Genomic DNA, 72,089 nt, shown 5'->3' on the forward strand with positions numbered 1-72,089 from the left:
GGAAGTATGCGAGCAAGTGATTAAAAATTCCTGCAGTTGGAAATGCAAGAAAAATATGCTGGAATACATTTATGGAAAGGGAATTATAGCTTTTACACTGAATTAAAATTTTAAGGATCAAGTAACTGAATTTGATTCTTTTTAAACGATTCAATTTTTATAATTTAGTTTTATTTTCAGTCCTGTCTCAGCTAATCATTCTGTTTTCTTTCTTTATTTTTTTAAGGAGAGCTCTCTGACTTTTTTCTTTCTTCAAGCAGTGGCACACAGGTTGGTAAATGTGCAATCTTCTTTCCTTTATCTGCCACTCTCCTTTCTTCCCTCCTGCCCTTCTTGAAGCCTTATTCCTTGGTTCCTCTGCAACAGTACATCCATTACTTATGGCTAAATAGACCAAGTATAAACAACAATACTGAGAATGTTCTCAGTTTTGGGATTTTTTTCTTTTTTTGGTCTGTCTGGCCTTCGGCAAAGGTTCATGACCGTAAATTACTCTATAAAAAAAGTTTAGTCGCCGGTTGGTAATTGGGAGTGGACTTGAACCCATGGTCTTGTTTCAAATTTCCAAAGTGAGGAGAGGTCACTGTCCCAGTTGGAATGAAATTAGCCTTGAGTTTGGGAGTCCTCTGCCATCAGGACCCCCTGGGATTGAGTTGTCTGCCTATTTACCTTTTGGTATCAAATTTATAAATGTGATCACTAAGCTCTGTTTGAAAATGGGATATAACTGAGGTGGTAAGATTAAAAAAAAGTGAAGGCAGAATGAGAGAAACAAGAAAGATTCAGTTTCGGTGGTGAAAAGCCCAAAGGAAGCTTAAATCCAGCATGAACCAGATTTTCCTGTGGGTATTCAGCTTTTAGGTAAATGACAGAAGTAGGATGTTTGAAGCAAAGAGTGGAAGGAGATGACGGAAACACTCCTAATCATTAAAGCAAGAGACAAAAACAGCAGAATAGGCGAGTGGGGCTCTGTGTCAGGAGCAGGTGAGGCTAATATATCAGTTCCTGACAGTTGGATACATCAGGTTGCACAAATTATAGGCTTTTACCGAGAGAAATTTGGAGCAAGATTAAGGTTTTAATATGAATTCCTTCTGGTGACAATTATCAGTTAGAAGGAACTGTGTTACACATTGTGAAAAGAGGGCACAGATCTCAGGTCACTGGAAGCTCAGCCTTTTAGTTGTGCTTGGATCATCTTGTGTAGCAAAATACACAGCTGATTTAAATGACAAAATGGAGGCAGTTTTAGAGAAAGAAAGTGAAGGTGTGCACAAGCTCTTCAGACTTTACTTTTTGTAGGTATCATGGGAAAAGAGCTAGGCCAAAGAAACATACAAACAACACACCCTGTTTACATGTGTCCTTTAAAAACACAATTATATTCAGTTATTCTTTTAGCAGGAGAATTTTTACATTGCCAGCTCCCTACCCCTGCAGATGACAAAAATAATCAGTGCTTTCCCTCAGTTTCAGTGATTATGTGTGGAATTTTTTGATATGTTACATATTAGTTGTTTTATGGCTTTGAAGTTTAGTTTGAAGCATTTTATATTTGATTTCTTAACAGTTTAACAGAGTGTCTGTACCTTACAAGGAAACTAATCAAGTGAAAGATGTTTTTGTATGGGAAATAGAAGAGGGCAGAAAATGGGGTAACCCATAGCTGATTTTCCCTTATCATTGGAAGAACAAAAGTAATGACTTTAATAAAAAAAAAAACAAAATAAATAACAGTCATGCTTAGAAATGGTGTTGATGGAAGGTAGCCGTGTGTGCGTTTGTGTGTGTGTGTGTGTGTGAGTGTGTGTGTGTGTTAGAGAGAGAGAGAGAGAGAGAGAGATTGAGGGAGAGAGGTATTTTATGAGGCTATTGTTGGCTTAAACATATGTGGTTTCAAGGATCCCAGGACTCCATTCTTTCTACCTTGAGACTTTGTTCTAAAGCTTTCCTTTGTGCTCTTTTTGTTTAGTTGATTTCTTTTCTTTTCTAGTTGGTTTCTTATAAACCCTTCATAGTTTTTTAGTATTTTTCTGCACATGTACAGTAAGTAGGATATGTTCAGTGTGTTTTTAATTTTTAAAATATTGAATTTAAGGTGGGCCAGGGAGCCTTTGCTTCCAGTCCTTGTTAATGAAGCCTAAGCTACATTTCCCACAGGTTTTCAGACATTGTGTTCTGGCATATGAGCCTCTAGGAATCAGCTTGCACTGGGAAAAAGCTATTTCCCAATAAAGAGACAGTGCTTCAAATGTATCCTGAAAACAATATTCAGTGCTCAGTAATGAGGGTTAATGTGATGTCAGTCAGCTCTGAGACTTTCCTATTTTCTTGCAAGCAAAATATTAGAAACATGAAACAGCTCTGTTTTGGTATGGATGTAACACAGCATCACACATAGAGGGAGTGGATATTTTTGTATATTTGGACAGAATCCAGCATGGTTTAGTGAATCCAGGCATTCCAGGAAACAGCACAGCTGTGGGATAGTCATTGTTCAGCCTCCCAGAAAAGGACACAACTTCCATGTGGACAACACCAGGTTAGAGGAGCAGCCAGCTTCCAGGCAGGCCCAGCAGAACGAGCATTGGAGGTACTACCATTGGTGAGAGATTTGCTTGGTACTTTTGGGAGTTCCAAAAAACATCACTATTGGCACAGAAGTCAGAGCCCTGATTGTCAAGAGGTTACATGATGCAGCAGCATTTGAGATAAGCCTTGGGCAAATCAGTTCCTTAGAGATTCAGTGCTGTTGTTGGCCTAGCACCTTATAGGGTTTTGGTGCTGTACAGTGTCTTCTGTACCAGGGATGTCAGGCACCAGGCAGGGCCACATAGACCATAGATAGACACAGATACCACCAAAGAGAGTGGGAGCAGGGAAGGAGGAAAAGACAAATACCCGGGGTGGTCAGGAAGGCTCAATTCTACACCAATGCTACCTTTACTGGGGACTGCTTAAAGTAATTGGGGGTGGGCGTGGGGTGGGGTGGTGGTTAGGGTGCTACATGTCAGACAGTAATGGGTGAGCTCTAGGGTCAAAAATACTATTTTTTAAGTGTAATTTTACCACTATCTACCTCATTTTTTTCTCCTCTCACTTCTACTGTTTACCAGCCTGGAAAGGCTCAGTGAAATGTGTCACGTGCAACACTGATCACTTAGCATTATTTATATTTTGGGTAGAAACAGGCACAAAATCCCTTGCAGCTGGGCTACAGTATCAGGAACACTGAAAAAAAGTTACTGCTTTGAAGTTTTTAATGACTTAGATAGGACTCATTTTCTGCCTTTGATATTTGAGTCTAAACAAATATTTGCTTAAATAACCAGTTAATAGATTTTTGGAAATATTTAAAAACATATTGCTCTGCAGTTTTAGTCAAATTTAAGCACAGTAGAACAGAAAAAATATCTTTTCCACTATTTTCTTTTCATCCAAAGACTGGCCTAATTCTCAATGTTAGGTGTTGAGAGACCTTCAATTTTAGGCAATATTTATTAATTTGATCCATATAAAACATAAAGGCAGCTTCTTATCTTTTTTTTAGAAGTTATTGTTTTGTTAGATGTAGAAATATTACTGAAATATTCTCCTTTAAATCAAAGAAATCTTGTAAGATAAATTATTACTTGACAGAACATTATAACTTTGTTATCAAGAAAGGGTAAGAATTAACTAATTATCCTCTCTTTTTGGGGGACTGTTTCTCACGGCAGGGGAAGATCAAATATAAGATAGGCAGTTGGACATTTTGCCTTTTTGGCTGAAGAATAAGTGCTAATGTTTTGCAGGAGGCTGAGCAGTGTTCACAAGCCATCCACGGTATGGTTTATTTTTATGACTTACTGACATATGTTATGGGCAGTGGAATGGGATGTCTTCTTTTTACCCTGTGGCTTGTTAAGTATTTAAATGAGCAGACAAAACCATGCATCTCCTTTTTCCAGGAGCCCTGTGGGTCATGCTTTTTCATCTTTCTTCTTATTGAAATAGACAAGAATGGAAATGTTTGCAAACGGGGCTTACTTCCTAATTTAGCAAGCTTCAAAAAAGTGCTAACTCCTTTCCAAATGTTTTCACAAAATACTCTTTACCCAGATTTATTTTCTCACTTCAGACTTTACAGGGCCACAGGCCCTATAAGAAGTTTGGTGATTTCCACTTCCACTACCTACAATCACATGCTGTCATTCTCCTCTCTGATCTAAGTAAGTTATAAGTTGCTGACTTTCCTGTTCTAGAACTTAAGAATTAGGAAGAAAAAATTATAAAACCACTGAAAAAAAAAATGTCCCCAAGTGAATCAGTGTCAATTAAAGGGACTACCTGATGCAAATAGCATATCAGCACCAATTTTGTCTTTTAAGAATTTTAAGATCAGAAGCAATTATATTCAATAGCACCTTGTTTTTATGTGTCTACCCTTCATAGCCTTGGCTAGTAAGCCAGCCTGCACCATAATTTACACTGACATCTAATTTCAGTGGATCTGCAAGCAATCTAGCAGAAGATGGAGATACTGAGAGGAGAGGAGTCCAACATTATCACTGCAGACATAAAGATTCATTATTTTCGCCAATTTCAAAACCTTATAAATATGCTTTCTTCTTCTGTTTTGCATATCTCATTACTTGAATTAATCTATGTTTTAGGTAAATGATTTCTACTTACAACTAGATGATTAAACATTTTAGCTGGTTACAAAAAACACCTAAAGTATGGTAACTATGACAGAGGTTTTTCTATTTTAGAGAATTTGCTACAAGAAGAGCAAGCACTAAGTTTTTTTTAAAAAAGTGTAGTCACCAAGAAAGTTCTGTTTTGTGGTACACACTATTTGGAATTTCCACCCAGCTCATTGCAGTAACCCCTTTTTTGGGAATGGCATTCATCGTATAAGGAAGGGGTCCTCTACAGGCCACCCGGGGCCCTGTGCCCACTGCCTTCATCACTCTACTTGGTAATTAACTCAAGTAAGCAACTGGATTCCTTCCTGCGGAGTTTTAAAATTGAAAGTAGAGGAAAAATTTCAGTCCTTTTCTGATGGTGAGGTCATCAGATGAGTGCCTTTGAAACTGAAGATTTCATGTTACTGAATACATGGAAGGAACAGGTATGGAGTAGATCAGGGATTCTAAACATTAATTCTGTGAATATTTGGGGGCTAGAAAATTGCTTGTTGGCATGGGGTTAAGAGTGGTGCTGTCTTGTGCATTGTAGAATGTTTAGTAGCATCCAAGGCCTCTACCCATTAGATTCCAGTAGCATTCCCCAGTAGTGACAACCAAAAATGTCTTCAGACATTGCCAAATGTCCCCTGGAGGGTACTATCTCCCAACTGAGATCTGCAAAAGTAGAGGAAAACAAAGCTAAATGCATGGAGAGAAGCAGAAACTAGAAATGGCAGAGAGCTTCTTACAGATATCATCCTAAATACATTTAATCCTTTTTGTTGTTTCTAAGCCTCAGATGTATCCTTATCCTTCCTATAGTTACATGAATTATACCAACCTTCTTCCAGTTGACAGTTTTTTCCCCCATTTTTCTCCCTGAAAAATTGAGCGATGGTTCTGCCATTGGTAAACAGAATACTTCTGAGTGATATGATTATAGATTGTGGTATATTAAGCTTATTTTAAAAGGCAAATTTTTTTCAGTGGGAAAAGATATATAGATACTAGAGGTATGTTCTTATTCATCAATTTTATTCCCAATTAAGGAATAGTTCGAAGTTTTAAATTAATTAATTAAAAAGGGTAGTGTCGGCCGGAGTGAATGGAGAGCAATTGTTTAATGGGAACAGAATTTTAGTTTTGCAAGATGAAAAGGATTCTGTGGATAGATGGTGGTAATGATAGCACAACGATGTGAATGTACTTAAGGCCATGTAACTTTACACTTAAAAATAGTTAAGATGGTAAATTTTACGTTATGTGTGTATTACAGGGTTAAAAAAAAGGTAGGTGAAAGTAAGAGTAAAGGAAAGAAAGGAAGATTGGGTTGGGTCAGGTTTGGGTTATACATTCCTAGTGAGCTTAATGGTTAGCAATTCATCTTGTAGCAGAGGCACCACCCACAGTTTACCAATCTGACAGCATTTTGCTTCTACTTGAGATGTTATTATTCCTTCAGTAGTTGCTTTTGAAGAAGATGTATTGAGGCACAGATGAAAGCCTTCTGAATTATTTTTTGTCATTTCTTTTGTGTTTTAAAGCTGCTTCAGGTTGCATTCAGAGACCTCTAGACCTGGTACTAAATACAGCAAAGCTGTCTTGTCCATGTTGGGATTTAACTCACGTAGCATCCTACATCTTGAAATACGTGCTTTGAAGATAATTTTGTCTTTGTTTTTGTTTTTCCTTTTTCTTCTCCAAAATGGTTTGTTTTCTCAGTCCTAGGGATTGATCAGTTACAGCTAGAGGCACTTAAGGCTATATCTTTAGAACACCCAAAATGGACACTTGTTCATCAGGGATCCCTAATATAGAGAGTGAATTGATTCTTACCATGAAGGGAAAAAGGATATCTACTGGCACAGGTTAGCAAAAATGACCATTACAGATAGGCAGTGGGGCCAAGAAGCAAAGAGAATCTTGTAGAAATCCCAGCTGGAGTAAGGGGTGTGTCTCTTTCATTCTGAATTCTTCCTAAAATTCTTTTCTCTGTTAATGCAACTTGAAATTGAATTTATAATATTGGATACATATTTTACAGATAAAACATAATACACATATTTCTTTTTTTGAGTAGCTGATTAGAAACTTTCTATTTAATAGAAATGAAAAAAAAAGTCCATAAATAAAGCTTTTTTTTTTTTTTTCAGGGTGGGATGAGGAGGCAGATTTATAAAGCCATACAGAGTCCCTTAACTCCTTAATCATTTAGACAGGTAGTCAATTTTCTCAACAGAGGTCATCTTTTGCCCTTAAATTTGTAGATGGGGTGGGTGATCAGGCAGTAAGGCTATAATCAAACTCTGCTCTAAGAGACAATGGATAAAACACAAAATTTTTATAAAAGCAGAAAATGAAGATAAGAAAAAAAAGAAATACCCATCAGATATTCCAATCAAGTTAATCTTCCACGATATTTAACTGTTTTACAAATAAAGGAATGACTTGTGGACACCTGAAGTATTTTCCATGCATGCTTTAAACCGTAGTTACAAAATGTTCTGTATTTTTCTTATCCATATTAAATATCCAAGGCTTGAATAAATGATTGAGGTATTCTTATTATAAATATCTTCTAAACTGAGAATTCCCTAGTACACATTTTTCTAAGAAATTTTAGGATGTACTCAATGCTCTGTTATCTCATTGAACAGATGAGACACAGTATCACATCTCAGGTAGTGTGGCCAAATTCTCAGTGCTGCATATTTGTTTTCATATCCACTGCCATTTCTTATGATTTGAGGTGGTATGAAATTTTGGTTAGATAGTAATTTGGTTATTTTTGAGGGTCAGTATGTACTTCTTGGATTTTTGTCTTAGTTGTAAAAGTCCTTCAAATATGTTTACAAAGGAGAAGATATATATTTTATAAAAAAATATAGATATCTGTTTGTGTAAGTTCAAATACGTTCCTGCATAAAAGCCTGATGAGGTCAGAAGAGTTTAAACTTTTGTTGGACAATGGACACCTTTGAGAATCTAGGGTAATTATGTAATTTATCTTATAAACTGGGGCACTCAAAGAGGGTAAGTGGGGTCTAGTGAATAATTATGCTGAGAGAGGAGACGTAGACAAGATTTATCTTGGGAAAACTGGGGGATATTGTCATTTAAGAACTGGCAACAAAGTGCTCATGTCTGGACACTGCTTAGGTTTTATACATCATTTTGCAGAGTTCACATCTTCATATTAAGAAAGCTTGGATTAAATGCATTCATCCAACATTTATTTGTTGTCTGTCTACTTTGTCCCAGGCACTATTTTTAGGTGCTAGAGATACAGCACTGCGCAAAACTGAAATAATTCTGGCCTCATGGGATTTATATTCTACGGGAGTAGTTTTACAACATGGGAGTTAGTCTGACAATGCAGAATTCTAAAAATGGTACCCAAGATTCCTAGCCCCTGGCTATTCAATCAAAGACGAAACTATGTACTGCTGTGAAGGAACTTTGCAGATGTAGTTAATGTTAAGGACTTCAAAATAGAAGGAGTAGCCTGGATCACCCAGGTGGGCCCAATCTAGTCACTTGAGCCCTGAGAATCAGAGAACTTTCTTCAGCTGGAGTCAGAGAGATACAGCGGAAGGGGAAAGCAGGAGAGATGAGGCAAAAGGGGAGGTCAGAGAGATTCAAAATCTGAGAAGGGCTAGATCTTCCCTTGATGGCTTTGAAGGGGGCCATGAGCCAAGGTATGTAGGCAGTCTTTAGAAGTTGAGAAAGACTTTGACTGACAAGCAAAAAGGAGATGGAAGCCTCAGTCTTATAATCACCCAGAACTGAATTTGGCCAGCAACTAGAATGAGTTTGGAAGTAGATTCTTCCTAGAGTCTCCTGATAAAAGCCCTGCAGCCTGACGCTTTGCTTTCAGCCTTCTGAGAGTTGGAGCAAAAGAAGCAACTGAGACCCCTGGACTTCTGACATACAGAACCGTGAGTTGATGGATTTGTGTTGTTTTTGTGGTAATTTGTTATGGTAGCAATAGAAAACTAGTAATGATAATAAACAAGAAAAAGAAGCAAAATATTTGCTAGTAGAATTTAAATGCTAAGGAGTGAAAATACAGCAGGCAAGCAAGGTATTAAATAAGAGGGTAAATGGCATTTTAGGTAGGATTTCCAGGAAGGTCTTACTAAGAAGGTTGCTTTTGAGAAAAGACCTGAAGGTCATGCAGGAGCAAGCCATGAGGATATTGTGGGAAAGGCTTTTCCATGCAGAGAGAGCAGTAAGAGCAAAGGCACTGAGGCCGGCGCAGGTTTGTTCCATGTGTGTGAGGAGCAGCAGGAAGGCCAGTACGGTGAGGTTAGAGTGACTTTGGGAAGAATGTAGGACATGAGGTAGAGAGAGGATGGGAATAATTTTCTGAAGGCCTTGTCCATCATAGCAAAGCCTTTTGCATTTATTTTGAGTGACAGCAGCTGTGGGAGGGCTTTAAGCAAGGGAGGGAGTAATAGGATCTGCCTTGTGCCTCAGCAGGGTCGCTGCGGCTCATGTATTGAGAATAGATTGCAGGGAGGCGCTGGTAGAACCAGGGACATCAGCTAGAAGGCTACTGCAGAAATCCAAACGAGATGATGTTGGCTTGAACTTAGCTCTGGGTAGTGAGAGTGGTGAGAAATAGTCATAATTGATTCATTTTGAAAGCAGAGCTGATAGGATTTGCTGAATGACCAGTGGTGGAGAATGTAGGTTCAGAGAAAGAACATCTTTTACAACTCTTTCCTGAAATACGAAGTAAAGATTACAGAATGCAGTGATTAAAAAACAGGGAAATTGCTAATGTTTTGGAATTTTAACAATTATTTCATTATATATTTGTTTGGTAAACTTATTTGGTAGATTTAATTGCATGTGTGTATTTCTGGAATATTCATGTTGTGATTTGGTTCCCTTGGCAACTGGCCAAAGGTGCTGGAATGTAAGGTGTAAGGGTTCCCCCCAGGACTCTGCATTCCTTCAGGAATGATTGGAACTGCAGAACCCCCAGACCCAGTACTGCCCCCCGCAGGAGGTCTCAGGGGTGTTCTCCAAATAACACAGATGAGTCAAATGCCTCACAAACTGAGTGGAAAAACATAGTTGTGACCAAAAAAATGAAACACAGGCAGACCAAGTTTTAAGCAGTTTGGAAACTCAATAAGAGCTGAAACATAGGAGTAAGGTGGAAGTGTCAGATAATGTGAAACTTTTTAACCTGGAAAAGTAAAGTCACCAGCATGGTTTGATAACGTGACTGAGTATGCAAAGCATTACAGCTAATAAATGGTGGCAGCTCTCACCGTATCTATAGGAGATAACCCAGGGAATTTAGGTCAGCTATAAGGCAGAGCTTATTTGCAGCAAAGATTATTAAATAATGGAAGGAGTGTCTGAAGAATCTCCAGAGGCGTTTTTCAATACCTCAGGGACATATTTTGACACGGTAGTGCTGGACCTGTCCACAAGATGGCAATCATGGGTTGGAGCCAATTTTTGTTTTCTCTTGATAAAAATCTATAAAGTTTACTTTGGCATGAAAAAGTAAAGAACTGTGACTTATGTTTTACTGCCATGTTTCATATTATATTATCTATGGATGAGTTATATTTTTCCAAACCACCGTCTCCACTTACGGAGTTTTAAAACATATTGTTTTGTAAGGCTGGGGAAGACATGTTGCAATATTGGAGTGGCAAATCTCTCTCTGTTCTCACATCCCAACGTCAGAACATTGATCTTCTCGGAAACCTTGCAAAACAAAGTTTTACATGCCTTAGAAGTCTGAAATGAGGTACGTCCTAAAACCTGGCAAATAGAAGAAAGTCGTTTAGAAATCTAAATATTTCCTCAAACAAGAAATTATGATTTTGGTTAAGGGATATGGAAATAGTGCATTTTGCAAAATGATCTTAAAGGATTATTTCTCCTTTAAGAAGCAAGAATTTTTATTTATACTTGGCATGGAATGCCTTCAATTTAAAATTCAGAGGAGAAAATGCACTCTTTTTTCTAAAAAGAAATTAACTACTTCTACTTATCTTGTGTAGACATTATAAAACTTCAGGTCATGTACTCAAAGGTGCCTGCTGCAACTTTTCATTTACAACCACTGTATTCTCTATTTTGTACCTCTATTTTGCCTGATGGCAAAAAACCATCTTCATTACCTGCATATTTTATCAATTCAGAATTTTGTCTCCCCTCTTTCTCCCTGTAGTTAGTTCTGGATGGAGAAGCAGCCTTAGGATGGCAGGGAGGATATCTGGTTCTGGTATTTGTGCATGTAGTGTCTCCAACATGGACATTCATATATTTGGGCCGGGGGCATGACCAGTCCGCCCTGCTGGCATCCACTGAAAATCAGGCAGTTCTCTCTGCTTTCCTTGTCACATAAACCGTTAACTGCCTCCTAGTATGGCATCCCTTCATTGCAACCACAAAGCCGACATCCATGATCTTTCATTGGCATAGGGTACTACTCCACGCTACTGGGAGACCTGCTGAGAGCCGCTGGTGATCCAGTGTGCCCTACTAGGCTGTGTCTCACTGCAGTATCTACTGTGACACTGCTGTTTTCTACCCTGCACGGTTGGTTTGCTATGTGTGTTGCAGCTGACAGGCATTTGGGTCCTGCCTTTATAACTTCCACCTGAGGACTTGAGGTTGTGATGTCAGGAATACAGGTCTCTCTGATGCTTTTTTGTTTTTCCCATCTCTGTCTACCTTTCTTTGTTCTTCATTGCATAATACAGATGTCTACACTGTAAGATCTGTATGTCAGTTTCAGCTATGGGCTCATCAGTTAGAAAATTCAGAAGACAGCGTGTACATAGGCAAGGTGTTAAATTGGTTTGTCTGTTTTAATGTATCTGAAGAATAGTAGGCAAACCAGTGTTGATGCAGGACACCTGGGCGGGGGAAGAAAAAGCATACGTTGTGGATGATAGCTAAGATACACTAGGATGGATCCAGGATCCTCCAGCTACTAGCTGTGTGAGACCTTGAATAAGTCACTTAACCCAACTGAGATTAGGTTTCCTGATCTTTTGTCTAGGAAGCACCATATGAGAATCAACAGATGTATTTGATATCAATTTGTGAAAAGTAAATGAATGATATGTTATACCTTTTTCCTGTTTAATTTAAAACTATGTAGGTAAGAACTAAATTAGGACAAAGGTGTTTAGAGCCTTGATTTTGTTTTAAAAATTTTTAGGTTTAGGGGTAGATAAGCAGGTTTGTTACATAGGTAAACTGTGTCACAGGGGTTTGGTGCACAGATTATTTCATCACCTGGGTACTAAGCTTAGTACTCAATAGTTATTTTTTTCTGATCCTCTCCCTCCTCCCATTCTTTATCCTCAAGTATACCCTGGTGTCTGTCGTTCTCCTTTATGTGTCCATGTGTTCTCATCATTTAGCTCCCAGTTATAAGTGAGAACATGCAGTATTTGTTTTTCTATTTCTGGTTGTTTGCTAAGGATAGTGGCCTCCAGCTCCATCCATGTTCCTGCAAAAGACATGATCTCATTTTTTAATGTAAAGACTTGATTTCAATAGCTTAATTTTATACGACAGCTTATATACAGTTGATACACAATTTGAAAGATGTAAAATTTGCTCATTTTCAATGGCCTGAATATAAAAATTGCATGTACAAATGAATTCAAGGATGTCCCATATTATTCTACATCTAAAATTAATGTCATTAAATTACCATGTTGAAAAAACTATATTTTTTATTTCAGCTAGGCATATTATCAAATCCCTCTTCCTCAATAAGGGTTTTAAAAAAGAGAATAAAGAGGAGAGAAAGGGAAACATGGATAAACTTAGGCAGAATAAATGAACACATGTTATTGGAAACACTGAACTGAATTATTCAGATGGCATCGTAGATGTCGGAGGGTTTTTAATACAAGTATTTAAGTTTATGTGAATTGCAGATGGCTAATAATACATCAGAATAATTAAATTATAGATTACGAATAATACTTATGTGGGTAACTTCCAGGTTATTCTTTACACAGTATTTGGTGCAAATCTCTCTTTGGGTTTGAACATGTCAACTTGGGTTTCATAAAATATGCCAAAGGGGCATTTCATGTGTGATTTGCAATTTGCTAGTTTGCCCCACAGTTCCCTTCCCACTGTGCTTCTGCATCACAGGCTTGCTTCCCTCCATGAGTGCATTGGAGCTGCAGTGGTGAGGGACAGAGTCTCCTGCCCAGCTTGATATAAGTAGCAACTCAACAGGGTTTCACTGGAACGTTTATAAAGTTTTAGGTGGTGGTCACTGCCAGTTCAGAAGATAATTGTAATAAGTGTGTTTTGTCTGGAAGCCAAGGAAAGAAAATCTATCTGGTGTTGAGATAAAAGAAGATGACTTTATTGTTTTATCAGCCCCTGTACTTGCAGTTGGAGTCTGTGGCAACGGTTGGGGATGGAACTCAGGCTCTCCCTCCCATGCCTTTCTGAACCCAGAACAAAGCAATTACATTTTTAGACAAAAGCATTTAGAGGACAACCAATTTCACTGCAAACATCCCGGAATCCAACAGCTTAATATGGCTCTGGTTGGAATGACATCTCTAAAATTGTATCTTTGCTGCTGTGTGACTCCTAGTGTTTACTGTAATTTGGTAGCAGAAACCATAAGACTCTATGCCTACTGTGTGCAGTCCCCTGTGGTGGGCTGCTGCCATCCTAGCCATGTGGCTGCCCTGTGATAGGAAGTAAGCCTCAAAGCAGGCTCCTCTGGGAGGCAGGCAGAGTACAAGGGAGAACTTTCTTACAACAGCTGGGTAGACAAGGGGCTAAGCTCAGTATATGGCTTCGTCTACTGTGTCTCTTTTGAAACAAGATTCCTCATTCTTCTAAGCAAAAGAATAATTTTACTAGTAAAGGAGATTTTCTCTGCAAAGCTGGTCTAAATAAATGGTCTCAATAAATGACATATAAGTAGCCCTGTAATAAATTCTGATAACTTAATTAAAGCTAACACAATATGCAATTCCAGTGCGTTGTCAATCTTGGTAGAACATTTGCTTCGTTCTAACTGGCAGTGCAGATCACTTGTGAGGGTACAGTAATAACATGTAATCCAAAAGAATTCATATAGCAGCAGCTTTTTATTGATTTGAATGTAAGTACAGCATATTTTGGTGGGGTTATATATAAAACCCTCATTTTAAGGGTAATGAGAATCATTCAGATATCACTGTAGATAAGAAGCATCAGACATTCATGTGTCTGAAACGTTGCCTGTTGTTTCAATTCATATAAAGTAAATCTTTTCTGCATTGATTTGCTTTATGATCTTGGGTTATTGCTTGAGTGATCAGTCTTAAGAAAATGTTACTAGTTTAAGAGTTTAATAAAATTTTATTAAAATAGAAAATGTATGCATATATCGTCTACATTTGTTTGATGGGTATTTTTGTGACAAAATCCAGACATAAGACAAGAGGAAAATATTTGTGAGAAGTGAAAGAAGTATTATTGGATTCATAGACCTTTCACAACACCAAGGAAAGCACACTGTTAGAATTCCATTTACTTCACCTCCTATGGCGTCACATACAATGTAAAGAAGAGATTTTTATGAAGTAAGTCATGATCATTTTCACCATGCTACTAGAGATTTCCTGAACTGCTCAATGGGAATATTTTAATTCTCAGACTTTCTGTCTGTGAAATTGGAAGTAGGCTAGTGAAAGTGCCAAGAAAGGACACCTGCTCACAAACATGAGAGCCAGCATGCTCCTCCCTGCCCATACCCAAGACCACAGCATGTTCTAACAGTTTGAGTGGTATCACGTTAGAAGCAGACAAGCAGTTTAAAAGATCAAAGTAGGCAGTAGGTAGGATGAGAGCAATTGGTCATTGGTCACTCATGGACAGATTTCAGAAACAAAAAGTTAAGTGATATATTACACAGGTGTTTCTGTTTCACTAGAGCCCATTCTTGATGGATGAGACAAAGAACTTTGTCAATAAAACTTAAAGGCCTTCAAACCACCCCACCAAGGAGTGACCCTCCAACTACACCTAGGAGCTTCTCTAGCCAAGTCCCTTCTGCTGTCTGGGCTGGATCTACACACAGAGATTAGGTTCAAAAAGCTGTGGCCCTGAAAACCAAATGGCTCTGCTGTCATCCTCAGCAAAAGCAAAACATACAGGGTTCCTGCTTTCTACCCACTGTCTTTCAAACTAAAGTGAACCTTGTGGTTAACTTGGAGGCAACAAAGTCTAACAGAAACCTGGGCCACTACAGGCATGTGCCTACTTTGACTTTGCCAAAACCATACAGCCCGCCCTCCCTCCCGCCCTCCCTCCCTTCCTTCCTTCCTTCCTTCCTTCCTCAGAGTCTTGCTTTGTCACCTGCGTTGGAATGCAATGGTGTAATCTCGGCTCATTAAAACCTCTGCCTCCCAGGTTCAAGTGATTCTCCTGCTTCAGCCCCCTGAGTAACTGGTATTACAGACACTTGCCACCATGCCCAGCTGGTTTTATACTTTTAGTAGAAACAGGGTTTCGCCATGTTGGCCAGGCTGATCTCAAACTCCTGACTTCAGGTGATCCACCCGCCTTGGCCTCCCAAAGTGCTGGGATTACAGGTGTGAGCCACAGTGCCTGGCCTGTACAGTTCTCTTTCAAATGCACTGTCAGCCACACAAACACAACATGGACGTTTGCCAGTGGAACAGGCATTTATTCTTCAAGACTAGCATCGTAAGTGATAAGAGGACTCAGATAGCAAAAGTCATTGATTGGTATATTTCAGTAGTGAGTGCCTGAGTAGAATGACATATGTTTTCTAGATTGTGCATAAACAACTTTTTAGGGGGACTTCTGTTCTTGTCACTGCTATGCCAAAGTGGGGGAAAATGCCTGTGGTACTTGTTTAGCATAGTTTGCAGTTTATGTATAAGATTGAAGTGCAATTAAAATAAAAATTAATTAGCTTTTATGTGTGACTGTTATAATTGATGTATTCTGTTAATATACATTGTCTAAAACATTTCTTTCTTTTTTTTTATTATTTGAGATGGAGTCTCACTCTGTTGCCAGGCTGGGGTGCAGTAGTGCAGTGGCATGATCTTGGCTTACTGCATCCTCCTCCTCCTGGGTTCAAGCAGTTCTCCTGCCTCAGCCTCCTGACTAGCTGGGACTACAGGCATGCACCAAGATGCCCAGCTAATTTGTTTTTGCTTTTAGTAGAGATGGGGTTTCACCATGTTGACCAGGATGGTCTCCTGACCTTGTGATCCACCTGCCTTGGCCTCCCAAAGTGCTGGGATTACAGGTGTGAGCCACTGTGCCCAGCCCATTTTTTTTTCTTTTTTTTAAAGGATTTATTTATTTATTTAGTGTGGAGCCTTAATAACACTTTAGTATTTAATAGTATTTAATAGTTCTTCACATTATATAAGAAAATTTAATTTTCATATGCATATTTTTGAAAGTCTTCTTTTCATTCATACGTTACTTATTTTAGAAACAAGTTAAATGGACAACTTAAATGATTTTAAAATGCCCTATTGTGAAAATGTTTAAAATATAACAATAATAGCTATAGATAGTTTTAAATACAGTGAAGACCTGTTTTATTGAATTAGTAATTACAGTGTTAAAGAAATCATTATAAATTCTATAGGTTTATGTTCATATCAGAATGTTCTGAATATTGAAATTCATATTAAAACAGTGACTCATGCCCATAATCTCAGCACTCTGGGAGGCCAAGATGGGAAGATCACTTGAGCCCAGGAGCTTGAATCTGCAGTGAGCTTTGTCAGTACGACCGCACTCCAGCCTGGGTGACAGAGCAAGACCCTCTCTCAAAAAAACCCTCCCAAAACAAAAAATAAAACAGAAAAACAGTTCATTTGCTATGGTATACCTTCAGACTATATAAAATTTAGTGACATTCAGTGTGAAATACACTGGAGCCCCTCTCTTTATTAGTGAATTTGGAGGAATGTTTGATGCAAAGAAATTTCATGGCTCCATGCTTTGCCATGATTGAGGGAAGGAAAGATGGAAAACTCTATGTAACCCTCTTCCAAGAAGTGCAGAGAGAAGTTACAGCAAATAGTGTCTGCAGCAGAAAACACACATGTAGCACGATGAATACTCTGAACCACAAGAGCATGGTGGGACTAAGCCAAGGTTATAAGTTGCTGTGGTTAGCCAGCAGAGCAGGAAGTCAGATTATTATAGAGCATATTGATGCATTCATAGAACCCAATCTATTTCTGTATTTAAAGTAAATGTAAACATTTGCAGATGAAAAAGTTAATGAGTTTCTACAAACAGAAACGAGTCTTAAATGGACTAAACAATACTTCAATAGAGAAGAGCAGAGGATAAGAACATTGTGGGATGTTGGATTATAAATAAGAGATATTGACTATTTGTACAAGTTCTTAATAGACCAAATTGGATGAATGCGTTTTCTAATTTCTAATGGTAAACTGGAAGTTCATCTTGGGAGTCAGAGTATAGTACTCTTTAATGTACTTATTTATTTAAAAGTAGTTACTAAGCACATCTTTGCAAGGCAAACAAAACAGATACTGTCTTGAGGAAGACAAATATTAAATAAATGAACATATCACATGTGTGATAAGAATGCTGAGACAGTAACTGTATAGAATGGGTATGTACCAAGGACATGTGCTCATAATTGGGAAGACAGAAATCTGGAAGAGAGGAGGGAAGGCTCCTGGACCCCACTGCACTAATTTTGCTGCTGTTGTAAAAGCAGCCTTTCACACCTTAGATCTTTCTCCTTCTGTTCATACACATATAATCTCTGTTCTTCTCCCCTTGCTTATCTTCTGAGTACTTCGTTTAATTAGGGATGTCTGGTGGCTATGCTGCCCTGGAGAGAATAAGGATTATTAGAAAGAGTGCTTCTTTTTTCAGTATTGATTTATGTGCTAAGGGAATATTCAAAGTCCTTCCAATAGAGTCAATTTTATTTATCCTTACTTCCATCTCCACTTCTACCTTAACACTGATGCATTTGAAGAAGCAGAAATGGGAGGGAAAGACAGTTAAGGACAAAATTAGAATGGAAGCAATTTCTAGACGCTTGGTGATCTAGGGAGATTGTGGGAAGTCTAGCGTGACCAAAAGAGGAATTGATTTTTTTTTAATCACTTTCTCATTTTACTATAAAATATTTGAATTTTTAATTTGGACATTAAGATTTTCCTGGATCTCCTGTATTTGGGTGACCTCATCTTATTGATAATTTCTATTCTAAACATCCTTTGAGGTGTTATAACAAATCCTTGAATTTACTCATAGTAACCTTAACAGAAGGTATACAGTACTTTACCTCTTCAACTTTATTCATTCATAAAACATGGTAAGGAGCAGGTACTGTGCTAGACCCTCACAAAAGTAAGACAAAAATGACTTTTTCCAATTTCTTTAAGCTCAGAGTTCCCTAAAAACAAAACAAAACACCTCAAAAATCAAACAAGTAAAATAATAGAGCAATTGAATATAGACTTTACTAGAATGTTATTCTGGGGACAGAGAGTAGGGAATATTTACTACTTTTAGAGATTGATCCAGAAGTCTCTTGATTTTATTAGCCCAAGAGCTGAGAACCAGAAGAGATATCACTGGCTATGGAAAATTTTAATATGCTATCCATGCTGGTTATTTGCTCAAATGCTTCTCTCAGTTAATACTTGTGGGCTCTATATTGCTGTGGGAGGATTGGTCAGGCTGTGTTTCCTTGTCTCTTGGGTTATCTGGTTTCTGTCTGGCTCTGGCCACTGGGAGACACTGGAGGGAGATTTAGGGAGACCCTGAGAACAAGTCAGGGTGTTTACCCCACCTCATTCTACCTCAAGTGTTATCTTCAGCAGCAGCTGCATCTCTTCTGTGGCTCCAACCCCTATAAGTCAGCACCTTTTTCCATGGTTTAGGCTGTCCTGGGTAAACTGCTTTATAATTCTAGCCCTTGCTAGGTGGTTTTGACTTTTGTAGTCAGGCTATGCTACCTCTGCTATTGTGTCTCTAGAGAGTGGTAGAGATGACAGTCTTCTTGCTGTTGCTAATCTTTGGATTGCCTGTCCATCCCTGTTTGACTTCCCAACTCTTTAATTACTGGGAATTCAAATCCCTGTGTTAAGTGTCCCCTGTTTGAAATGCTTCGAGTGATGACTAACAGAGTATCCAATGCTGTCTCAAAGCACTGTGCCTTTCCAATGAGTAGAGACAATATTCTTCTAGGGCTGAGAAAATGAACCTTCAAAAGAAGCTCTGCCACTGGCAGAACACTTTGAGCAATTTTATTTCTGTACCCTTTGAACAGTCGTCTTGATTTTTTTTCCTTTTGTGTCTTCATCAACTCCTGCTGCATTGTCCTCAAAATGCACTTAGACTATGCTTCTTTTACTTACCTTTTCTAAAATCTTACTTTCCAATTGCATCTCCTACTGACCTTGGCTTCATATTTATTTTAGCCAGCTGAGACTTAGATGACCTGTCTCCACTATTCCTGGGGTCTGACCATAGTCTCCTTTCACCTTTGGCCTTCTCAGTAATAGTATTAGTATTGGGCTGAATGCTTTCCTGCCTCACTACAGACATAAAATATTTGAATTTGTTATTTGGATGTTAAATTTTTCCTGGATCTTTCATATTTGGGTGACCTCATCTTATTGATAATTTCTACTCTAAACATCCTTAGAGGTATTACAACAAATCCTTGAATTTACTCATAGTAACCTTAACACAAGGTATACAGTATTTTACCTCTTTAAGTTTATTCATAAGCTTTGACACAGTAAAGACAAAAGACCACTCGATTAGCTCATGAGTAACTCAGTGTAAACCTGCCTACTTCTTACAAGTTTGCAGCCATTTTGGTGCCATTATCATAATGTATATAGTAGAAGGTAATCAAAGCAAGCTGTGGAAAGACTTATTTTCCTGGCACTGTCTTTGAACATATATATGTATAGAAAAAAAGAACCATAGTACCAGCCCTCCCACCTGAGTGAATTTTTCAGAAAGCCAAATAAGAGACTAAAAGTATAATAAAGTTAATAGTCAACTGCTGGATTTAAACATGTGTTACTTTATTCCAGTGATTCTGTGAGGTGGTTGTAATTCTAGCTGAGAAAACTCAGGCCAAGAAAAACCAAGTGACTTGCCCAAGGTCATACATAGAATAAGTGGCATACCCAGAATTCTAACCCTGTTTGCTTGCCTTCAGTGCCCATGTTCTTTCCATTCTACCTGCCTCTAGATGTGAAAAGATTATTAATCAAATTGCTTTAGGAAAAAAAATGTTATATATAATACAAATTCTGCAGTACAGCAGGAGACATTATCCTTTTCTGAATTAAGGCTGTCACATACCAGAGAAAATAACCAACAGATTAATTGTTCTTTCTACGCAGCTGATGTACTTAACAACCATCTGAGCTATTTCCTCTCTGAGTGAAAGCATTTTATTTTTTTAATAATCTATGTTCACATCTCTTTCTTTGGCTATACAGCCTTTCTTCTTGGACCTTTAGCTATAGACCCTGGTGGGAGCAGGAGTGCATTTGATCTCTTGAGCCTGCGTAGAGACCCAGTGCTGTGAACAAAAAGTGATGCATGCAATAAACAGTGTTCGCTGGCAGTTCTCTGCAAATCAAGGTAATCTGGCTGTCGGCTGTTTGCTTTAAGAGTTCAGTGAAATGCATTGGCTTAAGTTTTGCTTTTGTTGTATCACAAAAAGGACTCTAAGAACTTTCAAAGACATACTGAAACCATCATTCAAATATTTTCCCCATGTTTTTACTGCATTCTGAGTGTTCTGACAGTGTGTTATGCTGCATTTTGCCACATTTTGACTGTCATTCTGCTTGCTCTATGTTACGTTTATTGCTGCTCATTCAGATTACAGATTCAAACTGAAGTACACCTTGCTGATATCATGTGTAGACATTAAAAGAAGGAATATTTCTCTTCCCTGGATTTCTGACATTGTTGAAAAGATTCTAATTCTGTATACCTATCTTTTTTTTTTTTTTGAACATGCAGAGAAATGAATAAAGATGACCTTTTAGCACGAAATTATAAAGGATATTTGTAGTTTAGTGATGACTAGGTACTGTCAAAAAACACCTGCCTATTTTGTGGCAATAAAGAGCAGCCTAGCTGTCAGCCTCAGCTTGGTAAGAGCACGCTGCTTGCTTCTTCATTTGCCAGGGAGGGAAAATAGCTGTAGATTCAAGGGCTCTGTAATAAAACATTGATTTCATTGGGACATTTATTAGCACATTCAGCTACCGATGATAAAATTGCAAGTCTCTTGAACACATACTTATTTTCTTTTTGTCTTTTTTTGGGAATAGGGTGAAACACAATTATTACCATTTTCTAGTCTTATATATCATTAGGAGTTTCACCAAAAACTTTGTTTTTATGCAGTAAGGTTCTGAAGCAGGATGAAGAGGGGCAGTGGAAGGGAGCTGTGTGGGAATGAAGCATAGACAACTTATTTTCAAATTCTGTTGAATTATCCTGGAAGTGTCACTGCTCCACCTAGACATGCCGAGTGCATTTTGATTTATCTTCACATGTGACCAAAGCAATCATAGGATCTGCAGTGTCCATTTGGCCAAAACTGGCTGACAAAATGGCAAGTTGCCTCTGGAGCAGTACCTCTCCAGCTGCTACACTGGAAATAGAGAGATGAAAAAGGCAATGGCAACCTGGAAGGGCAGAAGGAAACTAGTAAGAAACTGCAAGGCTTTTCTAGAGTGATTATTTAGGAAATAACAAAGAAGCCACCCTCTAGAAGCAGACAGTAGAAGCACAGGGGTTGCCAAACCCTTTCTGTAAAGGGCCAGATAGTAAAAGTTTTAGGCTTCGTAGTGATACTTTCTCTGTGGCAACTATTCAACTTCATTATCATAGCATAAAAGCAGTCATAGACAATACATTATCTTTGGCAATTAGCAGACTTTAGGTTTATTTTTTTTAAAAAACACTTTCTGTACACTTATATTAGACAATTTAGGGTGACAGAAATAAAGGAGAATAGTGCCTGACTAATATCACGCACATTTTGGTCAGTGACAGACAGACAGATAGTTTATACAGTGTTGGTTCCGTAAGACTAGGATTGAGCTGAAAAATTGCTATTGCTGAGTGACATAGTAGCCATCATAATGTCCTAGCACAGCATTAATCATCTGTTTGCAGTGATGCTGGTGTAGATAAACCTGCACTGCTGGTCATATAAAAGTCTAGCACCTAAAATTATGTACAGTACATAATAGTTGATAATAATAAGTGATTGTTATTTAAGTAGTTAGCACATTTTAAGTTATTATTTTAGAGCATATTCTTTCTACTTATTTTTTGAAAAGTTAATTGTAAAGCAGCTTCAACAGGTCCTTCAGAAGGTGTTCCAAAAGATGGCATTGTTTTCAGAGAAGACGATAGTTCTATGCATGTCACTGCCCCTGAAGATCTTCCCATGTGACAAGAATATGGTGGTAGAAGACAGCAATAGTGATGACCCTGACCCTGTGTAGGCCTAGGCTAATATGCGTGTTGTCTTAGTTTTTAGCCAAAATAGGTAAAGTTTAAAAAATTTGAAAATAGAATAAAGCTATAAAATAAGGATATAAAGAAAAAATAGTTTTGTACATATAGCTATGTAATATGTATTTTAAGCTAGGCGTTATTACAAGAGTCAAAAGGTTAAAAGTTTATAAAGTAAAAAAGTTACAGTAAGCTAAGGTTAATTTATTGAATAAAAAAATTGAAAATGAGAATAGCCTAAGTGTACAGTGTTTAGAAAGTCTATATCAGTGTATAGGGACATCCTAGGCCTTAAATTAACTCATCATTAACTCACTGACTCACTCAGAACGACTTCTAGTCCTGCAAACTTCACCCATGATAAGTGCCTTATACAGGGATGCTGTTTTTATGGTTCCTTATTTTTCTTGTATCTTTTCTGTGTTGAGATATTTTCAGTTACACAAATACCATTGTGTTACAATTGCCTACAATAGTCATACAGTAAGATATTGTATGAGCTTTTATTCTAGGAGCAATAGGCTATACCATATAGCTTAGGTGTATGGCAGGTTACACCATCTAGGTTTGTGTAAGTGCACTCTATGATGTCTGCACAGAAATGAAATCACCCAAAACAATTGTCAGAACTGTACCCATCATTAAGCAATGCCTGACTGACTGTATGATAGCTCCCTAGCTATTTTGAGTGGAGGTTTGGGAATAATCATACCACATTTTAAATCATGAGTGACCTGGGTCCTCGTAGTAGAGTGACATGGTGGTTACAGTCGTTTATTGTTAGAGTATCCTATTTATACCACATTCATTAATATGCAATTTCTCCTTAAATCATGTTTCCTATGTTGTGTGCCTTTGTCTTCCTGTCTCACATTCCGTTTCCAGAGTTTGAGAACTGCTCCTATTATATCACTTACCTGCTTTAACCTTTAGTATATCTTTGTTGTTTACAGAATAAAACATAATTTCCTCAGCCTGTCATTCAGAAAGTTTCCCAATTTGAACGCAAACTGTTTTCCTAGTTTTATCTCTACCTCTCCCCTGCTTCTAACGTTCTTGCCATGTCTTATTTTTGCAACTGCCCTGAGCGTAGCCTGACTTCTCCATCTCTAGGCTGTTATCACACTGATCCCCCTGTGCCTCCTGCTCTATATCCCTTTGAAAAGTCTACCTGTGTCTCTTAGTCTCCAAAGAGGGTAATGATGCCATAATGCCACATATAATTATAACTAATTATTAAAATATTAGGAAAGTTATATTTTCTTTGCAAATATATAAAATTTTAGGCTTATATTTAATAATAAAACCAGAGAGCTTCAAATTATAGCAATTTAGAGTGTCAAATTTGGTCCAATTGAGCTCAGAGGGTGTAATAAAGATATCATACCAATTTCAGCAAATTGCACAGTTTATTAATACCTTCTCAGTGTGAAACTACCTCCTTGTGAGGACTATTAGCTTTCTCCGTAAATGATTCAGACTGTGGAAGATGCAATATTACTGGTATTTGCAGTTTAAATGATGGTAATAACAATATCTAAAATATAGCTATATTGAGCAACAACACAAAAAACTAGAAATAGGCAGACCTGTGACCATATACCACCTTATTTCTGCAAAACAGATTTGGGTTAATGATAGAATCCTCCTTCTCCTCTCTTCCAAATTTCTAAAGAGCCTAAACATACAAACAAAGGAATCGCAAAGAACAAAATGTTAGCGTTGAACTCCAACGTCTGTTATAACATGCAACATTCCTTCCCACTTAGCTATGCAATTTCAATTTTTAATTTATACATGACTCACTGAAGTCATTATTGAAATCTTTATTATACCGGGGATGGATTGTCCTGCCAATTTGAAACTAAAGTTTAGTCCATGGGACATGTAGCAGAAATCAGGCCTTATGTCATATCTCAGTTTCTTCCTTGCTTTAGATGTTCCTAGTAAGAGCAATATTTATTTTATAATATTGTTTTTAGTATAAAATATGATGATTTTTGTAATTTGGAGTAATATATGAATACCATCTAGGATTTACCCATGAAAATGTACTAAGAAGTATTTAAACCAAATATAGTTACTATACTAAAAGAATAAAACATAGTTCCTTCTATTTCTGTGTAAATTCCAATCAGTACAACTGATTGTTGTCAAAAAGCGACGTTTTCTTTAGCATTTTAAGACTCAGGGTCTTAGCCTAAGCATCATCATTCCTAGAAGACCCTGAAAGCTTTGGTCAAAGGAAGCATGTTACTTTGGCTCTCAGAGCCTTGGAAGTGTTAAGATCTGCCATTTCCCCTCTGCACTTCACCAGTACAGATGAAAGTCTAGAAAGCTGAGACTCTCTGAAATTGGTAATTGAATAAACCCAACTATATCATTTTTCTGGCAGGATTTGATTTAGAGGTGAGCAAATTTGTTTAAAACAAATAATATTTTTGTTTAGACAAACCAAAGAAGGTATGTTATATAACCATATTTTTCCAATTTGCCAAACAGAGAATACCAAGGGCATAGTTTGAAGGAGACAGTAACATAAAGAGATGGCTAAACTGCCCAGTATAATATGTAATAAATATGTGATCTCTGGGGCAGCAGGTTGAGAGAGGAGAAGGAAAGACAGAGGCTTGAAGAACAGAGTGGGACCTGATGGGTGGTACCAGTGTGTGGTGGGATGGCTAGTGAAGCTTAAATGTCTGTTGATTCTTTCTACAGGTAGATATTTTCTATTCTATGTATAGAAGGGTGGAATATCAGAAGCCCAGGCTACTATTCCCATGACACAGGCCCAGTTAGAATTAATGTTTACCTCTGGACAATCAACCATAGCTAGGATTCAGGGTAAAATAATATCGGTAATATTCTCACAGACCCACCCTTCTTGTAATAGTGGCAATTTTGGAGAAAGGAGGTTTTTCTGATCTGGGTATATACCTCAAAGCATTTCTACAACAGTTCTGCAGCTAAGATAGTGATGCACACATAGAAAAATTCCCCTCACTTTAGAAATGAATGTTACTTACAATATTAAAATGAAACTGATAATTATTATAACATTCTTCCTGTAGCTTTCAATATAGCCTACTACACACATGCTTCCTATAGAGCAATCTTCAATGGTTTCTGGTTCTAAAGGATAAGAAAGCCATGGAAGCTTCCTTCAGGAAATGGTGTGAAACAAATTCATGTGTAACTACAAACAATGGCTACAATGGCAAGAACTGTAGGGAAAAAGGGTGTGTTATAGAAGTTTAGCAGAGGAAGAAAATTAAATCTATTTGGGATCAATTAGAAAAGGCTTCATGAATATGGTACCATTTGAACTGCACCATGAAAGATGGCTTATATGTAAAAACAAAAAGCTAAGACAATAACTGGGAGAGAGCATTCTAGGTGGAAGAAACTGCATGAATAGGATGTAAATACAAAAAGCTGTGGAATATGAGCATGATTTAATAAATGATATAGAGATGCTAGATCATTGACTATGTAATGTTGGAAAAGGATATTAGCTTACAAGATCTGGTGACTGAATTAGGCAGAGGCTTAGATAACAGGTTTTGAAATTTAAGTATGATCTTCAATTTTGTATATGTCTGCTTGTCTTAATTTTGACCTAAATATAAGGAAAAGATGACACCTCCTGGAGGGAGGAGTTGCAGAACATGTCAAAGAAAACCTGCTCCTGCTAGGTCTTTTCAGGACCAGCTGAGTGCTCAGGCGTTCGACAAGGACAGAAGATAATAACTGTCAATAATACTCGACAGTCAGAACACATTATATTGCTGATAATAGTAACTATTGATGCCAGATGGCAGGGTCCTCATAAAGTGTTGTTTCCTAGAAACTTCAAATAGCATATTTTCACCTAAGCTTCTCAGAAGGAAAGTTGTCATGTTTTGTTGTAATACCAATTAAATAGAATATAGAAAATAAGAATACCTCAAAGTGCTCTTTAGGAGAAATATAAAAGGAAAGATGAAACAAGCATTTAAGTCTCAGAGCATTAGGAGGGAAACTCTTTCTTTAAAAATTTGAAGGTTGCTCTCAACCTTTGAGAGAAAACCTGCCTAGGTCAACATCCCAGAGAATATTCTGAGTCCAACTCAAGTGTAGGAAAACAAACCTGCTTTGATGAAAAGGAATCTTTCCAGACATAATACCATGTAATTGTTCTTTGGTTTAATGCAAATGCCTCAGATTTATTGAGGATGAAGGTGGCATAGAATCAAACATAAAGGGCCACATAAATAATTAATAGAGCAACATCATAAATGTGTTTGGATCAAGATTGTCGTGATTACTATGAACCTTTATCTCTAACTCCGTAAGTGTATGGTTTACACAGCTTTCTGAGAAAAAAAGTGTGGTGCTAGCATTATTGTAGTCAGTACCTAAGTAATAGATACAGTTTCTCACAGATTAACTGTACAACATTAAATCATTGCAGATGGGTCTCAGCACTATCAAAGAATTTATGTGAGTTTGTAAACACACATTTTTAAATGTTTGAAGTTGGTTTTATGGGAGCATTTCAAAGGTTGCTGAACTCACAAATTTACCTGTCAGGAAGGAGCCATAGCATTGATGCCATTGCTTTATTTTGATTAGGATGTAGGTAATATTGTGACGTAGAGTAAATGATGAAGGGTAGGGATAGAAGCTGGAGCAATGAAGACAGATGTGGGTGAGGTAACACTAATATTAAAACGTTTTTAGGAATGTAAACAAACTATATGAATTAATATTGATGTATAATGCATTAAGGTTATTATAAATGAAGAAACCTTTAGCATACTGACATTCAGGTGAAGCTCAACTTTGGGTATACTACAGGAAAAACAGAAGGTTAAAGAATGATGATTTAGTAGACAAAAGGTTTTCCTTATATATGAAAAGAATAGGCTGATAATTGACCCTATCAAGAAAAGAGAAACTTTAGAGGGAAATAAATTATAAGTACTGTCAAAAATTATAAGTACTTTCTTAAAAATCTATTGATATTAGATTTTTATTAGACCTTGACAATGACCTTGAGCAGTAGGATATAACTCCCACATGCTTAGCGTTCCAATAATGGAACACTAGATATAAATGAGTTTAATAGCCACTAGGCTGTGTAGGTAAACCTCAGATTTAGAAAGGTTGAATCAGGTGTAAGTATTAGAGCTATGGAAAGATGGCAGATGAGTAATGCGAAATCTAAAGGCACTTTCTAATAAACATACAATAAAAAATACTTCCAGATAATGGGTCTGATTCACCAATCTACAAATGAGAGAAGGGAGGGAGGCATTTTTAAGGCTTAATTCATAGAATAATTTGTTTTATATCTAGGAAGAGTGCAGGGTTGGTATGTTGGTTTCATTCCCACTTTTAAGACAGGAGAATCTCCAGTGGAATGCCATGTAGTTCTGAAATTGTGAAGTTAGCTCAAGCGCTAGCAGGACCTTGAATGTTCCACATCCTCTTCTCAGTGACTGATCACAGCCTGGGTTTAGCTATATTTTATTTCATTTTAAAATTTTTACTAAAATTGACAGATTTTTGTTGTAACATATTTATGAGGCACAAAGTGATATGATTTATGAATACAATGTGGAATATTTAAATCAAGCTAATTGACCTATCTGTCACCTCAAATACTCATCATTTTTTTGTTGGTGAGGACATTTGAAATTTAGAAATTTTGAAATGTGCAATACACTGTTATTAACTAGACTCATTACACTGTGCAATAGATCTCAAAAAAAACCCTTAATTCTTCTGAGGCTTTCTACCCTTTGACCGTCATCTCCCCATTCTTCCATTCTCCGGTCTCTGGTAAGCACCATTCTGCTCTGTGCTATTAACCATATTTTAGGATATGGAATGCCGCTGCCAGTGAAGAGGCATTCCAGGATTCAGCCTCCAGATAACCTTATTATAACTGTGTTTCTTAAATTGAGGTCTAATTCTAACAACAGGGTTTCCGTATTGTTCCTGTGACCACATCTACACTAGTATTTATTCTGGTAACTGGAGTCCTCTGCTGTGCCCCTTTGCCCCACTCTTTAACTCAGTAATTGGCTCAGTCCTTCATTCTAACAATTGCCCACAGTGTTTACCTTGTTCTTGGAGGATTTTTAAACCCATCTATGCCTGAGGCTGCAATTTTTTTGCATTTTTGCAATCATACCTTGACAATGACCTTGAGCAGTAGGATATAATTCCCACATGCTTAGCGTTCCAATAATGGAACACTAGACATAAATGGGTTTAATAACCACTAGGTTGTGTAGATAAACCTCAGATTCAGAAATGTTGAATCAGGTGTAAGTATTAGAGCTAGGGAAAGATGGCAGATGAATAATGTGAAATCTAAAGGCACTTTCTATAAGGGGCTGGCTTGGTTATCATCATATGTACTAATGCAGATATCATTGAGTTTGAGCTTGCTTGGATTTCCCTGGGCATAGTTCCTTTGCCTCGATTCCTACTGCCCTCTCCAGAGTCATCTCATCCTGTAGGCTCTGACCAAACCAGAAGCTGGCAGAGCTGATTATTGTCATTCTTAGTTTGGGGTCCTCTGAAAGCAGAGCATGAGACAAAGACTTGGGTGTATGTAACTTATTGGGAGGTGACCACAGGTTGCATGTGTTGGGAGAGCATGACAGAGAAGATTGATGCATTTCTGATGTTGCTGCTGTAGCCAGGATGAGCTCTATTTCACCAGAAGCTCTGCAAAGCAAAGAGCATGCTTTTTGGAAAATGTGTGCATAAAAACAGGAATCTGAGCATTAACCTGCAGTTACCGTCCCCATATGCCAAGATGTTTCCATTTTCCACACAACTTTCCCTGTCTTTCCAGGCTGCCCTTACTCAGTTTGGAATAGTTCTGGTTTCTGCCTATTATTTTTGTTGGTAGCAGTCCCTCCAGCTCATCTGCTTGAGTCATAAAATAATCATTCAACAGATTGATGGCTATGTTTTAAGTGGCAGGGACCCCAGTGATATCTTTCACTAGTTTTTACATTCACCTTAATCTGCTTATTCTAATTTTTTTAGGTGTCTTTCGGGAAGAAAAAGATAAAATGGGATCCTTCGTCTTTGCATTCTTAAAGATTTATCTTTAAGACTTCCATGGCAACAAATGCCAGTCAACTCCAAGGTCTTTACAACTATACATTTGTTTCATATTTCTCGAGTGCTAGGATGACTGTCTAACTGAATGCTTTTTCCTCCACTGTGATCAGGGATTTGGTCACTGTGATGCTACAGCCCCCACTATGGTTACCACCACCAGCATTTAATAGATGTTCCTATCTATCTGGTGAGTGATCTAGGTCCAGAATCCCATCCTGAAGGGTTGCTCTCTGTATATTCTGGGAATCAACTGTCTTAGTTCGAGTTCCTTGGATAGTAGAGCCTGAAACAAGGACTTGTGTGCAGGTAATTATTTTGAAAGGAGCCGCTTTAGGAAACAGGAGTGACTAAATGGAGAAAATGAGGCAGGAAATATTATATGGCTGTGTTATTGAGGACTCTGCCATTGGTAACAAAGGCTCAGTTCTGCAGGTACCATGAGATCATACAGTTTCTACAGGCATTTGAGTTGGCTAATTGCTGCTATGTTGTATTGAAAACCTGCATAATGATAATAAGAGAAAAGAACAGTGAGACTCTGAGAGCTATTAATAATCAAGCTAAATGTACGAATAAGATAACTTCCAAGGTTGCCTACAAAGACATCTTTATTACCTAGTGGAAAGGCAGACACTGCAGACTGAAGACCTAATTGGTAGGGTTCTGGAGTTCACACATTTGAATGCTCAGAACAGGCAGGTGTCTCATAGAATCAGTGACATAGCAGGGGAAATCTGAGACCCTGAAACGTAGAGGACATTTAGATGAATACCTCTGAGGATGTTATGCTCAAACCTCCTCAAAATTTTCTGAGCATGTAGAAGTAGTCCAGAGAATTCCTGGGCCAGAGCTAGCGCTTTTGTTGTGCTGGTAGGTGCTGCCAATTCTGATCGTGCCCTATATTGCATAGAGGTCTAGGATGCTTCCCACCAACCTTCACTGGCGTAAAACCTGCATAGCAGTCTGATGGCTCTCCCAATCTTACTTGGCTCCTTTTATGCAGACATAGTGATCTTCCCCAATAGAATATTTGCACAATTTAATCCTGTCTTGATTTTTTTTTTTCTTGGAAGGCTGGACCTATACAAAAATTGTAGGAAAAGAGAGACAATTGAGAAAGAACAAAATCTCATTAAAACAAGATAAAACAAAACCTAGATAAACTAGAGCAAACTGTTTCACTCACTATCCTTTAGTAGGCATCAAAAGAAGAAGAAAGTGACAGGCAGGAAGAATTGAAAGGCAGCAATAAAAAAACACAAAATAAAATGATAAGGAAAATGATCGTGAACCCAAATCGGAAGGATATTAAACAGTTTAAATGGAATATCAATAAAGAGAAACAAGGAAATGACAGTAAGGAAAAAACAAAGAGAAGGAGCATAAAAAAGCTGGTGCCCTAAAACAAAGTCATGTTTTTTGGAACAGGGAACTGGTGATTCAGTAGAAGGATACAAAGGGCATGCAGCAGACAGGGATATGAATAACCAGTTATTCATCTACAAAAATGAAATTGCACACCTGTAACAGTTTAGTCCATTGTGTGATTTCTCAATGTGTTGTGTTTGTTTAACTCAAACCTAGAAGGATATACTTCTGAGCTATATATAATTATATCTGAAATTAATATTTGGTGTTTATCTCCAAAGTGGCACATGGGTAACTGTTAGGATTAAACTGGATTGAATCATTAAGCAGTTTTGTTTTTCTGGGGATGCTTATTCAGAAAGGTGAAAAGCTTTATATGTCTACAGCATGTGTACATTGTTTATGTTTTATCTCCTTAAATAAATTAGCTAACATATTTTTACAATTTCATTGTAGTTATAGAGCAATATAGGGGATAATATTGGTTGCATACATATAGTGGAATTTCTAGAATTTCATTCCTTTTAATTATAGAGCAATATAGGGGATTGTATATACATGTATGTAGTGGCAGGTATATCCTAGATTTTATTAAAAATTAAATATATAATCAAGTTCTTATTTGTTGATACGAAAAGTTAACATTCTTATAATGCAGGGTAGCTTTAGAAGATGTAACTCTTTAGCCATGTAGCTAAATTTCATGGTTTTCATACAGCTTTGAAAGGTTAAATGTAAAAGTCTCTGTCAGTGACAGCGTATTTTTGATAGAGTTGTTAGCTTCCATCAACACTACCAATGAAAGCTATGTGAACATCCAGGTTCCATCTTTAAAATGAAGTTACATCTAGTCCTAATTTTTAAATTTGGACCTTTCTTAATTTTCTTTAAGAATAGTATTGAAAATAAAAGGATAATGCATTTTAAATTTACCTTTGCCTGCTTTTACATACAAGACAAATCTTGACAACGATCTTAGTTGATCTCAAGTTGCATCAGACTAATAAATGTAAGTCAATGATAAAATTTAAAAAGTATTTTGACTGCTCTTTTACACGTAGGCCACAAGCAAGAGGAATGATTGAAGTTTCCTTTTCTCTTCTGTATGCACTTGTCCCTTGGCATCCATGAAGGATTAATTTCCAAGGCCCCCCACCACCGACAGATACCAAAATCCATGGATGATCTAGTCTCTTATATAAAAGGGAGTATAGTTGACTTTCTGTATCTGTCAACCCTGACTATATTCATTTGTGGCAGGAGAACCCAATGCTTGATCTATCAAGTACAGGAAGTATTCACATCTAGAACATCTTATAACTTCATTTCAGAGAAAACTCAATTACAGGGCACAATAATATACCAATGAGGCACATCCCTAAGATCCTTTGGTCCCATTATATCAGCTTTCTCCTTTCTCTTTCTTTTAGGCTACAGACCAGATGTCCATCAAAGTTGAAAATAAATCTTGTTTCTAAGTAACAGATTTTCATAATGTTGACTCTTTGGGGGAAAATCTCCTGGCCCAGTAATGTGTGTTTGGGGTGGAAGGGAAAAGTAAGGGGTACACTGATACCTGAAAGGACATTGTTTTAGGATTGATCCAAAAATAGAATACTTCTGTTCCTTTTAAATTTTTTCTACATGGGAAGTAAAACTATTATGTAATCAATTATAAAACAGCACAGTAAATAATTTATTCTATGTAGTAAATAGTAAATTTGAGTACATGTGCAAATATATCTAAATCATCAGATGACTAATACAAATTCCTATTCTACCAACAACATCAATACTTTGGCCAGTCCTTCTTGTGTTAGCAAAGAAAGTGAATAGAATTATATGTTGCTTTTGACAACATGTAAACTAGCAGCAATTTCAGAAAGTAAACAATTTTGTTCATTTTTTTCTATGTGTGATTGAACAAACATGCAAAATGAGATACTAGACATGTCAAGAGAAGTTTATGAGATAAAGCAATGTCAATGGTTTTTCCATTCTTAAAAAAAAGTGCCTGAAAATGTTAGAACCACTCATCCATTTACAGTATAATACACAGAATCTTTAAAAAGGTCAGACATTTGGTGCATTCAAATAAACAACTGTCAGAAGGGTGGCTAAAATTTTTAATCTAGGGAAAGGTATATGGGCATTCTTAAAAGCAAAACTCAGAAATGAGGCAAGTTCTGAAAAGTCGTACTTGTATTTTTTACTAAAGAACAGGCAGAGAAGTCTTCCCATTAGGCACATGGAAAGGTGTCTAGGTATATGCCCTCCTCCCTGAATCAAGATGTGGAAATATATTAAAACACAGAAATCAATGGTAAAACATGTCATATCTAGTATGGTGTGGAAAGAAATTATCAGAATTGGAGTAGAACACACACTATCCCTGCCCTAAGAAAAAAGATTACACCAAATAATTGCCTCTGAGTATGATGTGGACTTGTTTCTTTGATATCGATGGCTTTGCTCATAAAAAATTCAGCCCACGAGGTTAACCTGTCCATCAGGCTTATCATACAGAATTCCTACTGTGTCTGAGTGCTCTGTGGGTGTGACGGCCTACATACACCAGAGAGCATGGGCTCACTCACTGCGCCCTTTCTGAGAACACTGCAGAGAGACAATGAGAGAACTCAACTTCATCAACTGCGCGGGGCTCTCAGTCTCAGACTGTCTTTGAATAAGCCCACCTTCAAAGGATATAGACTTGTTGCTTTGAGAATGTGCTGCTGGCTCTGAAAGTAAACCTCACGGAGCAGTTCCAAGACAATTTTTGAACAATTACAATATCATTAGAATAAGTTTATTTTCTCCCAGAGTAGTTATTTTGAAGCAGACAATACTTATTTAGAGGGATAGTTTCTGATATATTTGCAGAAAGAAAATCTTCCAAAATTTCAATCAAATGCACTCATGGAAATTAAATGAATAAATAAATTACCCAGGCTTGAGTATGGTTTGAGTGAGGTGAATCTGTGTTTATTTTACTTAGCATCTGCATTTTTGAATTTATAAATTATCTTTGTGTTGCTTGTTACTTTTTCATTTGAATTCCTTGGTCAAGCTCCAGTCATCATTTGAACGACAAATGCAGCAGTAATATAATGGTTTTTAAAAGACTGTTATTATGCTGTCTTTGAACTCCAGCCACATGTGCCTTTCCCGTGATCATTTTCTTTTTCTGTATAATTTGGAAAAGCTTCAGATGTGAGTTTTTTTTCCCTAAAAGCAGTGTTTTCTGAGCTCTCATTTTAACTGAACTCTGTGCAATGTCAAGAGCTTATCCTGAATTCCTCTTTCTCCCTCATTCCCCACGTCAGTAAGCGCTGCTGTGCCTATATCCTAAACATCTCCCCCAAATCTACTGCTCTTCACCTTTGTCTCCACTGCCTTTGTCCAAGCCATTACTGTCTTTCAACTGGCTTGGAATCTCGCCTGACCTCCTCAGTGCTCTTCCTGCTTCCCCCTTGCCTCCTAAAACCCTCTCCGCACAAGGGACCTGCTGTATGATGCTCTTGAGAAGTAATTCAGGTCATGTCACACTCCCACATAAAATGCTCCTGTTTCTTTTTGTTGCACTTGGAAACACATTTTCCTCTCAGGACACTGCTCTCTGTTTCTCCCTCCAGTCTTATCTCAGGCTATTTCTTCAATGAGTTGCTCACAATGACACCAACTATATACTCTGTCTCTCAACTTGGCCTGATTTGCTCTGGTTGGGATACTGTTCCCATTGAACTTTTTATGGCAGGCTACTTTGTATCCTTCAGATACCAGCTTAAATGACACCTCTTCAGAGAGCTAATTCCTGGCCATTTAATCTAAATGAGCCACCAATTTACTCCATTATGCTATCAGATTTGAATTCTCTATAATACTTATTACTCTCTGAAATTTTTCTTCTGCGTGTATCCATTTCTTGTTCATTGCACGTAAGATCCATAAGAGCAGAGATAATGGCACTTTTACCTCTGACTCCCCACTGGCTACAACGGTGTTAGCCCATGGTCAACATTCAATAAACATTTGTTTAATAAATGAACGAATATCAAAGACGAACCTATCCTTTACAATCTTACAATTTTTTTAATCACTGATCTCTTGGATTGTTTACTTTGTTGATCCTATTCCAGTCCTATTCTATGTCATGTCCTTTACAAGCCTCAGTCCTGGGGCTGCCACTGTTCTGTGCTGAGTCTTTATATGCTACATCCTTCAGAAATGGTTAGAAGCATGGGATATCAATCAGACCACTTAGGTTTAAAATATGTCTACTAGTCTGTGTCACTTTGGGAAGGCAAATGAACACTTTTGTATTTTCTTTTCCAATGTGTAGAGTAGGATTTGTTTCCAGTATTAAATGAGGTAATAATTACAAAATGTTTAGAATCATGCCTGACATATAGTAAGAAGATAGTACATGATACCTCTGTATCTTTTATCTTCAGTTTTTCTGTGATAGTAATTTAGTCTGTTTATCTGACATGTGCTATAGAGTCTCTGTTTATTATTGATAATACCCCATCAACTGGAAGTGTAGCAGTTTTGCTAAACTGCAGACTTGGGTTAGCATTTATTATCTGGGAGATCTTGGTAAAGTCACTATATCTTTCTGGGATTAAATTTTGTCCTGTGTACAATGGGTGGTCAAATTACACTCATTATAAAATTATAGAAAATTAGCAGGTAAATCATTTTGTAAGCTTACACTGAATTCCATTTTTTTTTTTTTTTTTTTTTTTTTTTTTTTTTTTTTTTTTTTTTTGAGACGGAGTTTCGCTCTTGATACCCAGGCTGGAGCGCAATGGCGCGATCTCGGCTCACCGCAATCTCCGCCTCCTGGGTTCAGGCAATTCTCCTGCCTCAGCCTCCTGAGTAGCTGGGATTACAGGCACGCGCCACCGTGCCCAGCTAATTTTTTGTATTAGTAGAGACGGGGTTTCACCATGTTGACCAGGATGGTCTCGATCTCTTGACCTCGTGATCCACCCGCCTCGGCCTCCCAAAGTGCTGGGATTACAGGCTTGAGCCACCGCGCCCGGCCTGAATTCCATTTTTAGTGACAGCTGGAGTAGCGACTTAGTTGAAAGAGTTCAGTCACAGCTGAAATCTGCCTGGTTTCTCCTTCCCTTTCCTTCCCTGTTATTTCCTGGCAGCTCCTGAGCAAAACCACAGGAGTTGTGCTTTTCTCTTTATCTTGTGAATATTTTTGATGGATATTACTTTAGCATTTTGTTTTTAATCACTAGAATCACTAACCAGGACAATTTAATTTTTAATCCATTTCTATTGTTGATAAACTGCCACTTCTACTGAAGTTCAAAGCTGTAGGCTTCATAGCTGGTATAACTCTCTATATGTGTAAAGGTGATTTTTACCTATGGGGTCACTCAGTTCTTTGTGGTTAACTTTGCTTCATTCCTATTTGTTGGAATACCTGATGATAATGGCAGTTCTCAAGAGTGTGGTTTCCAGTAACTGCTCTTATAATGGAGAAATATGATAGGTATTTGATGTGGTACATAATTATTAAAATAAATATTTGATAGTATTCACTTCTCCATATTCTGTGAATATCTACAATAGGCATAACCTGCAAAAATTGAGAAAATACATTTCTTTATACATATTTTGTTATATGGAACAAATGCGTATAAATGATTCTGGAATGTGTTCAATGCTTTTCCAAATCTTTCTATTAAATGTCTCATGTCTAGAAAAGTCCTTGACTTGGCAAGGTTTCATCTTTTGGGATAGACACCCATTGAAAATTCTGTATTTAAAGTAATCCTAAAGTGACTCTTCTAGAACAATAAATCCTTTTATTTTTAGCATTAAAAATCACTCCCTAAGTTATCTGATTTGTGAGGTTGAGTTTTTATGTATTCAGTTTTATCAAAGCAGGTATACCTGAATATTAAGTATTACTTATCTCTTTCTTTTGCTTCTGACCTTAATTCTTTTCTTATGATCGGTAGAAACTGTAACTAATGTGTTGCCATCACAGTACTATTATTTTTAATGTAGTTCTGAATTCTAATTATATTTCACTTTGAAAATTTTTACCCTCCAGTTCTATATAGTTTTTAACTTTCTTTCATGTGGATAGGCAAAAGTAGAAGGTAAACATTTCAGCTAGAAGATTTACTGCTCTTAGTTTCTCTGTACTTCTGGTTATAAATGTTTGTGTTCTGTATAAGCACCTATGTTTTTTCCTTATTATTAAAGGTATAAATATCTTTATGGAACACTATGTTCTGGAATGATGGATCTAGGAATCTCTGGGTGGTCTTACAAGACCCCAACCCCTCTAGCCCACCCGCAGTATTCCCAGTCTCACAACTACCGTCTGTCCTATGCCATCAAGACTATGCTCATGACACTCTTCCCCCTGTGGAAGTCAGTGGCCCCAGGTGTCACTTAGACTCTAAAACAGGCACGGTTCCATCAGAGTGAGTCACATTTCCTACACCTTGCTCTCTGCCACTAGGATTCACTCTGTTTCTTCTCTGATATTTTTCTGATATTTCCCCCTTTTCTCCATTAAAATGTAAGTTCCACATGGATATATTGTCTGTTTTGTTCACTTCCCTATCTTTACTTAATAGATTATCAACAAAAACATAGCAGAAACTTAATATTTGTTGAAAGAATGAATAAATCCCCAGTTGTCTATTGCTCCCCCTTTTAAATCTCCCTTTTCCTGAAGCTCTCTAAGTAATTCTTTAAAGAGAGACTGTATATTAGTTAAGATAATATTAGCTCCTACAACAGATTAAACCCTGTAATCTCAGTGATTTAGCACAATAATTTGTTTCTATAAGAATTCCATAAGGAATCTCAAATGACTGTTCATGGTCATCTGACACTTCCTTCCAAGAAGTGATTTGGAAACCCAGGTCCTTTCTGTCATTGAACTCTGCCCTTAACACAGGGCTTCCCAGGTTACTCTGCTCATCTGTGTCAAGCCAGCAGAAGAAGGAAGGCCATTGATAATGGCATGTGGTATACATGGCCTCTGCTCACATTACATTGGCCAGAACCCAGTGATAACCCTGAAATGTAGACCTTCTGTAGGCCTCAGGAGGAGAAGAAAAACGTTTGGTAGTTAGCTAGCCAATCTCTATAAAAAATGGGCACACCCCATTTGTAAAGCTTGGAGAATGAATTAAGACCTGCCTAAACTACCTCGGTACTATTCTAATAAGATTCTACCCAAAGAGCTTAGGGGAAGAGATGCCAAAGGTCCAGCCTTATTGGTGAGCCTAAACAAACTCCTGCTTATGACAGTGTCTCTAGTAATGCTTTCATAGGTTCCTCTCTTCCCCCTTTATCCCCTCCTTCTTCTTTTTCTTTTTGTAAAGAACTATTAATCCTAGGACATCATAATTTCAGCATCCAAATCGCAAAATTTTCTAGCCTCTTCTATGTCTAACACTGGACACATTTTAATTTTTCTGATTTCATTTGATATGTGGCTAAGTAGTGTCAAGCACTTAATTTTGATTTATTTTTATTGTTTTATACAGGGTCTTGCTCTGTTGCTCAGGTTGAAGTGTGGTGGTATGATCTCAGCTCACTGCAAGCTCTGCCTCCCAGGTTCAAGTGATTCTCCCATCTCAGTCTCTGGAGTAGCTGGGATTACAGGCGCCAGCCACCACACCCAGCTAATTTTTGTGTTTTTAGTAGAGATGGGGTTTTGCCATATTGGTCAGGCTGGTCTTGAACTCCTGACCTCAGCAATCTGCCTGCCTCGCACTCCCAAAGTGCTGGGATTACAGGTGTGAACTACAGTGCCAAGCCTTAATTTTGAATTTTGGAAGGCAAGAGCATGTGGTGCTAAATTAAACTCCAGTGTTCCCACAAAGTGAATTCTGCTCAGTAACAGTCACCAGGTTTGGGAATAGATGCCAGAATTTTAAGTCGTCACCCAATATCATGCCAAAACAGAGTTAGATAATTACTACTTATCTCAAAATGCTAAGTGGGTAGGCCAGATGTTTGCACACGGGAGGAAGTATTTTTAAACGACAGCTTTTCAGTGACTATTAAAGCACGTGGGAGTGAAATGTTACAAGACTATTTATTCAAACAAATAGTAAAAAAATATATTTTTAGGCATGTTAATCAGCGAAAAAGAGAGGACAGAGCTTAAATGAAAGTCAAAAATCAAGTATTAGATGACGTATTCAGTGACCTAAAGATAGCAGTCACCATCAATGACACCTGGCAGTCCTGAAGAAGACCAGACTTTCCCAGAACAGGAGATGTGTAATTCAGAGACACCTCACTGAGTTTTAATTTTACATGAAAAGAATTTTAAAGCTAATTTTGTTGTCTCATTAGGGATATAGGGTGGTGCCGGAATCTGAGATGCACAATGTAGATGCAGGCAGCTTTTATGCTGCTTCACACATCTTTTGAGGTTCACACATAACATATCTCACTTATTTGACAACATGGAACTAGAATCACCACCCCTTATTTGCCCTCAAATGCATCATTCAACAGCATTTATAGACCGTGAGGATCCAGAGATGAGTAAGATGAGGTCTCCCCTGTGGAAGCTTGTGGCCTAATAGGAGGTACACACTTTTATGAGCAGTTGTAACATGAGACAGAGGTCCAGATAAGAGCTGGACTCAGAGGAGGTGCCTATCTGGGTGGTGTAGTGTGATGGGTCACCCACCAGGTTGCTTAGGGGTGAGTGTTCGCTGCTTAAACTCTGAAAGCTAGTTGATGAGCCAAGACCATGGTGACCAGCTAAGGATCATGCGTCCCTGACAACCCAAACCATCCCAGAAGGTATCTGGAAACATACCAATGAAAAAAGTCTTATTTCTCACAGTAGGCAAAGAGCCAGAAAATTAGCTTAAAAGCAGTTTAGAGATTGGAGGGAGTGCAGATCGCTGGAGTTGTCCTCCTATCACTCAGGAATGCCCTGTATGAAAGTTGTAATAAAATCTATTTGCCAAGCTGTATTTGTCTGAGTCATTTTTTGGTTTCTTGGCTCCTTCCCAGTTTGAGGGGACATTACTGTCCCAGGTTTTTCCTCATAACAGGCAGTCTCACTGTAACATTTTACTCCTCACTCTCTCTCCTGGACTCTGGGCTCCTGGAAGGCAAAGACAGAGTCATTCTCATTTTTGCATCTGGGGTGCCTAGGAAAGGGCATCAGGAATAAGAGATATTGTGCCTCCAGGGTCTGAAACATGTTGTATTTCTCCTAATAGTTTCAGATAAAATGGTCTATTGAAAGGGGGCAGCTATAATGAGAGGAGAAGCTGTCATGCCCAGATTTTCCAGTGCTGGTGTGAATCTGCAGACTAAAACAGGACTTCTCAACCATAGGACTATTGGCATTTTGGATTGGATAATTTTTTGTTGCAAGGAGATGTCCTGTGCATTATTTAGCAGTATCCCTTGGCTCTAGGTACTAAATGCCAGTGGAAGTTTCTCGTCCCCTAGTTATGACAAAGAATATCTCCAGGTATTGCCAAATGTCCCTTGTGGTGCAAATTCATTCTCAGTTGAGAATTACTTGACTAGAAGATATCTCTTCTTTCTAGACCTGGCTCCCTATTTTCTGCATATTGATTATGTTTTTTACTTGCTTTAGGATACTTTCATTTTACAATTTCCTATGAATACTTAAGCTTTCTCATGTTAAATATTATCTCAAATAATATGTAATATAGAGGCAGGGACCATGTTTGCTTTGTGCATGCATGCATGTGCGTGTATGTGTTATTTAATGACTGTACTCATGATACCTATACCTTCTGTGGGGATCACAGAAAGAATTTGGCAATGAAGGAGTGAAGTTTAGCAGTGAATGAATGAATCTGGTAATGAAGAACAATTGCATGTTCTTTGCTTCCCTGTATCTACATCCAAGCAATGTGACTTTAAATTCTTTTCCATAAAGAGGTGATCTGTTTCCATAACACTTGGATCTGGCCTAGCCTTATGATTTGACTAATGGAGTAGTAGAGAATGGAATGTAAGATGAGACTTGAGAAAGACCCTCACATTGAGGCCTATTCTTTTGCTTTTTGGAACTCCTGGGGTGAGCCTGTGGAGGGTGAGAGACCACATGGGGAGAGGTCTCATCATTCCAAGATGTTCCAGCCGATACCATTACAGCCCAGCCAGCTGACCTTTAAGGTTTGGGTGAATCTAGACAGAATCAGTGGAACCCATCCAGACTAGAACTGCCTAGGAGAACGCAGCTCAGTTTTCTCATCTGCAGAATCATGAGCTAAGAAAATGGTTGTTGTTTTGAACGACTAATTTTGGAGGTTGTTTCTTATATCTCGAAAGCAAATGAATGAATACTTCACATCTTAATTCACTGGCACTCAGGACTGTTTTGTGGAGAATGGGTAAGAGAATGGGTATACATGTTTTAGGGCTGCTGTGACAAAGCCCCACAAACTGGGGAGCTTAAATAAAAGAAGTCATCCCACAGTTCTGGAGGCTAAAAATCTGAAATCAAGATGTTGGCAGAGTTGGTTTCTTCTGACAGCTGTGAGGGAAGAAATGGTTTCAGGCCTCTCTCCTTGGCTTATAAATGATTGTCTTCATCTTCATGTGGCCTCTGTGTGTGTGTGTGTCCAAATTTCTCCTTTTTATGAAGACACCAATTATATTGGATTAGCACCTGGTCCAAAGGCTCATCTTAACTACATTTGCAATGACCTCATTTCCAGGAAGGTCACATTCTGAGGAGCTGGAGATTAGTAATTCAACATATGAATTTTGGAGGTTCACAATTCAACCCAGAACAAATACAGAGGAAGTTGGCATAAACCGAACTGGTAAAAATGCTGAAATACTTCTTGCTAGACTTCCCTGTCTTCCTAGGGAATTAAGTTTTATTGATATTTATGCTGAAAACAGAGGGCCTCTAAAAATCTTTATAGAAGTGCTATTATCCTGTTATAACAATTTTATTATAGAAAAGAAGAATAGCATGAAGATTTTGGTGGTAAGTGGTCCAGTAAGGAAGCTATTAAAGGAATTTCTTTATTGTAGAGACCTGAGCTCACTCTGTGGGGATGGAGAAGAGATAAGAGAAATGAGGCATTATGGGGCATTATTTCTGGGGCATTATTGCTATAAATATGTTGTGGCTGTCAGTGCACATCTGAAAGTTGTATTCAGTTCTGGACATCACCCTTTAACTGGGTGATAGACAAGGTGGGGCACACACAGAGTGAAAGTGGTCAGGAGGGAAAGGTTACGATAACATGTCATACAGCTTAAGCTAGAAAGAGGGAAAATGCAGTGAGAATGATAACTGCTTTCAGCTGTTTGATAGGTTGTCATGTGGGAGCAGGATTAAACTTGGTCTTGAGTGGCCCAACATAACTAGGGCCAATGAGTTAAAACTCCTGGCAGACAGCTTTTAGCTGTAACATATGGGTCGAAATTCTTTAGTCAGAGTAATCCTAAGAGGGAACAGTCAGGTATGTTTCTTCTAGTCCTGTGATTTCAACTTCGGCTGTAGCCAGTGCAAAAATGGAACTACTGTGTCAAGATCTTTGTGGCATCTGTGATGTTGTATGACATTTATGTCAGTAAATTAGCTTTCTGTCACTTGATTGGTGAATGGATTAGAAAGACACACACTGCAAAACCCCTGAATGAGAAAGCAATATTCTAATTGTTACATAATCAAATGACATAATCTTTTTCATGAATTAACTGAAGTGACAGAAAACAACCCCATTCCCAAATCTACAAGACGTCTCAAACTCTTTTTAGTTTAGAGGAACTTTGATCTCTTCTCTTCTATTTGGAACCTATAGTTTATCCCTTATCATATATTGCCTTATTTTCTAGTTATTTTAGTGTCAGGATTTACAAATACAGCCTATAACTATATAATGCCACAAAACATTGAAGCTTTCTTTTCCTCTAATTGTTCTCTGTCTAGTCCTTGTCTTCCTAGCTAGATTTTAAGTTGCTTTTGAAAAAGGACCAAAGGCTTCATGCTTCTTGTTAAAATGGCTTATGAAAGAGCTTTCAAGCTATTTTCTCTGGTGTGATAAGCATCATCATATGACACAACTTGGATATCATTTTCCTTCATTCACAAATTATTTCATAAACAGAGGCAAACAATACATAGACACACTTATTAAACTAACAAAGTAGTAAACTCATCAATAATATTTATAAAGGGTCCACTGTCCAACAGAGTGTTAGTACCATGGGGAATAGGAAGTATCCTAGGATCCACTTATTCAGAGTCTAGCTTGGCCGGAGAACTAACATACATTAATTTTACATTAAGTTCTTAATGGCTTGGTAATAGGAAGAGAGGTGAGTGCAGTAGTAGTTAGGGGTATTTTAAAAACCAAGTCAGCCATGAAGGATGGGAAGAAAAATATAGAAAGCAGATAAGAGGGAGAGAATTCCAAGAATGTGTAGCTGTTTGAACAAAAGCCTAGTTTTGTGTGTTAAATTGTGTACCCCAAAAGGTATGTTCAAGTTCTAACTCTCATTGCCTGTGAATGTAACCTTATTTGGAAATAGCCTCTTTGCAAATGTAATTCAGCTAAAATGAGGTCATACTGCATTAGAGTGGGTGCTAATCCACTGGCTAGTGTCCCTATAAGATGTGGGAAATTTGGATATGGACATGGAAGAGAATGCCATGTTATGAGAGAGGCAGAGATTCAAATAGTTTGTCAAGAAGCCAGGAAACACCAAGAATGGCACCAGAAAAGAGGGATGGAGTAGATTCTCCCTTCGGTCCTCCAGAAGGGATCAACATTACTGATACTTTGATTTTGGACTTTAGAATTGTGAGACAATACATTTCTATTGTTAGAATTCACCCAGTTTGTAGTATAGGTTGAGCATCCTTAATCGGAAAATCCGCAATCCAAAATCAAACTTTTTGAGCACTTACATGATGCCACAATTGGAAAAATTCATCCTTCAGTCAAAATGCAGTTGAAACTTTGTTTCATATTCAAAATTATTTAAAATATTACATAAATGACCTTCAGGCCATAAGGTTAGAGGTAGGTACTAATGTTATCCTTGTTTCACAGATAAAGAAACTGAGGCAAAGTGATTAGGTAACTTGCCCGAATATATGTAGTTAGTAAGTCATGTGATGAAGTCTGGATTAGAACCTAGTAAACGTGGGCTCTAGATCATAGCTGCCTTTGAAATGGGCTGAAATGTAGAAATAGTGTCATGGGTATGACACGAACAGTTAAGTCCGTTTTGTTCCCTTTGTCAATAGTCTTCTGTCATTTAAAACACCATTCTTTTGGGATTAGGATGTTTAAAATCTCTTCTTTGGATCATATAGCAATTTGTTCTGTAACTGTTTATAAATTAGAACTATTTCCTCTCACTATATTACATTTCATTTTCAGACCAATGTCTAACAGTAAGTTAATTCCTCTCTGTTGGGTCACCCAATCACCATAATTTTGATGAAATCTTTACTCTTCTTGTCCAAAGACTATGTTAATTGCTTCAGGAGTCCTACTTTTCTCAGCATGGTTATAATTAATCTAGAAGACAAGGCCTGGATAACAAAAGCAAAATGACTTCTCGTTGTCCATAGTAATTCCCTCCTACAGATTTTTCCAGAGTGTTTCTAATTAGAGAGAAATGAGAAAACACACTAAATACACCCAAATCTGATGTCCAAACATTTCTTTAAAATGACTTAAAGTTTTAATTTATAAAACAATTTAATAAAGATTTTAAATATATAGAGATACATGGCAATAGTTTTGTATGCTATCTTATGAATTGAAAATTAAAAAAATATGAATGTTATAGTTAATTTAAATATTATAGGGCAGAAACTGATTTTTCAGAAGTTTAATGAAAATGTAACACAAATATATATTATAAAAATAGTTAGAAGGATAGTTTACCTTGGTGGGAAAGTCCATACAACTTAAGGATAATGGAGCAAAGAAATGAACAATGAAAAGGAAGACAAGATATTTAGAAAGGAAAAGACAAGAACATTATTTAAAAAAAGTTGTCTGGGCCAGGCGCAGTGGCTCACGACTGTAATCCCAGCACTTTGGGAGGCCGAGGCAGGTGAATCACGAGGTCAAGAGATCGAGACCATCCTGGTCAACATGGTGAAACCCCGTCTCTACTAAAAATACAAAAAATTAGCTGGGCATGGTGGCGCGTGCCTGTAATCCCAGCTACTCAGGAGGCTGAGGCAGGAGAATTGCCTGAACCCAGGAGGCGGAGGTTGCGGTGAGCCGAGATCGCGCCATTGCACTCCAGCCTGGGTAACAAAAGCGAAACTCCGTCTCAAAAAAAAAAAAAAAGTTGTCTTTAAAAAGTATCTACTTGCTACATATTAGTATTAATTTGAAAATAACAAAAATACCTCATAATTCAGTGTAGTATTGAGAAGCAGATATGTAAGTACAATTTCTAACATTTTAATTTTGATTGCTCATAGACTGCCAAGATTGGGAAGGTAATATCAATAAGTCACTGGTACAAAAAGTCTCTTGTTTGTTAGCCAGTTGGCTTTCCTTTAAGATGAGAGGAAAGTCCTTGGAGGTTTAGCCAAAGATACATTTTCTATACTAATTGACATAAAAGAGTTTTAGTTGTTACACTATCTATGGACCCGCCCTGTTAATCACCCTTATAAGGAGTTATTTGCAGTTGCACTGAGATGAACTAAATGTACTTTACCACAAGGTCAAATTTTCTGGTATCTGTTTATGAAAATAATAAAGAGAATAGTAACTTATCTTTTTGTAAGCTTCAAATAAGGGGTTCTGAATGATCATTTGGCAACTTTATTTATTTTGAGATGAAGTGTCCCTCTGTCACCCAGGCTGGAGTCAACTTTAAATTTATAGATGAAAATGATCTATTGTTAATCACTCAGTTTTAAGGAATTCCAGTATGCGTTACTTATTCATGCACTAGTTGCGACTGCAAGTAAACTATAATTATAGCAAGGATGGGCACGGAACTGGGAGATACATTGTTAATTTCTGAAAGATATAAAACACAAATCCCTGAGGCAGTAGGAAATTACCGTTCCCTAAATCACATACTGAGTGGTCCACCTGAGAATGGAATCACACCCACGAGAGTTTGGATACTGGGAGAAGGGCCTAGATGTGGTGCATGATGAAAAATGTATTGAAAAGAATGAGAATAATCTGTGTTTTATTTCTAACTCTTATATGCTAACTAAGATGTGGCCAAACCATTCTTTCTCACACAGTTGTTAAGTATTTGTTCAAGGTGTGTTAAAGGTTTTTTTTTTTAAATGTTTTGGGACTTCAGTTTTCTATATTTATCAATTTAGAAGAAAATAAGAGGATTAAGCTCTCAAGTACTTCTCAGAGCTAAGATTTTTTTTAACTGTGTAAACATCTAGTCAACACTTTAGCCTATGGAACATTCTTTGTTCAAATGTGTTTTCTTCTAATCCTTTAAATATATTTTAATAAAATGTCACAACCTTTATAAAGTTGGACCTGAAGGATCACATCAGATTCCAGGGTTTTGAACTTAAGGCTAGTCTCAATGCTAAGGCATAAGAGGGCAGCCATAGTACTCATGATGAAAGTCTTCACAGAAGACACATTCAGAAAAAGGACACTGGACTGAACTGCAGTCAAAAAAATTACTGTGCAAACCATATTTTCAATGGAATCAAAATTGATCATTTCTTACAAGAAAACTTATGGTATCATTTACTTCAATAAAAGGCAGAAGTGCCATCAGGCCTGAGCAAGAAACCAGGCCTTTTTGAGTCCCATGCCTTTTATTTCTCTCCTTTTCTCAGACTCCTTCACTAAAGCAGTGACTTAGTGCTCCTTGGACTGTCTACCCCGCTTTTTGGTTTTCTTTCTGTAGTTAAAAGCAGTGTAGTTCATTTGCTACGTACATTTCAGAATTTCTACCAAGAAGAATTTTGACTTTTCACATTATTTACCCCAAGTTGAGAGTGTTAATGTTAGAAGAGAGAACATGTAGAAAACTCGGCTGAATTCTGGTAAAATTCTGGCATAATCTGAATCATAATCATGTCTGGGATTCAAGCTCTGGACATGCCAAAGTGATGATATATGTATTTATTTGTGCTTGGGCTAGACACAAATGTTTAGACAGTAGATATAACATTTTACTACAAGTTTCATTGTATCTACTTATGTAAAGCCATCATGAGAGAACTGGGAGAAGAGAATATGACACTTACCCAAGCCTTATATTTGGTTTTGAATATTAAGATATTACAATAAAAACTATTTCAATGCCTCATAGAAACTGTATTCTGAAAATCCTTGGCAATGCAAGATCATCATTGTCAAATTAACTAAAAGTGTGCTATTAATATTTAGATAAAATAGAAATCTCTTACAAGGTGTTACTTTTTTATTGCACTTTAAGTTCTGGGTACATGTGCAGCTCATGCAGGGTTGTTGCATAGTTACTTACATGGCAAGGTGGTTTGCTGCCTCCATCCCCCCGTCACCTATATCTGGCATTTCTCCCCTTGTTATCCCTCCCCAACCTCCCCATCCCCCGATGTCCCTCCCCTAGCCCCCCACCAAAAGACCCCAGTGTGTGATGCTTCCCTCCCTGTGTCCATGTGTTCTTATTGTTCAGCACCCACCTATGAGTGTGAACATGCGGTGTTTGATTTTCTGTTCTTGTGTCAGTTTGCTGAGGATGATGGTTTCCAGATTCATCCATGTCCCTACAAAGGACACAAAGTCACCGTTTTTTATGGCTGCATAGTATTCCATGGTGTATATCTGCCACACTTTCCTTTTCTAGTCTATCAAAACCATTCAGGCCATAGGCATAGGCAAGGACTTCATGACTAAAACACCGAAAGCATTGGCAACAAAGTGTTACTTTCTGATAAATATTTATAGTAATACAAAATAAGTAACTTATCTTTAAAAAGGTGTAGTTTATATTTTCCAAATCGTTTACCAGCAAAAGAAAAATTCTATTCTGTATGGATAGTATAATTACATCTGTACTGGCATCATGTGGACTCATTCTCGTGATTAAGAGCTCTATGGGCATACAGCTTATGTTGCCAAAATTTCTAGCTCTGTGGAGTTCTGAAACTCATGAATGACATTTCTAAGTTATTTTAAAAGGCGGCTCTTTATATAGAGGAATCCAATACTTGGAATTTTCCTCTTCTGACTCCATCTCACCAGAGAAAACTGATTTTTACTCTAAGATGCATTCCATACCCATCCATGACTTCCTTAACTTCCAAACGCATCAAGAATTGCCTAGACGTTAGCATCACAGCCAAGCAAAGTGAGGTGGTTAGTGCTCTTGGCATCCATATTGGAACTGATTTTTTTCCCCAAAGAATTTATTTTCCATTTTATACTATTCACAATAGGTCAACATGTTTGTTTAAAATTTTTGCTCTAAAAGTTTACACTGTTTCATATATTAAAGTTTTCCATTCTCTCTTGATAAAAACAAGACTAGATTTATGTAACTGAGTTATATTTAACTTTTAGTTTAAAAAAATCTAGATTCTACAAGTTAAAAATAAAAGACATGAATGAAGAGATGGTGTGATAAAATTTATTTTCCCAATGACACTATTATTATTTTTGTTTTTTCTTATTGTTATAATAAGTTATTTGCCATTTGGTTATGTTTAATTATGTTCCAGGCTAGGTCACAACTGCCTTTCTGCTTTTCTTCCCACTCCTTGTTTAAACTCTTTGGATGATGGTCTCCCTTCTTTAAACCCAAGCTTCTCTAAAGCATAAAGAAACATCCTGATATCATCACAAAAGAAAATTCAACTTACCACTTTCCTGGAAAATGCTATTTTAAAACCTCTCCTTATTTTTCAGACTACCCTCTTTGATTTATCCTGTTTTTCACCTTCAAAGTTTCCGTGTCTTTCTCCTCATCTGCCTCTGTGTCAGCACAGCGCTGTCACTAGAATCTGTATCATCATTCTTTTTCCCAAACCATGTGTCTGGGTCTGACCTCTGCTTCCCTCATGTCTTGGTCTCTGTTAAGCATTTCAGGATCAAATTAAATTTTATGACAGCACCCTTCTGATATTTAAAAAAAAAAAGACTATCTGGTTAGGAGGTATATAGTTTTTAGCAACATTTCAACGTGACAGCAATCTGTATATGATTTATGGTGCATGTTATTTTGCTGTGAAGAAAAGAATATCTCTTTATAATCATTAAATAATTTACCACCACAAGAGACCCCCAGAGAGAAATAATAGAAGAATCACTGTGTTGAGACCACTCACCAAAGCCCACCTACCTCCTGTCTTTTGGGTGGGACTCTTGTCCTTTGGGAGGGGTCTCATTCTCAAACATTTCTGGAGAAGGGAGATTCCACAATCCTGCCTGTCAGCATATTTCAGTGTATCATGTGATTTTGAACTTCAGCAGTAGAGGGCACGTTCTGTCTGTCATTTTGTACTAAATATGAGTTTAGGAAATGAAGAATAATAGTAGCTTACAAATGGAACTTTGTACCATGGGAGATGATTGGTTGCCACAATAATTGTGATTGTGAAACAGAACTTCCCTATAATTAACTGTGTTCCTATGATCACACAGTTCTCAAGAAAACAGATTGGGGAAGATTTATGTTCAAGGCTTCTATCTTAGGTAAAGTAGAAAGAAAATAAAAATGCCTTGAAGGACAGACACTGGTTCAATACCAGAAAAAACAGTTGTGTTCACCACTTACCACCATCATTATTTCTTTGTTTTTCTTCCCAACATCCTTGCTTCTTTGATGTCATCACCGTCTGCTCCCCCCGTCATTTGTATTCCTCCAGCAAAGCTCCACGTTGCTATTGAAATTCACCAGAAATCTTCTTTATGCTTTTTTCTTTGCCTGGAATGTTTTTCACCCAACATGTACCTAGAGTTGTCTTTCCCACCTCTCTTGGGTTTTTATTTCACGATCACTTTCTTATCGATCCAAAATTGCATTTATGTCTGCCACAAAAATAAATATTCCCTACCCAACTACTGGCTTAATTGTTCTTTTAGTGCTTGTCCCCATCTTACATTCTAGATAATACCCATGTTTATCATGTTTATTGTCTCTCTATTACCTCTAGAATATCAGCTCCACCACAGCAGGGATCTGTGTCTACCAGGCAAGTCCCTTGTAATGTTAGTAATCCATTCCAGAAAATCATATGTTTTGTGTGAAAATGTTAGCCAGCAATCTATTTCCTATTAGTAGTAGTAGACAGAAAATAATGCATTACATATAAACCCAAAACCACAACCAATTTCCCAACATGTAGATCAAACGGTAAAACATTTATAAGTAAAAAACTATCATCAGGCAAAAATGTAAAATGCGTGAAAAAAAATTTTCTTTGTGCTTCAAACAGAATTCTACTTATTAACAAGTAGTTGTCTTATTTATAGAAACATACCACTTCTTAAAGCCAGAGGCACCCCAGACACACATTTTCTGTGCCGATACCATAATTTTCAAAATAGCTAATGTGATTTTGATATAACTTGAGATATTTTATGTATAATGTTTGGTTAAAACTCATATTTGAGTTTTAGGAAAATGTTTTTTTTCTAGATACATTTTTTTCTCTAAATTATTGATTCTAAAAATATTTTATTGAAAGATAATAGGTATTTTCTGTGAAGTGTCAGTATTAAAAGCCTAGAAGTATTCCACCCAGAAAACATCAGCAGGAAAAGTCAGCAGGGTATGCCAGGATGTGTTCACTGTTCCCTCCACAGCTCTTAAAACCATACTTGACACATAGTTAAGTGCACAATAAATATTTGATGACTGGAGTAAGAACATTTAGTGCTGACTAGGCTCAGTCTCTGGATCAAGTGGCCATGATACAGCTCTCAACTGTGTATCACTACAAAAGCTTGGGAGACAAGGTTGTCCTAGGAAGTAAGGAGACTTTTCTAACCACGGCTTTCTTAATGAGATGTGACCCATGGCAAGTGACAGCCTTCTGGAATCCAGTTTCACCTATTGTATAAAAGGACAGAGTAAGACTGAAATCTTGAAGATTCATTCTATTTTTTATTTTATTTTATTTTATTTTAGACCGTGCCTTGCTCTGTCACCCAGGCTGGAGTGCAGTGGTGTGATCTCGGCTCACTGCAACCTCTGCTTCCCTGGTTCAAGCAATTCTCCTACCTCAGCCTTCTGATTAGCTGGGACTACAGGCACACACCATCACTCCTGGCTAATTTTTTGTATTTTTAGTAGAGACAGGGTTTCACTGTGCAAGCCAGGAAGGTCTTGATCTCCTGACCTTGTGATCTACCTGCCTCGGCCTCCCAAAGTGCTGGGATTACAGAAGTGAGCCACCGTGCCCAGCCAAGATTCCTTTTAATTTGAACATGTTGCCATGTGTAAAATAGAAACTAAAATATTGCTTCTTGATAGATTTTTTGATTGGGTTAAATGAGGATTACATTTAAATCACATGGCACGTGGCTAGTGCTCATTGAATGATAGATATTATGATGATGATGATGATGATTTTCATTGTTTGATCTATAGTTAAAGTTGTATCTGTTCACTTAATTTCCAGTTTAGCTTTAGCTACTGTTGAACCTAGAATGCAGTCAAGGGGTAGTTTTATAAATAGTTATCAGAAGATTTCTGCCAATTGTCTACAAATTGAATAAGTGTATAGCCATCCATTTTATTGTGGTAAGATCATTAAATTAATTATTTGTTTTTAATTAAAGAAGACATAAACTCTCAGACTTGGAAACTTCTATTGGACCTTCAGTAGATTGTAAATCATTTTACTTTATTCATTTTTGTATGTCTCTTGCCCTCCATTAACATGAATAATTAAGCATGAACTGTACAAAATTTTCAAACAAGGAAATTCTTTCATCTTGGGGCATTTCTTAATTCCATCTCTATTTCTTTTTATACTACATTTAAAGAGAGTTGGATTTTTTTCCCTTCTATCTCTCACTTTCCAAAGTTAGATTTTAATTATCTTATATTGGGAAAAGAATATTTCTAGGTAGGACTGATAATATATGTGCTTTAACCTTTTCATACTTTATTATAGTGAGAGATGTGACAGAAGCAAAGAATAACTCCATAATAACAGTATCCCAAAGTTTCTTTAAAGCATTATCTTGAAGTATCCAAAAAGGTTTGAGGATGAAGGAGAAGAGACTTAAAAGTGTAAATACCAATAAGCATGCGTTACTTTGATAGGAGAAGTTTTTAAAATGTAAAAACAGGCTGAATAAAACTTAAGCTTTTTCATTTATGAAAAACACAGGGAAGATTTCAAAGGTTCAGTTGTTAAGAGTATGTTTTTCAGTTTGGATGATCACTATATTTAATTAGCTCATCAAGTGATTTCAGTCCATGGCAGTTTCTTTTGAATGCTGGGCTATTTTTATGACTACCAACAACAGGTGAACATGTGTAAAATAAAATTCTCTTTTATTTCCAGGAAAATATGACTGTTGCTATAATATATATTTGTCCTGTGATAACATTCTTTTTAAACTTTAAAAATATTTTATTTTTAAATTACATGTAATAATGATGCGTATTTCTGGGGAACATTGTGTTGTTTCAATACATACAACGCATAGTAATAATATTAGGGTAATTAGTATATCCATCATCTCAAACTTGTATCATTCTTTGTGTCGGGAATATCCAATGTCCTTTTATATGTTTGAAACTGTATAATATATTACCTTTAACTATAGTTATAGTGCTATAGAACACTAGCACTCATCCCTCCATCTAGTTGTAAATTTGTATCCTGTGAAAATTCTCTTCCTGTTACTCCTTCCCAGTGTAGTTGGGATGTCCATCGCCTTAAATATTTGGGAAAAGAATATTTCCCAGCCTCTAGTATCTTCTATTCTACTTTTTACTTGTATGAGATCAACATTTTTTAGCTTTTGCATATGAGAAGAAGCAGTGTTTAACTTTCAGTTCCTAGCTTCTTTCTTTTTTTAATCTCTAATTCTTTTACTTTAGCTTTCTATTGATACATAATAGATGTACATATTTTGGGGGTACATAAGATTATTAACTACGTTCATATAATTTGTAAAGATAAAATCAGTGTAGTTGGGGTGTCCATCACCTTAAATACTTGTCTTTTCTTTATGCTAGGACTATTCAAATTATTCTCTTCTAAGTATTTTGAAATTTGCAATAGATTATTGTAAACTATAGTCCCCTTACTGATTTATCAACACTGTCTTATTTCTTCTATCAAACTTTGTTTAAACCCTAGGTAATCAACCTCTCTTTATCTCCCCACCCACCCTTCCCAGCCTCTGATAATCACCATTCTACTCTGACTTTATGAGAACCACATTTTTAGCTCCCACATGTGAGTGAGAACATGCAACGTTTGTCTTTCTGTGCTTGGTTTATTTTACTTAATAACCTCCAGTTGCTTTTGATAGCATTATTGAGATCATCCCAGGGGAAATGAAAGGGGAAGAATAACTTAATAAATCATAGAAAAACTTGAGTGTTGGAAAGAGCTAGCAACCTGAGAAGAAAGCAGTTGTTGATTGTGCACTTATACGTTTGCGTAAATGTTGATTATGGCATTTTGTAAGTTACTGTACAACATTTCGAAATAAAGGTCAAAGAATCATGCAAAAGTGGTGTGGACATTACTCTTGTTACACTGCATCTCCTGTTGATGAAAAATATGAGGCAAAAATATGTGTACATTGGCCGGGCGCGGTGGCTCACGCTTGTAATCCCAGCACTTTGGGAGGCCGAGGCGGGTGGATCACGAGGTCAAGAGATCGAGACCATCCCGGTCAACATGGTGAAACCCCGTCTCTACTAAAAATACAAAAAATTAGCTGGGCATGGTGGCGCATGCCTGTAATCCCAGCTACTCAGGAGGCTGAGGCAGGAGAATTGCCTGAACCCAGGAGGCGGAGGTTGCGGTGAGCCGAGATCGCGCCATTGCACTCCAGCCTGGGTAACAAGAGTGAAACTCCGTCTCAAAAAAAAAAAAAAAAAAAAAAAAGTGTACATTGGGGAGGGTCTTATGAATCAAGGGGTTGGCCACTCATTCAGTAGAGGTGTTGTCACTGCTCTCTGGTCTGCAAATGAATGAGGGAGCTAGAGAGATCCTTTGCACTGGAAACTATAAGTCACTCTGTTTCTAAAGCAGAGGTTGGCAACCTATGGGCTGCATGCCCAATTTGGACTGCCACCTGTTTTTGTATGGCCTGTGAGCTGAGAATAATGTTGACCTTTTTAAATATTGGAGAAAAATTCACAAGGAGAAAATTTTATGACAAAGGAGAATTTTACAGAATTCAAATTTCGGCATCCATAAATTTCAGTTCCAATAATTGTGTTGGAACATAGACATGCCCTTTGTTTATTGTCTGCAACTGCTTCCATAGCACAGTGGCAGGGCTGAGTAGTTGCCAAAGGAAGGGTATGGCCCACAAACCCTAAAATACTTACTGACTGGTACTTCATGTTTGCTCACCCCTGGTTTAAAGGAATACAAAGCCTTTGAAATAGCATTTCAAGGGCTTTGCTTTGCTTGAATCTTCTCATTTATTAATAGAATTCCCCAGGCACTGGGATTGGTTTTATTCTTAGGAAGAATTTAAGGGTCTACAACTCAGTAAGAAGTCAACCTTGCTGTTCATGTTATAGATCTTTGACCATGGTTACAGTAAAAGGGCTCCTACCTGCCTTGGTTTATGTGATCAAGTTCCCTCCTTTTTCTACAGTTTAAGTACCTGTGAGTCTGTTTTTATTGCTCTGGGCTTGAGACTGTGCCATTAAACCCTGCCATCATTCCTGACCTCCTGAGGCCAGGGTTGTGTCTCACTCTTACTAGCTCTTCTTAAAACCATAATATTTTCCCTGCGTCTTCATTCCGGTGATTGACTCCATGCCACCTACTGGCAGATTACCCTAATACTGACTGCTTGAATCTTAGATGATTGCCTGAGGCCGGTTTCCTTTGTCATTAACTTCCTGACTTTATCCCCAGTGTAGGGGCTTTCTCTGATGGCTTTTCCTAGCTCTGTGACTCTAGCTGTAATATGACTATCAGAGCTTTGCTTCTGATAATTTTTTGCCATTTATTCTGGTGTGAGATCGTATGTTATTGTGGCTTTGATTTGCATTTCTTTAGTGATCAGTGATGTTGAGCTTTTTTCCATATGTTTGTTGGCTGCATGTATGTCTTCTTTTGAGAAGTGTACTGTTCATATACTTTGCACACTTTTTAATGGGGTTGTTTTTTTCTTATAAATTTAAGTTCCTTGTAGACTCTGGATGTTAGACCTTTGTCAGATGGATAGATTGGAAAAGTTTTCTCCCATTCTGTAGGTTGTCTCTTTACTCCGATGATAGTTTCTTTTCCTGTGCAGAAACCCTTTAGTTTAACTAGATCCCATTTGTCAATTTTTTCTTTATTTCAATTGCTTTTGGTGTTTTCATCATGTAATCTTTGCCTGTGCCTATGCCCTGAATGGTATTACCCAGATTTTCTTCTAGGGTTTTTATTGTTATGGGTTTTATATTTGAGTCTTTCATCTACCTTGAGTTAATTTTTGTATAAGGTGTAAGGAAAGGGTCCAATTTCAGTTTTCTGCATATGGCTAGCCAATTCTCCCAGCACCATTTATTAAATAAGGAATCTGTTCTTATTGCTTGTTTTTGCTAGGTTTGTTAAAGATCAGATGGTTGTAGATTTGTGATTTTATTTCTGAATTCTCTATTCTGTTCCATTGGGCTGTCTGTTTTTGTATTAGTAACATACTGTTTTGGTTACCATAGCCTTGTAGTATAGTTTGAAGTCAGGTAACATGATGCCTCCAAACTTGTTCTTTTTGCTTAGGATTGTCTTGGCTATTTAGGCTCTTTTTTGGTTCCATATGAATTTTAACATAGTTTTTTTTTTTTTTTTTTTTTCTAATTCTGTAAATAATGTCAGTGGTATTTTAATGGGAATAGCATTGAATCTATAAATTTCTTTGGGCAGTATGACCATTTTCATGATACTTATTCTTTCTATCCATGAGCATGGAATATTTTTCAATTTGTTTGAATCCTCTCTGATTTCCTTGAGCAGTGGTTTGTAGTTCTCCTTTATCTCTATTCCTCACTAGTTCAACTAAATAATGGGCAAGTAAAATATGTGATGTCTTTGTCAAAATGAAAATACCTTAAAATTTTACTTAGGGCTAGATGTTTTTATATCTAATGAAAAATTTCAAACCACAATTTTTTTTTCCTCACAATATCCCAATTAGTTTTGATGTATGCATATTAAAAGTGAAACATTTTATACAAAATTAGCTGGGTGTGGTGGTGCATGCCTGTAATCCCAGTTACTTGGGAGGCTGAGGCAGGAGAATTGCTTGAACCCGAGAGGTGGAGGTTGCAGTGAGCTGAGATTGTGCCACTGCATGATCAGTCTGGGCAACAAGAGCAAAACTGTGTCTCAAAAAAAAAAATTGAAATATTTAAAAAACTCACACCAATAATATTTTCAAATGCATAAACCTTTAAGGTATGAAGTAAAACAAACTTTACCTTAGATACAAGGTCTTGTTTCTTTGTGGAAGGTTTTTTTTTTTTTTTAATTTTTTCTTTATTTTGACAACTGTTAGTTAAGTACAAATTGTGAGTGATTGTTATTATTGCTTGTAAAATTACTTTTTAAAAAAATTATATGTTAACTTCTGGAACACATGTGCAGAACATGCAGGTTTGCTACATAGGTATACACATGCCATGGTGGTTTGCTACACCCATCAACCCGTCATCTACATTAGGTATTTCTCCTAATGCTATCCCTCCCCTAGATCCCCACTCCCTGAGGCTCCAGTCTGTGATGTTCCTCTCCTTGTGTCCATGTGTTTTTTCAACTTGAAAACAAGATGAGTATTGAATATTTTATAGATATGATGATAAAATATGAAACAGTACTACTTTTTTCTGCATACCTAAAATTAAAATGTAGATTGAAGCTAGTGTACATTTTATACTATAACAAGTACACTGACCTCTGTAAATATTTTAAGATAAAAATTAAGTGTATAAGAATACACAGTAGATTCAATAAGTGTGCTAAATCAATAAAAAAAGAAATAAATTCTGTGTGGCTATAGCTGCCATACATAGTAATTACTCTGATTGATCTGGGAAAAGTTAGTTGAAAACCTTTCAGAAAGGATTCATTTTTCTAGATACCACTAAGAACAATTATGATTCATGGGAGGAAGTAAAACTATCAACATTAACTGGAGTTTGGAATAAGTTGATTCCAACCATCAGGGATGACTTTTCAGGGTCCAAGACTTCAGTAGAGGAAGTACCTGCAGATGTGGTAGAAATAGCAAAAGAACTAGAACTAGAATTAGGAGCAGAGCCTAAAGATGGGAGTGAATTGTAATCTTATGGTGAAACTTTAATAGATGAGGAGTTGGTTTTTATAAATGAACAAAGAATGTACTTTCTTGAGATAGAATCTGTTCCTGGTGAAGATGCTGTGAACATTGCCAAAATGAAAACAAAGGGCTTAGAATATTTCATAAACTTCATTGATGAATCATCAGAATTTGAGATGATTCACTCCAAGATTGAAAGAAGTTGTGCTGTGTGTAAAATGCTATCAAATAGCATTTTATGTTACAAAATATTTTTGTGTGTGTGAAAAGAAGAGTCAATGAATGTGACAAAGTTCATTGTTCTGTTTTAACAAATTCTCACAGTCACTCCAACCTTCAGCAGCCACCACCCTGATCAGTCAGCAGCCATCAACATTGAGGCAAAATCCCCCACCAGCAAATAGATTACAGCTCACTGAAGGCTCAGATGATTGTTAGCAATATTTACTAATAAAGTATTTTAAAATTAAGGTATGTACATTTTTTAAGACATAATGCTATTGCACATTTAATAGACTACAGTATAGTATAAACGTAGCTTTTATATGTGCTGGGAACAAAAAAACTCATATGGATCACTTTCTTATGATATTCAATTTATCACAGCAATGTGGATCCGAACTTGCAGTATCTCCAGGTATGCCTGTATGTGGAGACTACACTTTGAACAGCTTAGATAAAAATTAGATGGAAGTGAGACTGGAGCTGTTGCCCAAGGAATAGGGGTTGCAGTATAAGTCCAGCTGGAAAAATTACCTGCTGAAACAGAGGAAACAATACTCATGGAGAATAATAGCAGATTTCGGAATCCTCACAAATTAACATGTATAACATTAAAGACACATTTTGTACTTAGCATATAAAACCAACAAAATGGAACTCATTCTCAAGAGAATATAAACTGGACTGAGTCTAACTCAAGTATTGACATGATGTTGGGACTAATGGACAAAGATTTAAAAGTCACGGAAATACCTATCTTCTATGAAGTAAAAGAAAACATGTTTTCAATAAAGAAAATTTCAGCAGAAATAAATACAAGAAAAAATTAGATGTAAATTATAGTCAAATAATGTATTTCTAAAATAAAAATATTAACTGGATAGACTTAACTGCTGAATGAAAATGACAGAAAAGAGTAAAGAAATATCAATAAAATTATCTACGGCGAAGAATGGAGAGAAAAAAATGGAATAAATGAGCAGAATGTTGGTGAGCTGTGAGACAACATTGAGCAGTCCAGCATATGGGGAACTGGAAACCCAGAAAGAGAAAAAAGAAACAGGGGCAAAAAAATATTTTAAGAAATACCAAAAATTTCCCCAAGTTATATGAAAGACAGTTTGTAAATACAAGATGTTAAACTAACACCAAGCAGAATGAACACAAATGAGCCTGTTTAGAAACATATAGTCAAACTGTTAAAAGCCAAAGATAAGGAGCAAATCTTGAAAGAAGAGAAAAGTGACATATTACATACAGGAGAATCACAATCTAATAACTGCCTTCTCATAAGAAACTACAAAGGCTAGAAAGAATAAAACATCTTCAAAGTAATAAAAAGGAAAATAAAATCACAAAACCTTGTCAACTCAGAAGTCTATTTCACTGAAAATATCCTTCAAGAATGAAGATGAAATAAAGACATCTTCAGATAAAATAAACAAAGACAATTTGTTGCCACCAGACCAGCATTATAAGCAATGCTAAAGGATATTCTTCACTTTTAAATATTTTTGTTTGAATTTTATTTTATTGTGATAAAGAATATAATACGAGATCTATTTCTTAACAAATTTTTAAGTATATGACACGTTGTTTGATACGTCTCTAGAGCTCATTCATCTTGCTTAGCTGAAACTTTATGCCCATTGATTAGTCATGTTCTTTAGATGTTCTTTAGAATAAAGAAAAATGGTAGATATTTAGATTCTCAGGAAAGAATGAACAGCATCAGAAATGGTTAATATCCATATAAAAGCAAATGAAATATTTTGTTTTGCTTTTTACCTCATATCTTTATAAACTATGTAAGCATTTAAAGCTCAAAAATATAACTTTCTCTTGAGGAGTTTATAATGTATGTAGGTATCATAGAGATACAATCACTATAACAAAGGATGAGAGAATATGAACCTCTAACTGTGCTAGATTTCTGTATTTTATGTGAACTAGTAGCATTAACTCTACAGACTGTGAAAAGTCAGAGATATAAATTGCAATCCCTTCAGTCAACAGTTTAAAAGATTGCAAAGAAGCGTAGCTAAAATATCAACAAAAAATTGAAATGAAATTCCAAATACATTGAAATATCACCCCCCAAAAGGAAAAAAGGTAGGAAAGGAGAAATATAGGACAGTCATGTAGAAAACAAAAATTAAAATGGTAAACCCACACTTAATCATACTAAGATGGCATTACATTAAATGTTAATGAACTAAACACTCCAAATCAAGGTTGATATTATTAGAATGGATTCAAACAAATGAATAAAATACATAAACAAGACTCAACTCTATGCTGTATAAAAGCGATGCATATTCAATGTAAATACACAGGTAGGATGGAAAAAAGATATCTATATATGTAGTAAGCATAGACTTTGCCACATTAACATTAGATAAAATAGATTTGAAAACAAAATAGTATTAAGAGATATTGTTCATAATCATAAAAGGTTCAATTCTTCAGGAAGTCATAATACTCATGAATGTGTATGGGCCCAATAACAAAGATTCAAAAGACAGGAGCCTAAAGTTGACAGAATTAAACAGAGAAACAGGCAAGAATACAATCATCTTTGTATATTTTAATAGCCCATCTCAAGAACTGAAAGAACAATTAGACAAAAAACAAAAGACCATCAAAGACATAGACAATCTGCACAACACTATCAATCTCTTTGACTTAATTGATATTCATACGTCGATATAGCCCCAAACAACGAAACATATTCTTTTAAAGTGGACATAGTGCTATAAGAGAATAGATCATAATCTGGCAATAGAACATGTCTCAAAAACTTTAAACATATTGAAATTATACTGTTCATTGACAACAATGAAATTAAAGAGTCAATAATAGTATGATAACCAGAATCACCCCCTCCAAACCCCATACCAGTAACATATAGAAATTAAATGAAAGACGTCTAAGTGATCATTTGATCCAAGAAACAAAATCACAAGAGAAAGTGGACTCTGTTTGAACAGAATGCTAAGCATATAACATCAAGTTTGTGGGATTCAGCTAGTGGTGGAGGCAACCTTACAGGTCCCCAGAAGTATTGAGTAATCGATTATCTTCAGATGAAGTGGGAAGAAGGGTTTTAGGCTCCTGGACAGATCATTTTCATAGTCCTTTCTGCTCTGCCTTGGTCCTGTTTAGGAAAGATTTTTCTTCTGTCTTAAACTTCGAATTCCTTCCGAGTTTTTAAGTTACTATTCTGCCTTTTCTCTTCCTTTATCTCAGGCCATCCTAACTTAATTCTCAGAGGGAAAATATTAGCCTGGCAAGTAGACCTCAGAGAAGGGAATTATTGCTTTGCAATTAGGTCAGCAATTCCTTTGAATGTGTTTCTGTACTTTAGTGTGGGCTGGGGAGGAAAATGGGCCTTGGGGTGAAAGAGGAAGTATGAAGTGGTGGGGCAGGAAATTAATGGACCCAAGTCTTGAAGAGGAAAGAGCAGCCAATTAAAGCACACTGGAAGATTTACTATTTAAAAGGGAGGGAGTAAAAGATAGAGACTTGCAATCAAGAGGCTAGGAGAAATCTTCAGTAAGAGATTTCAAATGATTTTGTCTGGTCTCTGACAGGTACAGGGGCTCTACCTTCATTCCATCAGCACCATTCTAGGTGTCCAAGGTGCCATTCAGCAACCAGAGAGCTTTCTCTGAGTTTTGGTCAACTGAACTGGGGTTGTCCACCCAGTGTGCTTCAGATAGCTGCTGAAGGTTTTGAGGGGATGCTGAGCAAAGTCTGGGAGCACAGAGGTGTAGCATCTCCTGCCAGATAGTCAGTGGATGACTTGCTGGCTTGGTTTAATGATCTTTACTGGGTGGCTAGAGGAGGAAGAGTATGGGCTTGTTTCTGTGATGCTCAGGACTTTCTAATTTGCTCCTGTTGCTGTTTTCTCTTGGACCCTCTTTTATCTAAACTGTAAAGTTTTCATCTTCATTTGGAGTGCCACAGAAAGGCATTTTATTCTGTTTCTTACATTAAACTGAGTGTGTTTTTACTTCTGCAGTGGTTCAGTTCTGATAGCCATGGAAAGTGAATCATTTCTAATTGAAAGTAAGTCTGAACTTGAATCTTGGCTCTCTGAGTACAAGAAGTCAAACATGACAGGAACTGAGGAAAGGAAATTGGGAAGCATACCACCTAGAAATGTAATGTATCATCCAGCAAAGAAAACAGTCTAACTAAAGATAGAATAACAGAGGCACAGGGAAAGGAAGGTGTGGCTATTTAGGCAAAGTGATTGTTTTCAGTGATCAACTAACCAAGGTTATCTGTTGAGTTTAATAGAGCGAATGAGTTATGATAGTTCTTTCTCCTTTTGCAGTGTTATGCATATGAAATCTAAAACATATTCTGTTTTTTTGTGAGGATATGTAGTGAAAGAATGAAACAAACACTTTCCAATGGCAGATAAACTCATCTATCACAGCTGCAAAATAAAGAACATCATTGTAGAATTACAGTAAAAAAGGATTCGTTTACTTTCAGAGTTTAATAGAATTAAAAGTATTTTTAAAAACGAATTTTAGGTTCCTTCCAGGGAAGAAAAATATACCATGAAGTCAAGCAATTTAATCTGAACTCAGATTATAAACATATATGATGTTTGACCATCACATTCAGTTAAAGAAATGCTGATCTGTGGTTGTTTCTCGTATTGTGACCAAGAATACCTCCTCTTCTCCTTTCTCAGTTATGCCACGCTGCTCTATTTATGGAGCTCCATTTGCTCCATTTGCCTTTAGGATGCCAGAATTCAGCATCAAGGTATTATTTAACTTTAGAAGAAAAATCGCTTGGCTTTATAGCTTTTAAAGGACCATGTGTCGTGATGTTATGCACGAAAAGAGTTTTCCTGTAGGGGAACTAGTTTTATAAGCAAAGAATGACCACAGGGAATAAACCACAGTTATTTTAAAAAGCATTTGAAGAACTCTAACAAATTAACATTTTATACTTCATAATATACCTCCTTCCTAAAACTTGCCAAGAAAGCCTCAACTACTGATTTTTACAGTCATCAAATGTAGCGATTATCCTTGGCTAACACCCAACTACACTTGGTGGCTGATTTTATTCCCCATACTCTGTTGTTCTGCTGGGTGAGGGGCTTCATGGAAAGCAGGTTTCAGGAGAAGAAAAAAGAGATCCATTCTTTTCCTTTTTTTCCCGTGACTCTTCTATGTATTTTATTTTATACAGAATGCTTTATCTGATACTTGCATTATTAAAAGTATTTTTTATTAATAATACATTCTGGATATATTTTTAACTTCAGAAAATACATCCTTTATTCAGCCTTCTTCAAAAGGTGGGTATAACACAGAAATATCTCCAAGATTCTTATTAACTCTAAGAAAAGTTATTTGAATTGGGACACCCACCAAGTAAGTTTGCTTTTGTGTGTCTGCTTCCCAGATTGCAGAAAGAGTGCCAGCAGAATTGTTCAAAAGTTACGTTGGCTATTTGTTATAATGCTCTGGAGATCAGTCATATTTAGGGAATTGATTAACACTCATCACAGTTGCTTATTGAAAGGATACTAGGAGAGATAGATGAGTAAGAAGGCATTGATTAAGATAGTTTTCTGTTTTATCTCACTGAATTGACTGCCAAGAAGAGTTGGCCATTTTCAATTAAAGCCACTTCTACATCCTGGAGCCACTAAACACTGAAGATAATTTATATATAATTCAATTAGTCATTAAGAAGTTTACAGATAATTGAATGTTTGCTGTCATGAAGATAAAAATGGTAATTAAACTGTTTAGTTCCCATCAGCATACTAGACATCACAGACATATAATCAGAAACCAGGTTCAGCAGTCTTTACAACAACAAAAATTGAGCTTTTTTTCCATCCAAAATCTTTTATTCCTTGCCTACAAATGACTCATTTTTGCTTTAAAGTGTGTGTGAATAAAGTTATGTTGCTTTATGTTATCTTCAGGTTTTTATCCTTCAGTTGAATGTACATGGTGCAGACTCTGATGCTTGAGCAACTTAAAGTTTTTCAGTATTTAATTCAAAGTTATAATGATTTCTAAGATTTTTATTTTAAAATTGATGTAATATGTATCCTGCAAAATTAACATAATTGTATATGACTTAATCATTAGTTTCAAAATTTATAATACTTAATATTACCATGTTTAAGATACTTTAAAATTATTTTATATGCATTATCCAAGTCTTATGTCTACACAAAGTAGAAATTGGTTATTGAATATTATAATGAGAAAAATATTTGTGATAGTATATCCTTTTAAAATGCATTGCATTTACCTTTAAACATATATTATAATAATCTTAAAACAATGTTTCAGAAAAATATTCTCCTTTTCATATAAAATATGTATTATATTTTATTCTACTGTGAAACAATACTACATTATATTCTACTTTGGAGCACTAATGTTTTAAAATAAATAAGTTCAGATTGATTCTATGTGATGTGGGTGCCATGAAATTGCTTTGAAAAAAGCTAAGACTCAAAAATCTTTTGAAAATAAAAAAATGGCAAAAATCACATTTGAAAAGACTTTTTAAAATTATCAGATGAGAATTTTTTGCAGAAGTTACATTTTTTTTTTTAAAGAACTGCCTTTAGAAAGCTGGTAATATTTAGAAAGCATATTTATTCTTATTTTACCTTTGTGAAGAACAAAATGCTTAATTTCTATTGAACCTCTTTCATAATTTAACTGTAGTCAAAAAGCAGAAAATAATTCCATGTTTTCTGCACTATTTCATAAAAACCTTATTAGAACTTTAATTTTGAATCATAATTCATTTGTACATCCATTGTGAACTCTGTATTAATTAAGAGTGAGTTGTTCCCTATGGGAAAATTAGAGAAAAAACCTTAACTTGCAACATGAAAAGGGCTAATGTCAAGATTTTTTTTTATTGAAATGAGAATACTACTACTTTTGATAACACTAAAACTATTTTTTTATTTAATATTATATTTTAGAATTACTTACCAAGATCACATTTCTTTTAAACTTATAAATCTTGTGTTATGTGAATACTCTTTGGGGGAAAAGGAATGTTGAAGGCTGTTAGCCTTAACTTTGCCCAGATTTTTCTCTGTGGCTCTCTGGGCACTGTCTCTAGAGCATACAATTAGTACATAACTTAGATAACTAATATTGTCTCATTCTCTGCCAAAGATATTGAGATGATTCTTAAATATAATTATGTCACTACTTATGGAATTCTTCGGATTTTTAAAAATCATTTTTGTTTGGCCTCTATAAATTTCAACTATGAGTCCAATTTGAGTTTATTAGTCAGCTTCATACATTTTCTGTGGCGTTACTATTCTCTTAACTTACGTACTTGAGTTCAAGTATACAATTTACCCCCTCTTTCATATCTCTTCAGAACAACTAGCATAGAATAAACTATAACTATTGTACAATGAACAGGTATATATATGATGTGTGGTTTTCTGTTGTGTATTCAATGGCAATCAAATTATACAAAGCATGCTTCAAGATTGATAACATTTTGACTCTTTGATATCTGACAAAAAACTATTACACAACTGACATGGGGTAAAGTAGATAATTTTTCAAGTTAGTGGACTGTAATAGATTTGTTAACCTGTTAATAAAATGAAATTCAACAGGACTTTTAAATGACTCAAAAGACAAGAGGGAAAGTTATAGTCTGGCAGTGACAGCTGGCAAACATGCCTTAAATGCTTTTAAGAACAAAATTGATAACATCTATGATTGGCTACAGTTCAGGGCTCCCAATTCCAATGTGCTGTCAACCGTATATTTTTACTATTGATTAACACTCTAGCTACATTCTCTTCAGAATTTTGATGTAGAAAAGTTATTTTAGGAGCAGCAGCCATATGTTTTTCTCTCAGACCTGTGATGAAATATGTGAAAAAGAATCAATTAATATGTTCTCATGGATAAAGTTAATGTTTCCATTAATCATATTTTATAAATCTAAGGAAACTGTTTTAAAGTCAAAGAAAAATCAATCAATTTTAGTAAAAACATTTGAAAAGAATGTACGCACTGCTAGACTCAGTACCAAATGAATATATTCAAATAATGTGACTTTCCAAGTAGTATCTACATACTTGGATCCCATATACAATATCAGAAGAATTCAGCATAGACATCGATGTCCATTCCATACTTAGAACTGCTTAATCCTCCAATGTCACACATATGCATAAAATAAATCTAAACAAAACAACCCTGTTCTCTAATCTGTACAGAAATTTGTCTCATTTATAAAAGTGTTCATAAAACTTTTTCACTTGACAAATATTTATTGAATGTCTCATATATGCTGTATATTGTTCTAGGGATATGGTAGAATATGGAACAGACGAAAGCCCTGTTTTTGAGCTTACGTTGTATGGAAGATGAAAAAGCAGATAATAAACCATAAAATATATAGTCAAATAATAAGTACTTTGGAAAAAAATGAAGTGGGGGGGGGCGGCGGATAGGACAGGTAAACAATATAGTTGTCAAGGAAAGCTTTCGTGAGAAGTTACCTGAATAAACACCCAAAGAATTGAGGTAGTCAGTCATGGAGGTCAAGGGGAAGAGTATTTTAGCAGAAGAACACAACTTCTTGTATTGCGAGTCTGATGAGAAATTTTGAGGGCTTGTGAAGATACTAGTGTGATTGGACAAAGTGAACCAAGGGTGTCTGGTGGGATAGGATGTCAAAGGGATAATGGGGTTGAAGGGCACATTGTTTAGAGACTTCTAGGCTACTATAAGAGTACATGGCCTTTACTGTGGGTAAGATTGGGGAACTCCTGGAAGGTTTTAAGCAGAATAGTGTCATATTCTGGTTTGAAATGAAAGAATCACTCTACTTTTCTGAGATTAGACTGTAGGAATCAGAGGTTGAAGCAAGGCAACAATTACCGATGTGTTGACTTGATCGAGTGGTGTTGACACTGTTGTGTTTGATTCCAAGGCTACTTGAAATATGTACCTGGACTTAAGTCTTTAAAGGAATAAATGTCTAGATCTACTAAATGTCAAACATTTAGCTGCATGGTAATGAATCTGGGGTCAAGACATTGTGCCTCACTCTTCCCATCTCCCATCTTCTACTTGACAACATATTTCTCTTTCAAAAGAAAGACTTATTTCTCTTCTATTCTAGATTTTACTGTGATGCATTTTCCCAGAGTGTAAAAACTTCTAGAGTGAAAAATGAAGGGACAATTTCAAATATTTTTGACATTCTCACTTCTTTTACCTACCTTCTGTCACTAGAAAAACTGTCATTCCTATGGGAGATAACTTTCAGAGCAAAGCAAGATGATGTTTTATCATGTCACAGATTTATGACAAGGTTCTGTTTTATTCATTCACTTATTCATCTGTTCACCTACCTATCTTAGAATTTAGATTTTTAAAGATTGTTTCCATAAGAACCTTTATTAAAACAATTATTTAAATGGAAAAAATCAAGTCGGACTATTCTAATTGTGTGCAACTGGTTCGATAAGAAGAACTGATTTTCTCTTTTTCATTCACATTTTCCTTAAATTGAATTAAGAAAGGCTGCAGCTCTACAGCTTTAAGCAAAAATACATTCAAAGCCTCTGATAAGACATATTTTATTTAACAATTGATTTTGTAAAACATTTAAAAAATAATTATGTTTTGATTTTTCTTGCTGTTTGTAATTGTATCTTATGAAATAGGTGCCTTTAAGTGAAAGAGTAGTAGGTATACTGAAGAGCAGTTTAGTAAATATTAGTGATTTTTTTGGGGGTATACATTTCATGAATTTAAAAATCTAGTAACTTTAAATGATTAGACAAATAAGTAACATCCTGCCTTTAGAAAAAGCTAACCCCAAGGTGGAGACCAGGGCAGGGGAGGTGGCAGGGAAGCACTGGGCCAAATCAACCAGTAATAACATGCTTCTGAGCTATGTGGATATGTAAATGAAAACCCCCAACTAGGTATTGTAGAGTCTGGGAAAAGATGTGATAGGATTGTACAGGTGATGTGTATTTTTGTGTTAAGACTCAACAATGTGCTACAAATGTGATACTTAACCCTGAACTACATGTATTTGGGATTTCTTTTTTTAAGTAGCAAAAAAGAAAGCAACGTTGAATGAATAAATTAAGTTTTTTTTTTTTAAAGTTTAATATTATTTTCTATTTGACAAAATTAAGTGTTTAAGTTAGCAGTTAATATATTATCAAAATAATTTTTATGAGCGACTACTATGGATTTTTAAAATAAAACTTTGGATAGAGTTCAATTAATTTGTAACATTAAAAAGTCTATTCTAACCTATTTATGTAAATAGCCTCAGTACTTATATCTATACAGGAAAATAAGTATAAAATGAATTGCTGTTAAAGTGTATACAATAAATACATTTTCACCTATGAATAGGTCAACTAATTAGGGGGTAAAAGTCCCCATCTACGTTATTTGGATGTGCCAGTCTAATAAAATGTTATGTTATTTTATTTTTTCCTTTAATAATTACAGAGTATTCCAAAATTTGATGTAACTTTCATTAATTATATTTCACTAATAATGGAAAAGATAACTTAATTCAAAATATATTTTAAAATTTTAGGATTTATGGGCTTAGGAAATAAAATATATCAAATTCTAGACATTATTGCAGAGAATTTTGTTAGGTGATCAATAGAAGACCCAGCACTATCCAACACGAATGTGATTTTAATAGAATTGCATATAGAAAAACCACATGTGATTTTAAATATATATTGAAAATAGAAATAGGTGAGATTCATTTTAAAACATCTTATTTTATCCAATATATCAAAATATTATTTCATTGTCATACCACCAATATAACATTAATGAAATAGTTTTTAAAATAGGAAAGATTCTATTTTCATATTGTGAAAATCTGAAATCAGGTGTGCATTTTCCTTTTACAGCACATCTCAATTTGACTAGCTATATTTCAAGTGCTTAGTAGCCACACATGGCTACTGGATAATGACTATTGGCTAACACTCTGTACAAAACAACTCTAAATTTCAAATATATATATATGTATATACATATATTACAAGTGTAATTAGAAAAAAAATTTCCACTTGTTTAAAAAGTGCTTATTCATATATATTTTTAAGTGGAAGATGGTGGGGTTAAATCAATATGGCATTTAGATTCAATGGGATTATGTAGAATAAAATTTATTATTTGCAACAACTTTAACTCATAATGCAAATTTTTAATTCTTGACTTAAAAGTGTTTAGAGGAGCACATGGGCAAACATGTTTGAAGACATAGGCTATTGCAATAATACTGGCAAGAGATGATGATAACTAGGGCGAGATATTAAAACTCAGTTAAATTCTTGATATGCTTTAAACTTCAGGTCACTGTCTAAATTTTTTAAGACAAAAAGGGAGAAATGGTAGCTTTTCAATCTTGAAAATATTGCTAGTAAAAGAATCTTTTAGGTTCTTTTTAGGAATATATAATGTTTAGAAACCAGGTACCTTACAGAGATTAGTTTTAAAAAATCGAACCTAATGCTGTGCCACGTTACCCTAGGTGGACTTCCCATGATCGTTATGTCTCAATGCCATTATAAAAGTGTTTAAAGCATGATAGGAAATTTTCTGTGGTGGTTTGGCAGGACTTCAATCTGTAATTGTGAGCCTTTTCCCAGTATCTTTAGGATTTCCTCCATTATATTTGGGACTCTTTCTAAATTACAGTTTGGTACTCAGCCCATCTGGTGTGTATTTTTCAAACACTCAATCCCTACCACAGAAAATTGGAGATGATACACATATCAGATAGTTCTAGCTGATTCAACTTTAGATTTCTATGGATAAATGACAATTTAAATGATTTAAAATTGGATTGTCATCCAATTTTTTCAGGTTGAGTGCTTGTAAGTCAGCTCCTTCTCACCAGAGCCTCTGAGGAAAGATTAGAGAAATCCCTTTCTCATGATTTCTGTTGATCTCATATTTCCCTGTGGAATTTGTGGTCTTGGAAGAAAGATATCTTTAGGTGGTGAAGCTCTTTTTTATCTTGGTGAAACTGAACTTAGATTTTTTTTTTCCACCGCCCTTACATGACACTTCCTTGGAAGGAGTATATAGTTTCAATGTATCTGATTTGATTCTCTTGCTTCAAGATTCTAGAGAGTCTTACATTCTGTTAAAGGGAATCTTTAGGCTTTTTGTAGTCATGAATTATAGCCATTGTTAAATTCCCTTTAATATTTATTTTATTTCTACCAGGGTAGGCCTTTTACTTTGAATGAACAGAAACTCCTTGAGCAAATTTCATTATATTGCTGCTATTAGCAACTTCCTTTCAAAATATGGAGTCAAGTAGTATTTATATCTGTTGAATCTTTTCTTATTTATAAATTCTATTAGACTACTCATAAAATAGAAGCTTTCATGTATCTTTGCTTAAAGCAATCTGTCAGGGTGGAATGAATCAAATTTGGTATTTTTACCCTTAGAGATGAGACATTTATTGACATGTGGTATGTAGATAGTGTTAAAGTCACTCAGGTGTGACAGGAAGTCCTCTCCATACTGTGTGCAAATAAAATATGGGATTAGACATGAAGCTTTGCCTAGAGATTTTGGGAGCCTAAAATTTTGCATATTTTTAACTTTTTATTAGACAACTGATACGTTTTTCTCAAAGAGCAACATTTCCAATAGGAGCAAAATCTACTGATTTGGGGATAACACATCCTTAGAAATTTAAATTTCAATTTATTCTGGAGAGATTTTCTTTCTACTTGTCTTTATTTCCCTCTTACCTCTCTTTATATGATTTGATTATTTCTATCATATGTATATATAGTATAAAGTATTAACACATTGTAAGCCAAATATACAGTATAAACTATATATATCCTCTGTATATAAATTATATGTCTATTATATGCATATTACTCAATATGTTTCTGCATATAAATTATGTATTATGTTTTTCATGCCTATAATCAGAAATATTTAAGTTAATGTATAGTGTAAAAAATCTTATTAGCTGCAATTCTTGAGAATTCAATAGTACTCTGAAAAATGATAGTATTGTACAAGAATGCAGAATGTGTGTGTGTGTGTGTGTGTGTGGTGGGGGTGAAGTGTATACATCTTTACAACTATGTGAAGATTGAGTTTTCTGGTCAGGGTATCTATTTTGACATCACAGTTTATCTGTATGAGAGATCGGATAAATATTTGTGGTTTTTATTTTTCATCTTTTAGAATATTTGGCTAGAAAAATTTCTAGACAAGAAGTTTTTGTTACTCGTTATATTTCAGCTATGTGACAAATAAGGATTTCTTACAGAAATATGAATAAAGGTTATCTTTAGGTCAGAGTAGTATAGAATTTTGGTTACATTCATACATGATATAGTCTATTGTATTATATGGATTTTGCAAAATGATTTATTTTTGTCAGTTGTCCACCCATTCAATCCACATTCATTTAGTGCCAACTATTTTCTAGGAACTTTAGTAGGAACTAGAGATATGAATTTAACAATTTTCAAAATGAACAAACTTGGTTTAGAGAAAAATATTATCGTACAAACTGACTACTATATTTACTATCAATTTTTTTCTGTGATATAAGGTACAAGGTATATATCATGTCATATACATAATAACTCCTATTATCAGTTCTTTGAAACAACATTATTAGTGGCATTCTTGGGAGACTATGTTTATTTTGTTATTAGTATAATTTTTGAAGTTGAGAATGGCCTTGAAATTGGTTTGTAAGCATTATCATAAAATGAGTATCTTTGTAATTATGGTTTTTTAAATAGTCTAATTTTATTCAAAAAATCTCTCTCATGATTACATATGTAATTCAACAGATTTGGACCCGAATGGCTCTTGCTATTTTAAAAATCAAATTTCTTCAGAAAGGGAAAATGATTTTGCTTCATTTAAGATGATTAAGAGGTAACTTAGAAAAGAATCTTGCACATTATTTTAAGCAACATGCCAAATAAATCTCAACACCATTTCTAAAAATACAATCTAAGAATGAGCCTCCAGACATTCATATACACATGTGCCTGCATGTGCAGTCATATCTCCTGCAATAATAGTTCAGCGTCATCTGAATCCCAAGTAGCGTGGCCAAATCTAAGCATCATAAAACTAGAATCATTTTCAGGAGTACTTTCCATAGACTGCCATTACTAGGAAAGGGAATCATTTTCACAATTATTTTAGAAAGACCAAGAAACATGCTGAAATGTATACTTATATATCTATCTAATTATAGCTCATTATATAAACCAATATGTGACACTGCCAGAAAATGTTTCCACTTAGGAGGATGCTGAGCCATTTTATTGATTGATGTACAGATAACCTTAATCTCATGTGAGGTGGAGATTTGACAGCTGCCCTAACTAAGCGATTATGTTGTCTATTCTCTCTGTATTTTATGTAAAACCAAGTTTTCAAAAGGTTATGCATACTTTATTTCTTTGATTCTTGATTCATTACAATTAATTTAACTACCTTTTGCTACAGTTATTATCAAATATTATGCTTTGCCATGTAGTTATTTTTATGATCTTACTTTGACATTAACAGCCAATCACTATTAAATTGGTTTTAATGAATTTAAAACTTCAGTAGGTATTTTAGAATTCACA

The sequence above is a fragment of the Aotus nancymaae genome, unplaced genomic scaffold (genome assembly GCF_030222135.1).
Source record: "Aotus nancymaae isolate 86718 unplaced genomic scaffold, 86718_ANA_hifiasm-v0.15.2.pri h1tg000040l, whole genome shotgun sequence".
NCBI classification, from domain to species: Eukaryota; Metazoa; Chordata; class Mammalia; order Primates; family Aotidae; genus Aotus; species Aotus nancymaae.